Raw genomic sequence first — 56,443 nt, forward strand, 5'->3', positions numbered from 1 at the left:
TTTTAAGACAAGGGATGGAAAAATATCTGGAAGGTCAATGCAACATGAGGACTGTATTCATTGATCTACAGAAGACTTATGACCGGGTGCCCAGGGAGGAAGTCTTGAGATGTGTTAGAATTCATGGAGTCCCTGAGGAGCATGTACGACACAGGACATGTCCAAGGAGTGCCAAGCCAAGAGTAAGAAGCAGTATGGAGGGAGAGAGAGAGTTTCAATGTCAAAGTTGAATTGCATCAAGGATGGACACTGAACCCCTTCCTCTTCCTGATGGCCGCGGATGTTCTAACTGAGCAAGAATAACAGGAAATGCCATGGTCAATTATATTTGCAGATGACATTGAGCAATGTGGTGAGGATGATGAGAACATGACTGAGTACGTAGGAAAATAAGTTGTGAAGAGGACATAAGGAGGTTACAAAGGGATTTAGTTAGGTTAAGTGAGTGGGAAACGATCTGGCAATATAATGTGGGAAAATGTGAAATTGTCCCTTTTGGCAGGAAGAGTAAAACAGCATATTATCTAAATGATGAGAGATTGCAGAGCTCTGAGATGCAGAGAGATCTGGGTGTCCCAGTGCATGAATCTCAAAAGGTAAATAAGCAGGTACAGCAAGCAATTAAGAAAGCTAATAGAATGTTATTGTTTATTGCGTGGGGAATTGAATACAAAAGTAGGGAGGTTATTGTCCAATTATACAGGGCACTGGTGATACTACGTCTTGAGTACTGTGTGTAGTATTGGTCTCCTTTTTAAGGAAAGATGTAAATGGAAGCAGGACAGAGGAGGTTTACTGGACTAATACCAGGAATGGGCAGGTCATCTTATAAGGAAAGATTGGACAGAGTGACCTTGTATCCGCTGGAGTTTAAAAGAGTAAGAGGTGACTTGATTGAAACATACAGGATCCTGAGGGGTGTTGACACGATGGATGTGGAAGCATGTTTTCTCCTATGAGAGAATCAAAACTAGGGGCCACTGTCTAAAAAGAAGGGGTCGCTCATTTAAGTCAGAGATGAGGAGAATTTTTTTCTCTTAGAGGGTAGTGAATCTTTGGAACTCTCTTCCTCTAAATGCAGTGGAAGCAGAGTCTTTGAATATGTTTAAGGTAGAGTTAGATATATTCTTGATTAACAAGTGGGTGACAGGTTATCTTGGGGGGCGGGGAGTTGTAGGTGGGAATGTGGAGGTAAGGTTACATTCAGATCAGCCATAATCTTATTGAATGGCGGAGCAGGCTCGATGGGCTAAGTGGCCTACTCCTGCCCCTAATTCATATGTTTGTATCAATATCTGGGAAACTGGAGAAATGCACTGGAAGACACAGGTATAAAGATTAGTTTTGTTTTTATTCTTTCATGGGATGTGGGAGTCGCTGACAAGACCAGCATTTGTTGCCCATCTCTAATTGCCTTTGAACTGACTGACTTGCTCGGTCATTGCAGAGGGCAGTTAAGAGTCAACCACATTGCTGTGGGACTGGAGTCACATGTAGGCCAAACTGGGTAAGGACAGCAGATTTCTTTCCTAAAGGACATTAGTGAACCAAAGACCCAATCTATGGTCTGTCAGAAAAGCTCTGAAGAAGGGTCATTCGGATTTGAAACATTAACTCTGATTCTCTCTCCACAGATGCTGCTAGACTTGCTGTGTTTTTCCAGCATTTTCTGTTTTTGTTTCAGATTTCCAACATCCGAAGTATTTTGCTTTTATCTATGGACTGTCAGTTCGAGTCCAGGGAAGAGAATCAGAGTGATGGTGTAAGATTAGAGGCAAAGGCTTGGAGAATGTGAATAGCTTCAAGTACCTGGGGTCAGTGATGGCAGGAGATGGAAGTATGGAAACTAGGAAATGGATTAGCTCTGGTTGGAGTAATTGGAAGAAGTGCAGTGCAGTGTGATTTGATAGAAAATTGTCACTGAAATTGAAAAAGAAGAATCTACAGGGCAGTTGTGAGACCGGCCTTGTTATACAGAGCAGAAACTTGGGCAATCTCAAGAAGAGAAGAACAATGCCTGGATACTAATGTGATAGAGATACTGAGATGGATGTGTGGAGTGACAAGAAAGGATACAATCAGGAACCAGTACATCAGGGGGTCAGTGAAGATTGTGGAAACATCAAAGGAAGTAGCTGAGAAGAGATTGAAATGGTCTGGTTATCATTTGTGGAGAGAGAGAGGAAATGTGGTGAGGTGAGTAATGGACATGGGACTGTCAGGAAGAAGGGGAAGGTCTAAGACCAGATGGAAAGATGCGGTGGCCAGAGACAGAAATGCAGTAGGATTTGATCCGAATGTTATTCATTGCGATACCCTGCCCCAATCTCGACATCACAGCGAAAAATGACTATTCGCTTATTTGATTTTTGATGGCGGGTTCTATACCCAGCATTCCGAGCGGTAGTGAATGTTCCCTATCCACGCCTCAAGAGAGTAGTGCGCAGGCGCAGTGTCGGGTGCATGCCCAACACGAGGGATGGCGATTGGGCGAGATGCTTCTTTGTCTCATCTGCAGCCGGTAAGAAAAGGGAAATGCAGAGGCAGCGGTGGAGTCGGCGGGTGGACAGGGAAGGTTTTTAAACGCCTGGTGAAGCCCTCAAATCTGGAATACGGACCTGCAGCTCCCGCGTTTGCAGCTTTTAGTCTATTTCCAGAGAACAAGCCCAGGTTAACGGCTGCCATCTTGATTCAAGGGGGCGGGTGAATGTGCGGCCATATTGGTGATGTAACAAAGTGGGCGGGGTTTCAGGATTTGTGTTCCCAACCGGGTCCTAGTGCTGGTTGCGTTTAAAGGGGCACGTATATAGTGTGAGAGGCTGCAGTCCCCGTATTGTTACTGGAATGAGTTACACAACTTTTGGTTACACTTCAGCCCCAGGCTCCTAATCTTTGACTGCCAAGTGTGGAGGGGTGCGGGTGGGTAAGTCAGAGGATCTTCTCATTGTTACAGACAGAATTTAGGTGGTCCCTTCCAGTCCATAATCAGGATGTTTGTGTGTCATTTCCTTACCTTCTGAGTGATTTTTTCTTAATTTAAAATAAATTCCAGCAGTAGGCTTTCTGGTGATTTTTAAAAGTAAAACAGGTTATTTATTGTCACACTCTTGCCCTGGATGTTTAAATGCAACATCTCAAACACTCTTCTCACCCACAGTATCTCACACACAGAAGTTAGATACAGATGAAGTTAAAGCCGTAATTATATAAATGGAATTTATAACTCAGTCTTTATATCAGTACGGGCCTGTTGTCTTCTTGGCTGAGCTGTTCCTTTAGTTGGAGTGAAGGTCTTTTAGAAGCAAATAATTCTCATCAAACTGTGCATCCTTTTGTCAATGAACAGCCAGGAGATTGGTTCTCAGGTAGGCTTGGAAGCTGGAACAAGTACAGTACTTTGGCTGCATTGGTAGACTTTCAGCTATGATGGTTCAGTTGTTTCAGATGTTTCCTGGTGCTTCAGATGTCTTTCAGACACAGATTTGCTTTGTTGAGGTTGTATTATACTGCAGTCACTGACAGTCAATTCCAGTCACAAGACTGCAGGGTTAACACTTCTGGGGTCCAGACCACCATGAAACAAAAGAAGTTGATAATGGTCATTCACTCTTATCTCTGCCCATCCTTGAGCTCAAATATCATCCTTTATTAGATATGGCACCCTGAGACCGACAGTATAGAGACTTCATATTCCCCACATGCTTGTTCATCCTTGCACAGTGAGATGTTTAAACTTCACAGGTGCCTATGAAGTTCCCTTATTCAGCTCCATGTTTAACTAAATATTGGCCACGGAATCGAACGCTGTTCACAGTTTAATGTCCGTAGTCACATGTTAAGTTGCAGCCATCTTAACAGAGTTTTGTGGCCAGTTTCACAAAGTATGACCTTACACTCTCTAATATCGAGTATCTCATGCTTGTACTGAGCGTGATGTCCTGGACCTGGTTAAAACAGTCATTTGTAGATCCAGGATGGGTGAGTCCCATGGGGAGGGTGGTGGGGGGAATCACTCTGGCCACCAACCTATTTTCCATGGTCTTGTCTGTGCCCAGGTGGCCCTGGAGAGGGAACAGTGTCCACTGGTATACTTGGTACATTCCACAACTGGTGGGCACTTCAGGGTACAGAGTGTCTCAGACACTGGAAACAACATTCTGGTTTAGCTGGGAAAGTTCCCTTTGCTTTTGTTGGGACTTTGTTGCTGATTTTGGTTTCTTTTAGTTTGATTGGGCAACATGCTAGGAGGAAACAAGGAAGAGGAAAAAATGTTCCATAGAAACTAGAATAATCTGTTCTGAATTTCTATCCTGCACTGACAGTGATGACTTTTGTAAACTCCTTTTACAGGATATTAGAATGGGAGGATTTGCAGAGGAAAATATCAAATCAAACATCATGTCAAGATCTGACAGTCACTCGGTTCATCAGGACCTGAATATCATTGGCCATTGAATGTGGAAGGAGAAATGTTTGTCTGTTCTGTCTTTCGGAAAAGATTTCAACCATCAGCGTGAATGGAAAAGTACCGAGACACACACACATCCGAGTGAGAGTGTCCAAGTGCACGGACCGTGGAAAGAGCTTTAACCAGCTACACTGCCTGAAAAAAAAATCACACCATTCACAGCGGGGAGAAAACGTGCACGTGTTCTGTGTGTGGACGAGGCTTCCATTGATCATTCAGCCTGGAGAGACACGAGGACACTGGCACCATTGAGAAACCGTGGAAATGTGGCAACTGTGGGAAGGGCTTCAGATCCCCGTCCGTGCTGGAAATTCATCGACACAGTCACACCAGGGGGAGACCGTTCACCTGCTCCGTCTGTGGGAAGGGATTCACTTGTTCATCGTACCTGCTGAGACACCAGCAAGTTCATAAGTGACTGCAGGAGTTGGATTCTGCTGTTATTATGTGTTATGCTGTTACCATGTTCATTCTGACAGCTGGAGTTTGTTTCGGTTGATGTTAATAATCTCTGTAACTAGGTTCGAGTTTAATATTCTGGATATAGGTTAAATAAATCAGCTTTGTGTCAAACACAGTGTTCGAGTCCTTGATTTCTCTAAGAGGAGACTGACTGATATCCTGTTACCGTCTGTTTCATTTTTGGGCCTTTTCTCCTTTGTTAATGGAAACTTGTATTGAAATAGCACCTTTCACAACATCAGGATGTCCCAAAGTGCTTTACAGCCAATTAAGTTCTTTTGAAGCGTAGTCACTGCTGTAATGGAGAAAGTGCAGTCGCCAATTTATGCACAGCCATTTTCCACTAATAGAAATGTGACTTTGACCAGGTAATCTGTTCAATGATGTTTGTTGAGGGATAAATATGAAGCAGTACAACAGGGAGAACTCCCCTGCTCTTTGGAATAACACTATTGGAATTTTTACACCAACTGAGAGGGCAGATGGGGCCATAGATGAATGTCTCATCTGGAAGATGGGACCTCTGACAGTGCAGTGCTCCCTCAGTACTGCATCAAAATATCAACCTGGATTTTATGCTCATGTTTCTGGATGTGGATTTGAACCCACAACCCCCTGACTCAGATATAAGAATACAATCACTGAGCCACAACTAACACCTCATCATTAGCCAGGTTATTTCAGTCCTCATACCTTCGGTTACTCTCATGGACGAGTGTAAGATTTTACTGTGGGAGTCACAGATTACCCAAAAAGTGGGTCGAAGTACTAGGTGATCTTAAAGCATTTTATTAAGAAGCAACAATTTAGATATGATACATCAGTTAAATAGGCAGAAAGAACATACAACCCGTAACAGGTGAGAATGGTTTACTGGTCCCGGTGTGAACAAATGGATGGGGATATGCAGGGGGGGAACCTGATCTCCATGGCTGGAGGTGACAGTCTCCTCGGAATGGTTTACTGGTCTCGGATCAGGGGGATGCTGATCTCCGTGGCTGGAGGTCGCAGTCTCCTCGGAATGGTTTACTGGTCCTGGATCAGGGGGATGCTGATCTCCATGGCTGGAGGTGACAGTCTCCTTGGAATGGTTTACTGGTCCTGGATCAGGGGGATGCTGATCTCCGTGGCTGGAGGTGGCAGTCTCCTCGGAATGGTTTACTGGTCTCGGATCAGGGGGATGCTGATCTCCGTGGCTGGAGGTCGCAGTCTCCTCGGAACGGTTTACTGGTCCTGGATCAGGGGGATGCTGATCTCCGGGGCTGGAGGTGACAGTCTCCTCGGAATGGTTTACTGGTCCTGGATCAGGGGGATGCTGATCTCCAAGGCTGGAGGTCGCAGTCTCCTCGGAATTTTTTCAAACGTTACAAATCACACCTGCACACTCACATCGGTATGCTAGTATCATGCCACATATGCTCCTTCTGATACAAACCACTCTTGAACTTTCATGTGATCTTATTGAAAGATCAAACAGGGCATCTGACTGAAGATCTTTGCTTATGGTTCTGATGCCTTGGGTAGTGGCCAGACTATCAAATGCAGTTTTCTTAACAGTTCAGAGGCAAGGATACAAACAAAGAAAGCTATCAATTTACTCATCCCATCGAAACTTCTCTGAGTTTCACTAGAATGTACATGGCTACCAGATTGATCTATTCTATTGAAGTGTACCCGAGGTAGGGAGAGGGGGTTATTCCAATTCCCATTTGGTGGTATAACTTACTCTATCTTTTATTCTCAGTGGGGCATCGCATTAATTACCATTCTATCTCATTCATGAGCCATGGAGGAACTTTGCCATCCAATTTAATATTCTCATAATATGGTGTAATTGGATCAGAGAAAGAAGTCTAGGTACTTGCAATCAGTTTGGAGATAACTCCCATTCTCAAGTACTTTGTCTTTAAAGATAACACATGGGATAAAGCCAAATTTTTAGTTCAAAACATCACGTCATTGGAAAGGGTTAACTTTTCTGCATGTTTGCAAAAGCACAGAGCAAACATTCTCAAATGTGCACAATTGTGGAAACGTTACATAACTTCTTCAGATCAACGATGAATGAAACTACCATTTTAAACTTATTTTTCTAATCATTTGTTTAAATTTTTTTATCTTTGCCCAAATTTTATTATTTTGTTTGATTCTCTCTTCAAGTATTTTTCCAAATGACTGTGTTAGAACTGAGGAAAAATAAAATTTAAAAAGTTAGCTTTTACTGTTAAACAAAAGATTCAACCTTCTTAGACCAACAAGAGTTAAAGGAGGTGGAGCTTCCCACTGGTTATGTTTCAACTCTGAAACATAACTTGAAACCTAAAGTGTTTCTTCCATGAAGCAAACCTTTCAATGCCTGTTACAATTGTACAAGTGCATTGTAATTCGTACTTAACGATTTACTTTCACTGAGTAATTATAACGTTTCACTTCTCTCAGCACCTAAGTTGGTGGCATTTTCGCTTAAATGCCAAATGGTTCCAAATTTTTTAGTTCTTTCTTGAAAGAATTTTTGAATCTTTGAGATTTGCGAGCAATGCCCTGCATTAACAATGACTGGACGGTGTTTCGAATGTATGGTATACTCTCAGCAGGGTAAGGACACTTCTTCATGGGAGGATGTTTCAGTCTGCTAATATCTTCCAGTTTGGTCATGTCTCCACAACCATGTGAATGCACCTGGCACAGATTCGAGAACTGCCTGGACCTCAGGATCACCAGAGGTGACGGGTTCGTGCTCCTCTGCAAAGCCTGATAAAACTTGGGGCACACCTTTCATGGGGTCGGGGGGAAGATCGTGGATTATTGATGGCCTTCATTATCAATACCGATAATGCAGAATACCGATCTCCCACTATCATGTTAGAGAGGGGAAACAACTCTGTGGGAGCCCTGCTAAAGTCACTGGGAGTCTAGAGATATGTGCCTGGGGTACCTGATACACTATGACAGCCAGCAAAACTCTGTTACTAATTCACCTAATCTCTATCACTGCCTCCATTCTTTCCAGCCACTGATCAACAGGATCAGGACTCTCCTGTGCAGGGGGAGGGGGAAAGCAGGACTCACAGTTACTGTCAGTCTCCACACTGCACCTATCGTGACAGTGATGGGCATAGTGGACCAGTTGGTTACAATTAGGATGATGCACTGGGTCATCCCTTCCTGGCATGAAGTTCCTGGATGGTCCAGATTTCTGGCCAGGCAAGGGTCTTCCTCTTCATCGGTGCTTGTGGAGTTATCACGGGTCTGTTCGTGGACCCATGGGAATGTTGAAACAACTTGTTCCAGGTCATTGCCATAGTGTCATAAACACCCCACATGCTACAGACTCATGGCTGGAGCCCTTTCAGAAAGAGACCCTTGAAGCTGAAGGAGTGAGAACAGTTTACTGTCCCGGAGAACAAACAGATGGATGATGCAGAGTAAGTGCTGGGCTCTGTAGCTGATGGCAGCGGACTCTTCTCAACAGTTTGCTGGTGTGAGCCAAAGTGTGGGTGTTGTACTGGAGCCAATGTGGATCAGTATGGAATTTTCTTCCTAGTCAAAGAGATTTTTTTTTCCTCTCAAGAGCCTGTGTTAACCGTTACACAGTCATTGGGGAGGCGGTGGAGTAGTGGTATTGTCACTGGACTGGTATTCCAGAGAGCCAGATTAATGCTCTGGGGACCTGGGTTTGAATCCCACCATGGCAGATGGTGAAATTTGAATTCATTAATAAAAAACTGATGCCCATGAAATCATTGTCATAAAAAACTCATCTAGTTCACTAATGTTCTTTAGGGAAGGAAATCTGCTGTCCTTATCTGGTCTGGCCTACATGTGACCCCAGACCCACAGTGATGTGGTTGATTCTTAAAATGCCCTCTGAACAAGGGCAATAAATGCTGGCTGAGCCAGTGACATCTCCATCCTATGAATGAATTGAATTTAAAAAAACCACAGACAGCTGCTTTACATCTGGGTCATGGGATCCAGTGGTATCAGGGTTAGAAATGTCTTGCTTCAGGGCCTGTGCTAGAGACATGTCCTCAGACAACAGCCCTATCCATGCTTGTCAGCACCAAGCTGCTATGGAGTCTTTCTTCATAAGAAAGAGAGTTATTTCTACAATATTCAACAACTTACTTAAGATTTCTTACGGTTAATAGATGGTGATTTCCTACAGCCCATTACATGGATTGGACTTGTCTGCATTCCCACTCGAGGGATTTCTACCAGATGGGAGGGGTAATATTTGGGGACTCTCGATTCTGCACCAATTCCCATTCCCCTTCTTTCTGGTGGATAATGGAGTTGTCACTGTGTGTAATATGTATGTCAGTAAGAATTGTCAGCAAGGATTAATCAGCACTTTCTAATTGGAGATGTTAATCAGTGAAACCTTTCAGTCACTGATTTGTAGAGTTCGTACCAAAGATCAATTTAGGATTGAAGAAAAAGTTCATAATATTGTTCTGAACTAACTACTGATGCAAGTTCCTGAACTACAGGGAAGGTCACAGACAGCAGTTCTTAAAAATTGCAGCCCCTAGAACACAATTAGTTACAGTTACAAATATTAAACTCAAGCCCAGTTACCGGGAGTATTAACATCAGCAGAACCAAAGCTGAACTGTCAGAATGATTCAGTCCTGGATGTGATTAACTGAATAATCCAGTCCCTGCAGTCACTTGTGAACTCGCTGGTGTGCCAAAAGGTTGGATGAATTAATGAATCCCTTCCCACACTCGGAGCAGGTGAACGGCCTCTCCCCAGTGTGAATTCGCTGGTGTGTCAGTAGGTTTGATGACTTAGTGAATCCCTTCCCACACTCGGAGCAGGTGTACGGCCTCTCCCCAGTGTGAACTCGTCGGTGTGCAATGAGGTGTGATGAACTCCTGAACCTCTTTCCACAGTAAGTGCAGCTGAACGGTCTCTCCTCAGTGTGAGTTCGTTGGTGTGACAGGAGGCAGGATGAATCAGTAAATCCTTTTCCACACACGGAGCAGATGAACGGTCTCTCCCCAGTGTGAACTCGCTGGTGTATCAGCAGGTGGGATGACCGAGTGAATCCCACCCTACACACAGTGCAGGTGAATGGCCTCTCCCCACTGTGAATTCGCTGGTGTGTCAGCAGGTTGGATGACTTAGTGAATCCCTTCCCACACACAGAGCAGGTGAACGGCCTTTCCCTTGTGTGAACTCGCCGGTGTGTAATGAGAGTGCCTGACTGCCTGAAGCTCTTTCCACAGAAAGTGCAGCTGAATGGCTTCTCCTGAGTGTGAATGAGTTGGTGTGACTGGAGACTGGATAATTCTGTGAATCCCTTCCCACACACAGAGCAGGTGAATGGTCTCTCCCCTGTGTGACTGCGTCGATGAGTTTCTAGCGTGGATGGGCATTTGAATCCCTTCCCACAGTCCCCACATTTCCACGGTTTCCCCATTGTGCCGGTGTCCTTGTGTTTCTCGAGGCTGGATGATCAGTTGAAGTCTCATCCACACAAAGAACACGTTTATGGTTTCTCCCCACTACAATGTGATGCTTTCTCAGGCTGCGTAACCGGTTAAATATCTTTCCACAGTCAGTGCACTGGAACGCTCTCACTTGGGTGTGTGTGTCTTGCTGCTTTTCTAGTCACACAAATGTTTGAAATCTTCCCCCTCCCCGACTGAAGAGACAAATATTTATCATTCCACATTCGAAGGCCGATGATGCTCAGGTTCAAATGAATTGAGTGACTCTGTCAGATCTTGACGTGATGATTGGTTCAAGTTTCCCATCTGCAAACCCTCATCTAACCTGTAAAAGGAGTTTGCAAAAGTCATCACTGTCAGTCCAGGATAGAAATTCAGAAAAGACAATTCTACTTTCAATGGAACATATTTTCCTCTCTTGTTCCCCCAAAGCTGTAAATCCCCGTCCCACACCCTCTCCCTCCCCCCTGGGCTGAAATCCAAACCCATCTCACCATTTCTTTCCTCCACTCCCAGTTTTCTCCCTCCCTCTCCTCTGCCTGGGTTCAGTTCTCCAGCTCCTGTCTGCAGACTGACAATAAAATCAATGAGTCTTATTGGGGGTTTGGGGCCTCCAGCGGGTGTTTCTGAATCCTCCCCGCCCACCTCCCAGGGTTTCCTTCCTTCCCACAGATCAGATCCTGATTGATCTGAGCCCAAAGTGTAACCTCTTATTTCTTGTCCCCCCTCCCCCATCCTCTGATGTGAACCATCCTCCACTCGCTGCCCCAGGATGGCGGCCGTTAACCTGGGCCTGTTCCCGGGAGGGAGAAGCCCCGCAGCTGCAAACCAGGAGCTGACAATGATTCCTCAGGGTTTGCGGATCCACAAAGTGTTTCCAAATCCTCCCACCCACCGCCTCGCTCTGACCCCGCTTCTCCGGGACAATCAGGCGCCTCTTCCCGCAAGGCCATCAATCGCATTGCGCATGCTCCAGACTTCCCGACACTGCGCCTGCGTGCTGGTGTCCATTGGCACTGCGCATGCTCCAGCTCAAGATGCCTGGTTGATTCACAGCTGTTTTGCATCAATAGGAACTGGAGGCCCGAGCGTGATCGGCTGGTCCTCCAATCAATCGGAATGAACGAGAGGCGGGGCTGAGCCCGGATCTCCCTCATTGGCTGAAACTCTGCATCATTTTGAAAACTGATTTGTCTCAAACTCCAGGAGAAAACTGGACCTTTCTGTTGGTGGCTTTAAACAGATAAAACCCTGTGGGTGTGGAGCAAATATTTCAACAGTTCTTAGTGAAATGTGGGAACATGATGAAGCAATGCACAAGCAATTCAAGTCTGACTTCAAGGAATAACTGGGCAGACAGGGAATGTCACCATTGGAACAAGGAGAGCCCCTGGTTTCAATAAATGAACCGGCAGAAGAATTAGGACAGGTTAGAGAGAAGGGAGGATCCGGACATAAGAGGAGTGATGATCCCAGGCAGTGGAGGCACTCAGATCAAAGCCTCCCTGTACATGGACGATGTCGCCGTCTTCTGCTCGGATCCGCTGTCGGTGCGCAGACTGATCCACATCTGTGACCAGTTCGAACTGGCCTCAGGAGCCAAGGTAAATCGTGGGAAGAGCGAGACCATGTTCTTTGGGAACTGGGCTGACCGGTCCTTTGTCCCCTTCACTGTCAGGGCTGACGGCCTGAAGGTGCTGGGGATATGGTTCGGAGGGACCAGGGAATGTGTTAGAAACTGGAAGGAGCGAGTGTCTATGGTGAAAAGGAAACTTGGCATGTGGGAGCGACGCTCCCTCTCCATTGCGGGTAAGAACCTGGTCATCAGGTGTGAGGCACTCTCGCTGTTGCTGTACGTGGCGCAGGTCTGGCCCATTCCACGCTCCTGCGTGGTGGCGATCACCTGAGCCATTTTCCGCTTTATCTAGAGGTCGAAAATGGATTGTGTCCGCAGGGACACGATGTACAAGTCTCTAGATAAAGGGGGAAAAAAACGTGCCCAACATCGCCCTCATACTGATGGCCACTTTTGTGTGTGGCTGCATCAAGCGGTGCGTAGACCCTCAGTATGCAAACACCAAGTGTCACTACATGCTGAGGCTCTACCTGTCCCCGGTGTTGCGAAGGATGGGTCTGGCCACGCTGCCGCGGAACGCCCCAAGTAGTTGGACTGTGCCGTACCACCTGTCCCTCGTGGGAAAATTTATGCAGAGAAACACCTTTGACCACAAGTCCATCAGACAGTGGTCGGCACGTAATGTCTTAGAGGCCCTGTGGGAAAAGGAGAGGGTGGATCCGGTGGGATGGTTCCCCGAGCAGACTGTCAAAGTCATTTGACAGAATGCCTCATCGCCAGAACTTTCCAACAAGCACCAAGACGTAGCTTGGCTGGTGGTGAGAAAGGCCCTCCCCATCAGATCCTTCCTACACGCCAGGAGTCTCACCCCCTCGGCACGTTGCCCTCGAGGTGGCTGTGGTGGGGAGGAGACCATTGTTCACCTCCTGGTGGATTGTGCCTTTGCAAAGAAGGTCTGGAGAGAGATGCAGTGGTTTCTGTTGAGGTTCAGCCCAAGCAGTTCTGTGACACAGGACTCTGTGCTCTACGGGCTGATCCCAGGGACACACACCGAGACAAGCATCAGCTGCAGCTGAAGGATCATCAACTCGGTGAAAGACGCTCTTTAGTCTGCCAGAAACTTGTTGGTCTTCCAGTGCAAAGAGTTGTCCCCGACCGAGTGTTGCAGACTGGCACATTCCAAAGTCCAGGACTAAGTGCTGAGGGATGCACTAAAGCTTGGGGCAGCCGCCGCAAAGGCGCAATGGGGAAGGGTCGCTTTCTGCCACAGTGCACCGAGGGGCTGGGAACTGTTTAAATCCCCTCAGGCTGTACAGCTCAAAATGAATGTCTGCAAATGATTGTAATATTCATTTATTGTATTGCTGCATTTCGTGATACACGTTGTAAAAGTTGAACCAGATTGTATTTTTGTGATGGTGATTTTGAAGAATTTGAAATGGTTTGAAATGTTGTTGAAGATATTGTGTGAATAAAGTATATTTTTGCAAAAAAAAAGGTTAGAGAGAAGGTTAATACTGTCATCATTCTGAACACAGACTATAAAGGAACAATTATGTCAAAGGAAATCTTATGTAGTATGTGTGGAGGGAGTGTGCTGAATCGGGTTGTAAGGGGTTAAATATTTTCTACATTAGAGAGTCATGTAAAAAAAAACCTGGAACTCAAATGTGAATATGGATTAGTGTTAAATGGGAAGATCTGGATCAATGTATTAATCCAGAAAGCCTTAAAATCAGACTGACAGTATGTCAGAACTAATCATATGAGCACCAATCCCATTGTTATCTGTTGATAAGACAGATGGAACTCTCGATGGAGACCATAGACATGTTGGAGGATGATATACACAGGAATTTGTGAACTATATGAGGATAATATTGAGGAGAAAGGAAGGGGTCTGGAAAGCAGCAGACACTTCATGTTATTACAAAATAAATGGGGACTGGTTGTATCGATATCAGGTTTTACACAGCACTCACATGCACACACTCACAGGCATACAGTGGGACACTACCAATCTGATCAGGCGGACAACATTTTGCCTGACACCAATCAACCTGATGGATATTGGGTTATGGGCCACAATGTTCTAGAAATTTAACTAAGCATTACCCTGCAGGGACTGCAAGCAGTTTTGGCCATCCAGTCCCACCCCTTTCTCTGAACTTTAAATCTACGGTGAACAACATTTGGGACAGAATCAATGACAAAGCGTTAACAATGAGCTGTCACCCTGGGTGATTAGCACACCCCCCCCACCCCCAACCACCCCCTCCCTCCCCCGGGAGATAGTGAAAAATACAGTTAACATTCCTGGATAATTACAGATTCTACTTTCCTCCTGGTATTAGAGATGGTGCTAATTCCCCTTATATTGATGGTCTGGTTGAAGGTCAGGCCATAGAGTAGAATGGATGGAAAGATGGCTACAAACTCCCTGTAAATCTAACCCTCTGATTTCGGTTTTGTTGCCATCTTTCCATCCATTCTGCTCCCTGGCCCTTCACTTCACATGGCCTGATTTTGGTCATCTTGTATATTGTACTTAATAAAAGCAAAGAACTGCAAATGCTGGAAATCCAAACCAAAAACAAAAATACCTGGAAAAACTCAGCAGGTCTGACAGCATCTGCGGAGAGGAACACAGTCAATGTTTCAAGTCCGAATGACTCTTCATCAGAACTAAGGAAAAATACTTTGTACCTAATGTTGTGGAGCAAGTTGGTTACAAAACAGAAAACAGACAGATGTTAAGAGTAGCTACTCAGACTGATAAAAGGATGGACCTGGTTGGAACTCCAATTTAAAAATTTGGGAGCAGAATTACAGTAAATCGCAGATAAGAATTCCCAAGAAACAAAACTTTGTAGCACAGTTCATTAAATATTTAATTCAATAGTAGACTGAACAATGCCACGAGGAAGTGATTAAGTGATATATTTATTAGTTAATTGATTATCAAATTCAGCTAATGCTGAAGAAAATTGCAACAAAATCCTCGTATCTAACATGTAAACATCATTAAAATAAGACATTTCTTGAAACTGCTGCAAGTCCCTTTCAATTAGAGGTAAATGACTATTTTGTAATTGTCCCAACAGCTAAACAGAACCTGTGAACTCCTCCATGTGTTATTTTGAAACAGACTTTAAACTATTTATTTTTAACTACATTTAACTTAAAGTTGCTATGGCAATACAAGCTGTTGGTAACATTGGCTTAAAGTAGTGGACTCAGGACAGCACCTTAAAAACTTCACAGAATAATCACCACAGTCATTTTTAAACTGGTGACTTAATCCTGTCATTTCAGTTTCAGTCAGGAACAGGGCACAGTTTTACATCAATCTCTGATTTAACGGCACGTTTCCAGACTGCCTGATTCAGGTTGTTCAACCACAGTTGTAAAACAGCCTTCTACTCAGTGCCATGGAGCTTTGAAACACGATGGTTATATAAAAAAAGAGGGTTAGATTTACAGGGAGTTTGTATTTTTCCATCCATTTTTCTATGTGGCCTTGGACTCCTCACAGCCTGACCTTCGCCATCTTTAGACTGTACAGAAATGTCTGGGACACATTTCTTACACACCTCAGGATTCACCCGCCTTTGGGTTTTGCTGTCAGTGAAGTGAGATGAGAAAGATCAAAGAGCTGTTTGTCCCTCTCGGTGTGACCCTGAAGGACTGAGACCAGGCTGAAGTTCTGTTCCTGCCATATGATCCTCCCCCATATTGTCCTTTCTGAGTTCCAACCAGATGAGGCTAAACACTCAGATGGGAAAGACAAAAATGTACAACAATCTGCAATATTAAAGAGCGGCCCACTTATATGGTTCATTAACATCAGCAGAAACAAAGCCAACTGTCAGAATAAAATAATTCAATCTTTCAAAAGTCTGGATAGTCAATTAAATCCCTCCCGATATGGGGAACAGACAAATGGACTCTCCCTTGTGTGAATGCATTGGTGCATCAGCAGGGATGATGAATTAGGGAATCCCTTCCCACACATGGAGCCAGTGCACGGCCTCACCCTACTTTGACTGTGTTGAATTTCCAGCCTTGATGGGGAAATCCTACTTTTCAAATATCCTCTAAAAGGTGTTTACAAAAGTCAGTGCAGGATAGAAATTCAGAACAGACAATTATAGCTTAATTCCTTTTTATAATTTGTGCATGGGATGTGGGCATCACTGGCAAGGACAATATTTGTTGCCCATCTCTAATTGCCCTTGGAAGGTGATCGTGATCCAGTTCTGGAACTGCTGCAATCTATGTGGTGTAAGTGCAGTGACAGTGAAGGAATGAACTCTGACAAGAGAAAGGTTATGATGAAGCAGCTGAAGATGGTTGGACCTAGGACACCACCCTGAGGAACTCCTGCAGCAGTGTTCTGGGACTGAGATGATTGGCCTCCAACAACCATAATCATCTTTCTTTGTGCTATATATATTTCCAAGCAGAGTTTTCCACACTGATTCCAACTGAGTTCAATTTTACTGTGGTTCTTGATGCCTCACTCAGTCAAATGATGCTATAATGTTAGAGGCAGTCACCCTCACCTCACCTCTGGAATTCAGCTCTTTTGTCCATGTTTGTACCAAGGGCTGTAATAAGATCTGGAGCACTGTGGCCCTGGTGGAACTGAAACTGAGAATCAGTGAGTAGGTTTTTTATGAGTAAGAAACCAGAACTAGAGGAACAATGAGTTCAGAAAATCAGAAAATGATACGATTCAGGCAGAGGTCATTCAGCTCATCATACCCATTCTGGCTCCACTTGTCTGCCTTTTGTCTGCTGATGTGCAATTTTTTCCAGTTCAAGAATTTATCACTTTATGAAAGTTACTATTGAATTTATTTCCGCCATCATTTCAGGCAGTGTATTCCAGATCATGTCTAGAATAATGTCTCATATCCACTCGTGCTCTTTTCAATGTTAACTTAAACCTGAGCTGACTATTCACCAATCCTTCCGACACTGGATCTAGTTGTTGCTTATTAAGAGAGTTGGAGTCTCCAGGAGGTCACAGAGATAGGGAGGGGTGTGGTCATGGAGAGAATTAAACAAACGGACAAGAATTTTAAAGGCTGAAAACATCATGCATCTCCCCAATACGGAATGTGGATCACTAATTATGGAAAGGATGCTTATTTAACGATTAAACATGTAGAAAGGTGAGAAATTATCCCTCTAAATATCACATATGGATGCATAATGAGGGACAAATGAATCCCCAAATCTTTAATTAACAGCAATATGGAAAGGTGAATCACCTTTAAAGGAATTACCTTTAAACACCTGATCCAACTGGTGATGAAGAGTCTGATACCAGAAAAACAAAATACCAACAACAGTTAAGCTGTTTTTTAATGAAAGAAATCTGGAATAAATTTTTAAAAGATAATTTGTTTATCGGTATTCACACAGACCCACTTAACTTGTCAACTCAGGTTCCAGCTGTCAAGCCCTGTAATTTTACGCAGAAGCTGCTTCTCCATTGATCCTCCAGCCTCTGAATTCCATTTCCTGTTGGTTCCCAGGACAATCGTTCACCACTCACCAATATTTCACTTTCAGGGGAAGTTCAGGGGCTGGGAGGAAGAAATAAACTGTGGCCATGAATTAGCGGGAACACAATTAGATAAACTTGAAGGCAAACACCTTTTATAATTATCAAATTAATTATTTGTATTAACATATTAATTTGGAGAGACTGATGGGAATGGGTGTAGATAATGTTCACTGTTTTCTCCGATGCTATTTTTCAATGATTCTGACACATTAATATTCTTCTGTTGTTTCAATTAATGGCTGATGGTCCTACCTACAATACACCACATGCGTGGATATGGCCCATCTCCACCAGAAGGGCCGCAGCGCGCAAGCGCGGGAAGCCCCCCCGTCCACAGTCCGCCTGATTGCGCTGAGCATGCGCGGTGCGGCTCCAGGCTGAGCGGGGTCGTGCGCAGCCTCAGTGAAGCGAGTGCGGCTCCCAGAGGCTGAACGAAAGCGGCTGGAGGGAGGGGTTTATTACAGACTGACGGAAGGTCAGAGACCTGAAACATTAACTCTCTCTCTCTGTATAGATGTTGCTGGAACTGCTGGGTATTTCCAACAATTTCTCCATTTATTGCAGCGAACGCTGGGTATTGTCACTCGGCAGCCGGGAAGAGGCGGCGGCGGGGAACCGGCGGGAGGGCGGAGAGGGTTCATTAACACCCGGTGAAGGCCGCAAGCCCCGAATTAGAACCTGTAGGTCCCGCGTTTGCAGCTTCAGGGCTTTTCCCAGAAGTCAACGGCCGCCATCTTGTTTCAGCGGGGTGCAGAGCGCAAGCGCGGCCATATTAGTGTCGTAACAGAGTGGGCGGGCCTTCAGGGTCCCAGTGATCAGGAGAGAAAATGATTGATTCATTCATTTTAGTCTCACTCTGCACACAGGAGCTGAAGAACTAAACTCGGGCAGGAGTAGAAAGGGATAAAACTGGGAGTGGAGGGTGGAAGTGGTGTGAAGGGTTTGGATCTCCACACGTTGGGGAGCATGTGTGGGACGGGGATATACACCTTTGAGACAAATAGGAAGAAATGTTCTATCGAAATTAGAATAGTCTGTTCTGAATTTCTATGCTGTACCTACAGTGATAACTTCTGAAAATACATTTTACAGGGTAATCAGAAGGGGAGGATTTACAGGTGAGAAACTTAAACCAAACATAACATCAACATCTGACAGAGTCACTCAATTCATCAGGGTCTGAAAATCATCATCCTTTGAATGTGGAAGGAGAAATACTTGTTCTCTCTGTGGGAGAACGCTTCAAACATCAGTGTGACTGGAAAAGCACCAAGATACACACATATTGGAGTGAGATTGTTGCAGTGCACTGACTGGAAATAGCTTTCACCAGTTACACAGCCTGAAAAGACATCACACCATTCACAGCTGGGAGAAACTGTACACATGTTCTGTCTGTGGATGAGGCTCCAACTGATCATCGAAACTGGAGGGACACAAGAACACCCGCACCTTGGAGAAACCTTGGAAATGCAGGGGTTGTGGGAAGGGATTCAGATCGCCATCCCAGGTGGAAACTCAACAACGCATTCACACTGGGGAGAAGCCATTCACTTGCTCTGTGTGTGGGAAGGGATTCAACCAGTCATCTAATCTGCTGAGACACCAGCGAGTTCACACTGAAGAGAGACCCTTCACCTGTTCCGTGTGTGGGAAGGGATTCACTCAGTCATTCAACCTGCTGACACACCAGCGAATTCACACTGAGGAGAGACCATTCACCTGCTCTGTTTGTGGGAAGGGATTTACTCAGGCATTCAACCTGCTGACACATCAGCGAATTCACACTGGGGAGAGGCCATTCACCTGCTCCGAGTGCGGGAAGGGATTCACTCGCTCGTCCCACCTGCTGACACACCAGCAAATTCACACTGAGGAGACCATTCATCTGCCCTGTATGTGGGAAGGGATTTACTCAGACAACCTGCCTCATGTCACACCAGCGAATTCACACCGAGGAGAGGCCATTCAGCTGCACTTCCTGTGGAAAGAGTTTCAGGCATTCTTCCACCCTCATTGCACACCAGAGAGTTCACACAGGGGAGAGGCCATTCACCTGCTCTGTGTGTGGGAAGGGATTCACTCAGTCAGCCAGCCTCAAATTACACCAGAGAATCCACTCTGAGGAGAGACCATTCAGCTGCAATTCCTGTGGAAAGAGGCTCAAGTCTCCATCTAATCTCAGGGCACACCAGCGAGTTCACACTGAGGAGAGACCGTTTACCTGCTCTGACTGTGGGAAGGGATTCAACCAGTCATCCAACCTGCTGAGACACCAGCGAGGTCACATTGAGGAGAAGCCATTCAGCTGTATTTCCTGCGGAAAGAGGTGCAGGAAGTCATCCATGTTCAGTGCACACCAACAAGTTCACACTGAAAGAGACCAATCACCTACTCAGTGTGTGGGAAGGGATTCACTCAGTAATGATATCTGCTGAGACAGCAGCAAATTTATAAGTGACTGCAAGGGTTGGATTCTGCTGTTATTGCTGCTGTTAATCACATCCAGGACTGATAGTCTGACAATATTTGGTTTATTTCTGCTATTGTTAACGATCCCTACAACTGGTTGGAGTTTAACATTCTGGAGAAGACAGAGAGATGATGTTCAAATAAACACTAGATCAGCCAACTTCAGGCAATCAAAACTGTCGCTGATAACAGAAGTCTCCATGCTATGTATGATGGGATTAAGAGGGCGCTTGGTCCAAACATCACCAATGTTGCCTCCTTGAAGTTTGCAGATGGTGAAGTACTCTCCGACAGAAGTAAACAGATGTCCCACTGCTGTACTCCCATGAGACGGACATCTCCTGGTCTCTGTTTCATGCTCTCCTGCAGCTTCCTGTCATGGTTGAGTTTGATGAGGAACCCTCATCAATTCAGCTCAAAGTCCATTGATTGCTCAGCAAGCAGAAAGGCACCCGGCAAGGATGGAATTCCAGCTGTGCTGCTCAAGCACGGAAAGTCCCATCTACTGCCACAACCTCATGCCCTTCTCTGTTGGGAGGTGGGATCTGTTCCACAGGAGATGCGTGATGCAAAAACCATCAAAATAATCAAAAACAAAAGTGACAGAGTAGATTGTAACAACGACAGGGACATCTCACTTCCCAGTGTTACTGCAAAGGCCTTCATTAGGGTCATGCTTAAAAGACTTCACATACTCGCAAACTGAGTGTCCAGAGCCACAGTGCAGTTTCTGTGCTGGCAGATCTACAGGGGACATGATCTTCTCCATACGCCAGCTACAAGAGAAGTGTATGATTGGTATTTAATCTAAAATGCTGCCAGCTTCTGTGCTGAGAAAAATGAAACATTTTAACTACTGAGTGAAAGTAAACCTTTTAACTATGAATTACAATGTATTTGTACAATTGTAAACAGCACTGGAAGGTTTGATTCCCTGAAGAAAATCTTCAGTCTTGAGCTTATGAACCTATCTCAGAAGCTGTGGGAAGCTCCATCCTCTTTATCTCTTTTGGGTCCATTATGAAAATCAGACTTACTTTGGAGTTGGAAGCTGGGGCCAAGAACTCCAAGTCCCAACAGACCTCGGAGTGTCCACACATGTGCAGGCTGGGAGTGGGCTGCACATGCACAGTTTGGCATTTTGAGTTCTTTGGGCCAAGGACTGGCCCAGTGTACTTATGCATAAAGGAAAAAGGTGTGAAAACCCATGTCATGTGACTGGGAGTGGAGCACCATTGATGACAAGTGTCCCTGGCAGGGGAGAGGGAGAAGTCCCTGTTAAGATAAAAAGAGAAGAGCAGAGAAAGAGGCCCCAAGTAGGAAAAGGGCTGAAGTTAGGAGACTTTAATGAAGAGTGCTCAGAAGAAGCGCTGAATATCCAAGAAGACAGTAGAAGTTTGGTGATTCTTTGCTGCTGGCCTTTGGGGCAAAGCTACCATTTTGGAGCAGTAGTGTTCTCTCGTCACAGCCAAAGAGCTGAAGTGCTTGTGAGTTGGTGCTTGAGTGAGGACTCTGGAATCCAAGGGAACAGAATCTCGGGAGACGAGATTGAAACCGTGAGAGGTCGTCATTGATGCTGTCCAAGTTGGAGTGACTTGTGGAGAGAATTCCATGATGAGATCTTTGAAGGCAAAGACAGCAGCCCCTTGTGAGAAAGACAGAATTTCAATGAGATTGGTTGACTTGGAGTGTTTACTGACGTCTGGATGGATATTGAGAAATTGGTGGACTCTGTTTTGGTCATATTTGCCATTTATTGTGTAGGGTGGTGTGTTCGACCACAGTTTGCCTGTTAATTCACATGTACCTCATATTAACTCTGAATGTTGGAGTACAAAATATGTTGTTCATGAAAGTTTATTTTTGTTTGTTCAAAACCCATGGAATCTTATGGATTTATTCTCTGACAATTGTCTTGAATCTCAAACCTTGTCCATTTTAAACAAAACATTATTTCACCCTAACTGGATCTTGCCAACAACTTCGGTGTCTGGTGTGTAGGATCATAACAGATCTAAGAAGGTTGAATCTTCTTTTCTGTGAAAGCTAACTTTTTTAGTTTTATTTTTCTTTAGTTTCATTACAGTCATTTGAATAGGTGCCTGAAGAAAGAGCAGAATAAAAACAGAAACAAAGCTGAATAAAAAAGCAAATGAATTGGGAAAGCAAAGTTCAAAATGTGTTTGATTCATCTTTGATCTGAAAATGAAGTTACGTAAAGTTGACACAATTGTGTGCATTTGTGACTGTTTTCTCCACCCGTTTGCAAACAATCAGAGAAGTTACCCCTTTCCACTGACAGCATCGTGACAATTTGAACTAAAGACTTTGCCTTTTAAAGATTTGGCTAATTCCCATTTGTATCTTTCAAGACAAAGTGCTTGAGAACGGGAGATATGGGAGTTATCACCAACCTGATTGCAAATGCTTCTGTGTCTGATGTAAAAACATCATATTATGTGAATGTCAAATTGGACGGTAACATTCCTCAACTACTCCTGAATGAGATAGAATGGTAATTAATGGGATGGCTGCACTTAGAATAAAAGAGAAAAATAACAACACCAAATGGGAATTGGAATGACTCGCTCTGGGTAAAGTTCAATAGAAAAGATCAACCTGGTATTGTCATGACTCACTGGGATAGTGCACTGTAATAGCAAGCCCCACTGGTCCCTGAGCTGAGACAAATGTGAGAAGTTTGATTAGACCACCAAATTGCCCCAATTTTACCTAACTGTAATTTAATTTAGATTAACAGAATAGGCACCAAGTTTGTAAAGTTAACAAGAAAATAACTTTATTAAACAAATTATCTGTAACCAGTGGCAATAGGAAGAAAAATTAACTGCTAACTTTTAACTCTATAACTTAAACTCAACCCCTTCTTAACCCCTATACACAAGCGCACACACACATATACAAGACATACAAAACATAGGCTTTAAGGGTGAGGTAAAAACACTCCCCCAATTTGATCCCGAAACAAAAATAATTCTTTTTGCAGGCATCGAGGTGTGGCCCAAGTCAAATTAAAGCTATCCTTGTGATAAAAAACCTCATCATGTAGGACGAGTGAGTCCTTACTTGCTGTGAGGGATGAGGGGAGTTCTTCCCTGTAGTGTACAGCCTCTTTGACCTCAGTCACATCAGAGTCCTGACAGTTTTTAAAATCAGTTTTAACTGGAGTTTGTCGTACCAGTGCCAATGATTGTGAATTTTCAGCATCAGGGATAGAGAGAGAGGGGAACCAGTGACTGTGGGATTGAACTCAGCAGAATCAGCAGCACCTTCAGGAAATGGGAGAGGGAAAACAGTGGGAAAATCCTTAAAGTTTCTGTGTATTTCCAGGGGAGAGCAGCAGATTAAATCAATTCGAAAAATTGAGCATGGAAGAGCTAAGATTTGTGTGTGCTTTCTTTTAATCTATCCCAATTTGGTCGTATTTTTTTCTAGTTCCTATTTGAGTAAGCAATGGTGCTGCCCCTACCCAACATTCCCTGCGGTCGCGAACGTGGCCCATTCCCACTATAGGGGTCCATTGCGCAGCCGCAGTATCTGGAACATGCGCAGTATCAGTTTGATGAGAACCCTGCCAGTGCTGGAGACGCTTCTTGCAACGGGTGAGAGTCAGCGGGATAGAGGAAGGGAGTCGGGAATTGGATGGGGCAATGGGGAGGGAGAGGAGGCTTCATAAATAGCTGATGTCGGCTCCAAATCCCGAATAAGATGCTGCAAGTCTCGTGTATGCAGCACCGGGGCTTATTACCGGGAACAGGCCCAGGTTAATCGTTGCCATATTGGTTCTGCGGGTAGGATTGCGCATGCGCGATTACCTTAGTGACGCAACAGAGTCGTCTTCAGGGTCCCGGTGACCAGGACAGAAAATCATTGATTCATTGATTTCATTCTCATTCTGCACACAGGAGTTGGTGACAGGCTTGGGTTAATGGCCGTCAACTTTAGAGCGGCAAGGTGTTGCAGGGAGCTTGCACGATCGACTGAAGAACAAGAGAACAAAAGCAGCAGAATAAGCAGTAAGCATTTGGCCCATCAAGCCTTCTCCATTCAATAAGATCATGGCTGATCTGATTGTGGCCTTAACTCCACATTCCTGCCACCGTCCCCCTCCCTCTACCCCCATAACACTTGATTTCCTTGTAGCTCAAAACTCTCTTTGACACAGCCTTGAATATATCCAATGACCCAGTCTGCACTGCTCACTGGGGAAGAGAATTCCAAAGACATAAAATTCTTAAGATTACCGTTTAAGCACCAAAATTTGAAAATTCACGTCCTTGTGAAGAGAATAAATTTCTCTTCATCTCAGTTTTACATGGGAGATGCCTTGTTTTTCAACTGTGTTCCCTAGTTCTAGATCCCTCCATGAGGGGAAACATCCTCTCAGCCTCTACCATGACAAGCACCCTCAGAATCTTACATGTTTCAATGAGATCACCTCTCATTCTTTTAAACTCCTATAAGTATAGACCCAACTTGCTCAACCTTTCCCCAGGAATCAGCCAAATGAATCTTCTCTGAACTGCTTTCATTGCAAATATGTCCCTGCTTAAGTAATCCTGGGCCAAGAGCAGAAGGAGAGACATTGTGAATTTTTATCCTGGACTGACAGGGATGGATTTTGGAAACTCCTTTTACAGGGGGTTAAAAGGGGAGGGTTTACACACAGCAAACTCAAACCAAGTGAAATGTTTGTCTTTCTGAATTTCTAACCTCAACTGACACTTTTGACTTTTGTAATCTCCTTTTATGGGGAGTTAGAAGATATGAAGATTGTGAGATTTTTCTTTGACTCCAGTGCTTCTGATATCTTTTCAGCTTCAGGCTTCAACAGGTTCAGAAGTGAGTATTATTAAACATTCACTTTAGAGCTTTTAGTGCTGTGCTGTGGTCCCATGGCTCTGGGACTGGTGTGGGTCCTTTACTGTGGATCTGAATCCATGTCTATCTATTGCTCTGCTTCACCTCTGCCCTCCCTGATCACCTCTCTGTCATTGTCTAACTTCCTCTGTCTCTAATAGTGGGTTTATTTTAACCATGTTTGGTAATTTACTGTTATTTCTGCCAAATCAGGTTCCAACTGTTGCCCACCACCCCCCAGTTTTTTTTTTAATTCATTCATGGGATGTGGGCATCACTGGCTAGGCCAGCATTTATTTCCCATCCCTAATTGCCCTTAGAAGGTGGGGGTGAGCTACCTTTTTGAACCAACACAGTCCTTCTGGTGTAGGGATCTGAAAACAAGGATGTGAATTTTCAAATTTTTGTGCTTAAACAGGAACCTTTGTAGGTTAGTGAGCCCAGGGATGATGGGTGAACAATACTTGGTGCGAGAAAGGATACAGGCAGCAGTGATTTACATGACCTCAAGGTTACAAGGAAGCGAAATGTGGGAGGCTGGCTAAGAGTGCCTTAGAATAGTTAAGCCCAGAAGCAATAAAGGAATGGATGAGTGTTTCAGAAGTAGATGAGCTGAGACAAGGACAGAGTCAGGTGATGTTACTGAGATGAAAGTGGTCTTGGTGTTTATGCAGGTATGTGGTCAGAAGCTCTGTTTGGAGTGAATCACGACACGGAGATTGTAAACTGTGTGGTTCAGCCTCAGATAGTTGCTGAGGAGAGGGATGGAGTCAGTGGTCAGAGAGTGGAGTTCGTAGCAGGGATTGAAGACAATGGTTTTCATCTTCCCAACATTTAACTGGAGGAAATTTCTGTTCACCCAGAACTAGATGTCAAACAAGTCAGGACCGTGTGAGACTTGGAGAGAAATTTGGAGGCAATGGTGTTCGCTTACACCTGCCACCCTGGTCCTTTAGCTGATGGAGGTTCAGGGTTTGGGAAATTCTGTCAAAGTTCTGCCCGAGTTGTCGATATATAACATCCCTCTCCTTTGCTCCTGCCTCTTCCATGTATCTCTCTCCTCCCATAGAGGGCAGTGTCTTGTGTAGGTCCAGGCTGGGTAGCAAGTTCCCTTCAATGAAGGACATCAGCGACCATCTGGCAGCTTTCATTTTTTCTTAGTCTCAGGACCCACCAATTATCAGATTCATTCAGTTCAGTTTCACAACCTGCCTTACTTTCAGAATCCTTTTTTTCTGTTTGAAATCAATTTCACAGGGTATTAGAAGCGGAGGATCTGAATTTGGGAAACTCAGCCCAAACACCACATCAGGATCTGACGGAGTCGCCCAATTTATTGTAACCTGAATATCATCAGATTCTGAACATGGAAGGAAAAAGCACCGTTCACAGTGGGGACAAACCGTACACGTGCTCTGTGTGTGGAATAGGCTTCAGCAGATCATCTGGGCTCACAAACCATAAATGCAGTCACACTGGACAGACACCTTGGAAATGTGGGGACTGTGGGAAGGAATTCTATAACCTGTCAAAGCTGAAAACTCATCGACACAGTCACACCGGGGAGAGACCGTTCACCTGCTCGGTGTGTGGGAAGGGATTCACTCAGTCATCAATTCTGCTGAGACACCATCGAGCTCACACTGGGGAGAGGCCATTCGCCTGCTCTGAATGTGGAAAGGGATTCACTCAGTTATCCATCCTGGTAACACACCAGAGGGTTCACAGTGAGGAAAGACCTTTTAAATGCCCAGACTGCGGGAAGTGCTTTAAAAGTTCCTGGGAACTGATTTCCCATCAAAGTGTTCACAGTGAGGAGAGACCTTTTAAATGTCCAGACTGTGGAAAGTGCTTTAAAAGTTCCAGGGAACTGATGTCCCATCAACGTGTTCACACGAAGGAGAGACCTTTTAAATGCCCAGACTGCAGGAAGTGCTATAAAAGCTCTGGGGAATTGATGCGACATCAACGTGTTCACACTCAGGAGAGACCGTTCAGGTGCTCTCACTGTGGGACTGGGTTCAGGCAATCGTCTCAACTCATTGTACACCAGCGAATTCACACTGGGGAGAGGCCGTTCACCTGCACTGTGTGTGGTAAGGGATTCACTCAGACATCCCACCTCATGAAACACCAGCGAATTCACACCAGGGAGAGGCCGTTCACCTGCACTGAGTGTGGGAAGAAATTCACTCGTACATCCCACCTGCTGACACACCAACAAGTTCACAAGTGAATACTGGATTTACGGGGATTTACAGCTTTGGGAGTGGAAAAGAGAGGAAAAAATGTTGCATAGAAACTAGAATAATCTGTTCTGAATTTCTATCCTGGACTGACAGTGATGAATTTTGTAAACTCCTTTTGCAGAATATTAAAAGGAAGGATTTGGAGATGTGAAACTCAAGCCAAATGTCACATCACTTTCTGGTTGACTCACTTGATGCATCAGGACCTGAATACCATTGGACTTTGAATGTGGAAAGAGAAATGTTTGTCCGTTCTGTCTGTGGGAAAAGATTTCAAGCATCAGGGTGACTGGAAAAGCACCAAGACACACACACCTGGGTGAGAGTGTTCCAGTGAACTGACTGCGGAAAGAGCTTTAACCGGTTACACAGCATGAAAATACATTGCATTGTTCACAATAGGGAGAAAACATACACGTGTTCCCTGTGTGGACGAGGCTTCAACAGGTTATCCAACCTGGAGAGACACATGGACACAGACACAATGGAGAAACCATGGAAACGTGGGGGCTGCGGTAAAGGATTCGATTATCCATGCCTGCTGGAAAACCATCGGCGCAGTCATACTGGGGGGAAGCCGTCCACCTGTTCTGTGTTTGGGAAGGGATTTATGAAGTCATCCTGCCTCATGTTACACCAGCGAATACACACTTAAGAGACATTGTTCGCCTACACAAATGTGGAAAAGGGTTCAGGCAGTCATCCACCCTCACCTCACACCAGCGAGTTCAAAATGGGGAGAGGCCGATCACCTCTGCATGTGAAAAAGAATTCACTCATTCATCCATTCTGTGATCACACCGGTGAATTCACACTGAGGAGAAGCCTTTCAACTGTATTTCCTGTAGAAAGAGGTTCAGGCACATCAGTGAATTAACACTGGGGAGAGGCCGTTAACCTGCTCTGAGTGTGGGAAGGGATTCACTCAGTCATCCACCCTGCTGACACACCATCAGATTCATACTGAGAAGAAGCTATTCAGCTGCACTTCATGTGGAAAGGGTTTCAGGCAATCATCCACCCTCACTGCTCACCAACGCAATCACACTGGGAAGAAGCCATTCACCTGCTCCGTGTGTGGGAAGGGATTCGCTCAGTCTGGCAGCCTGCATTTACATGAACGCACTCACACTGGGGAGAAGCCATTCACCTGCTCTGTATTTGGGAAGGGATTCATTCAGTCATGGTATCTGCTACCACACCAGTGAGTTCATAAGTGATTCCAGAAGTTGGATTCTCCTGTTTTTGCTGCTGTTAATCACATCCAGGACTGATAGTCTGACAATATTAGGTTTGTTTCCGCTGATTTAACAGCCCTATAACTGGCTGGAGTTTAATATCCTGGAGATGGCACTGATTTTTGGGACTGCAGTATCCTTTTTTAATAACACCATCTCTGATCTTTCCCCTTAATTCAAGAATTCTCAACAAGAACTCATTTACAATAAAATTATGAACTTTTACTTCAATCCTAAATCGGCCTTTGCAAAATCTAAAATTCAGTGTCTGAAAGGGTCCACTGATTAACATCTCCAATTAGAAAGTGCTGATTGTTGGCAAGGATTAATCAGGATCCACAGGATACGTGTGATATAAAAATCATCACACTATAGAAAAACAAAGGTGACAGAGGAGATTGCAACAACTACAGGGACATCTCATTCCTTAGCGTCACTGGGAAGGCCTTCGCTGGAGTCATGCTTAAAGACTCCATCTACTTGCAGACTGAGTGTATCCAGAAGCACAGTGTGGTTCCTGTGCTGGCAGATCTACAGTGAACATGATCTTCTCCATAAGCCAGCTATAAGAGAAGTGTAGTGAACAGGATATACCTCTTCACCTGACTATTATAGATCTTAGTAAAGCATTCAACACCGTCAGCAGGGCAGGACTCTCCAAGATTTTGGAGAAAATTGACTGTCCCCCAAAGCTGCTCAGTCTGACCTGCTCCTTTCATGACAACATGCAGTGACTGTACAGTTTGATGGCACCACTTCCAACAGTTTCAGGGTGAAGAATGGAGTGAAACAGACGCCTACACTGAAAACAACAGCCCACAACGACAGCTGATCACCACGAATAATAATAACTTCTATCAGGGAGATAGAACAGGGAGATGTGACATTGAATGATGAGATGAGTCATGAGATAAGTACATTTAAAGTCCAGAAAGGGGTTGTTTAAATCAGTGCATCCCAAACTTTTTCCCAGTGTGACCACATTTTAATTCCTCAGACTTCGTGTGACTCCAGAGTGAAAATTTGAGGGGATGAGAATTGTGACAGGGGTAGTGGGGAGGTGGGTGCTTCAGCTGTTGCACGAGTTTGGGGGGATTATTAATGTATTTGAACTCATTATTAATGTAATAGCGTCCTGATTATTCATTTATTTATAGGATGCTGATTATTGACACAACTGGCAAATAACTTAAATGTGACAGGATTCTGATGGTTGATGCCATTGGACTCTGATTATCAATTAAAATAATTCTGATTATTAATGTATTAGTATCCTGATAATTGCAATAATTTGCTGATTATTGAAGCAATAGGCAGCTGATCATTAAACACGGTTTCACAGTATCTTTACAGTGCAGAAGGAGGCTATTCGGCCCATTGAGTCTGCACTGGCTCTCTGAAACAGCATTTCACACAGTCCCACTCATCCCCCTAACCTTGCACATTCTCTCTTTTCAGGCAGCAATCCAATTTCCTTTTGAATACCTCGATCAGACCTGCATCCTCCACCCTTTCAGGAAGTTTGTTCCAGACTCCAACTACCTTCTGGGTGAAAAATAATTTCCTCATATCATCTTTTGCCAATTATTTTGAATCTGTGCCCTCTAGTTTTTGATGTTCTCCTGAGTGGGAACAGTTTCATTATTTATCCTGTCCATACCCCTCAGGATCTTGAATACCTCTATCAAGTCTCCTCTCAGCTTTCTTTTCTCCAAGAAAAACAGTCCCAATCTCTCCACTCTATCCTCACAGCTACAGTTCTTCATCCCAGGAATCACTCTCTCCAATGCCTTCCCATCCTTCCTCAAGTACGGTGCCCAGAACTGGACGTAGTGCTCCAGATGAGCCCTAACTAGTGTCTTAGACAAGTTCAACATGACCTCTTCACTCTTGTACTCAATGCCTCTATTAATAAAGCCTAATATACTATATGCTTTATTAACTGCTCTCTCAACATGCCCTGCCATCTTCAATGACCTATGTACGTATACACTGAGGTCCCTCTGTCCTGCACCACCGTTAGTGGCTCTCCCTTTATTTTATACTGCCTCTCCATATCTTTCCTGCCAAAACCAATCACCTCACATTTCTCTGCATTGAACTTTATCTGTCACATTAATACAACTGGAATTATGTAATTTGATCCTCATTATTAATGTAATTCGACCCTGATTAATGTAATAGGATGCTGATTATTTATACAATAAGATCCTGATTGTTGATGCAATAGGCACCAGACTATTAATGTAATAATATCCTGATTATTAATGAGTTGGGATCCTGAATCTTAAAGTAATTGGACTCTGATCATTAATGTAATAGGAACCTGAACATTGATGTAATAGGATCCTCATTATTAATGCAATAGGATTCTGATCATTATTGTAACAGTGTCCTGGTTATTGATGCAATATGATCCTGAACAGTAATGCATTACAATCCTGTTTATTAATTTACTATTATCCTGATTATTAATACATTATGATCCTGGTTATTGAAGAAGTCGGCTTTCCAGAAAAAACGAACACCTGTACAATGTGCACAACCTTTTCACAAACTTTATTTGCAGCAGCAATTGCGCCTGAGAGAGGAGGCCATTAGGCCACGCCCACCAACAAAAAAACCGTGAGGATTTAAAGGGGCCTCGCAGCTGTCAGGAAACAGTTGGAGCTCCACGGCAGCCATTGCTACCTCGGAGCTAGCGAGCCCAAAATCCTGTCTCACAACCCACTGGGGTTACGACCCACAGTTTGGGAAGCCCTGACTTTCACTGGGACTATAAAATGGGAACTGGCTTTGAAAGTTCTTGTCACAGTCTTAAGCATTTAAACCCTCTCTCCCTCCAGTATGAACTCATTGATGTGTTTGGAGGCTGGATGACCGAGTGAATCCCTTCCCACACATGGAGCAGGCGACGACCTCTCCCTGGTGTGCATGCCCTGATGACTTTCCAACTCAAATTGAATCCCTTCCCACTGTCCCCACATTAACACGGTTTCTCCCTAGTTGACTGTGCTTGTGTCTTAACAGGCCAGATGTTCGGCTGAAACCTCCTTCACTGATATTGGGAAAGATTGGGGGGGAGGTGGGATAAACTGGATTGCTCGTTGAAAGAGCCAGTGCAGATTCGGTGAGCTTCTGTGCTGTACTCTGATGAGATCCTATGATTCTATAACAGGATAATGATTCATAATAAATACCATACGATTGAACCATAGAGCTCAGAAGGTGGCCATTCAGCCCATTGTGTCTGTACTGTCTTTCTGAAAATGTTGCCATTCTGTCCCACTCCCCTGATCTTTCTTCCGAGCCTTGAAAATCTTTCCTTATGAAGTAAAAATCCAAATCACTTTTGAAAGTTACTATTGGATCTGCTTCCACCAGTCATTCAGACAATGTGTTCCAGATCAAAAACAAAAATTGCTGGAAAAACTCAGCAGGTCTGACAGCATCTGTGGAGAGAAAGACAGAGTTAGCGTTTTGAGTCTGTATGAATCTTCATCAGAGTTTTTCCAGCAATTTTTGTTTTTGTTTCAGATTTCCAGCACCCACAGTATTTTGCTTTTATATTAATGTGTTCCAAATCATCAGAACTCACTGAGTAAAATAATCTCTCCTCATCTTCACCCTGGATTTTTTGCCAATTATTTTAAATCTGTTTTCTGTGGTTACCAACCATCCTATCAATGGAAACAATTTCTCTCTATGTAGATAAAAACTCCTCAAAAATGTCCACACCTCTGTTAAATCACTCCTTAATCTTCTCTGCTCTAAAGAGAACAATCCCAGCTTCTCCAGTCTCTCCACATAACGGAAACCCCTCATCCCTGATACTATTTTGGTCAATTTTCCATGTACTCTGTCCAAGGCCTTGACATCTTTCCTGAAGTGTGGTGCTCAGAACTGAGCACAATATTTGAGCTGAGGATTAAAAAGTGATTTATAAAGTTTCATTGTGACTTCCTTGCTTTTGTACTTCATGTCTCCATTAATACATGGAGGGCCCCCATTAGCTTTTCTTAAACAATTTGATCAACTTTTCCTGTTACCTTCAAAGATTTGTGTCCATCCACTCCCAGGTCATTCCGTTCCTGCACTCTGTTTAAAATTGTACCATTTAGTTTATACTGCCTCTCATTCTTCCTTCCAAAATGTATCATTGACTGTGAGTCACTTTGGGATGTTCTGAGGGTGTGAAAGATTTGAAATGAACACAAGATCTTTATCCTCCACATACTGTCCACAGGGGAGTTCTCCTGGTGCAGTGGGACCAACATTCGTGTTTTAACTAACACCACCAAAAAAAACTGGATTAATCGGTCACTCTTCTGATTGCTGTTTGTGGAACCTTGCTGTGTACAAACTGGCTGTTATGAAACAGTAATAACTTGTATTTATATAACACGATTATTATAATAAAACATCCCAAGGCACTTCAGAGGAGTTTCATAAAGTAAAAATTGGACATTGAGTCACATAGGGTGATGATATGACATAGCATGTGGTAAATGCTGAGCTGTTCAAATCCCAGAGGGAAACTTGAAACAACTGTCACAACTAATTTACAATTTGTATGTTTCGAGATGCAGGCTTTGAATTCAGTGATAACAGGACCACCGAGTCTTAAGAGGTTTTTATAAAACTAAATTAAACATTTATTAACAAGAAAAATGATTTTTAAGCACACACATATGTCTACAAATTATCACTATAACTTCTAAACCCCCTAATTAATTTAACTCCCAGTTACACTTCCGTAAGACACACAGATTTTAAAAGGCTCAGGCAAAGTAAACAATACCCTGAACAGTTGAATTCAAAGTGAGTTCTCTTAACTTCAGTCCCTAGAGGCAGCAATTTGGTATATACAGGCTGAAGGTGTTTCACCCTTGTTAGATCTTAAAAATGTCTACCCTTAGACACAGCCTTTGCTCCTTTGTACATATTTTCCCCTTTGAATGCAAATTCCCATTGTTTCACTATGTCTTTGCACTTTATTTTTCTGATAATAAAAGTCTCTCATAGCATAAAGTTTTACCAGTAATCTTTGGGAAAAATAAACACACTGTTCCTGAACTTCACCTGGCTAGGTGACACATTTCTCTCCTCCTTTAAAATCAATCTAGTCTGATTTATTTAAAAATGCAAATTTCCCCCTTTACACTTCACATTCTAAAACTTCCCCATGTTTACCTAATTAACATTTCAAACCTAACTTCTCTTCTTACATTAAAGCACCCAGACTAGCTGCCTCTAATTCAATTAAGTCTCTCTCACACACACAACAGACACGGACTCTATTTTACAATAAATTCCAATAACATTTTGGACATTATTATCTCTTCCTGACAGTGATATTAGGGTAAATAGAGAAAACCTTGACTGGAGAGGCAGATTTTAACAAGATTTTTAATCAGGAGAGAGATGGAGAGTTTAGGGAGGGAATTTCAGAGTTGCATGCCTCAGCCCTGCCATCAATGGTGGAGTAATTAAAATCAGGGATGCTAAAGAGACCAGAATGAGAAGCGCAGATATTTCAGAGGGTTGTGAAACTACAGGTTAGAGAGATAGGGAGAGACGAGGCCATGGAGGAATTCGAAAACAAGGAGCTGAATTTTCAAATTGAGGCATTACTTGACCTGGAGCCGACATAGGTCAGCGATCTCAGGGGTGATGGGTGAATGTAACTTGGTGTGAGAAAGCACACGGGCAGCAGAGTTTAGGGTGATCTCACGTTTCCACGTGGGGGTGGGGTGAATGTGAGAGGCTGGTCAGGAATGTATTGGAATTGTCAAGTCTAAAGGTAACACGGGCATGGATGAGGGTTTCAGCAGCAGATGAGCTGGGGTGGAATGGAGACAGGCGACGTTATGGAGATTGAAATATCTGGTATAGTGATGGTGTGGATATGTGATTAGAAGCTCATCTTGGGGTCAAATCTGACACCAAGATTATGAACAGTGTGGTTCAACCTCAGACAGTTCCCAGGGAGAGGGATGGACTCGGTAGTTAGGGAACAGAATTTGTAGTGGTGACTGAAGACAATGGCTTTGGTCTTCCCAATTTTTAATTGGAGGAAATTTCTGCTCATCCAGTACTGGATGTCGGATAAGAAGTTTGATAATTTAGTAACAGTGGAGGAATGGAGAGGGATGATGGTGAGGTAGACCTGGGAGTAGTCAGTGTACATGTGAAAACTAATATGTTGCTTTTGGATGATGTCACCTAATGGCAGCATGTGGATGAGAAATAGGAGAGGCCAAGGATAGATCCTTGGGGGACACCAAGTTCAAGGACTTTGGAGAGGAAAGGAGGGTTGGAGATGGGATGGTGGTTTGCCAAAACCGTGGTGTCAAGGGTTTTTTTTTCAGGAAGGGTAAGATTGGTTTATTTAAAGGTGAGAGGGGCAAAACCAGAAGAGAGAGAGAACCATGAGCAATATCAGCTAACCTGGGAGAGTTAGATGGTCAGCAGTTTAGTGGGAATAGGATTGAGGGACTCTGACAGGGTATGACGGGAGATAGGAGAGAAACTGGAGAAAGATGTGAGTTCAGGGCTGAGCCAAGGGGGAACTTTGGAGATGGTTTGGCCCGGTGGGCTAGTGGTAGGGAGGGATGCAGCAGAGGCAGCTGATCGGATTGTCTCAATCTTACAGACAAAGAAGCTCCATGAGCTCCTCACACTTGTTGTTGGAGGTGAGGATGGAGGAGACGGGGAGAGGGAGAGCACTTCAAAAGGAATTGACTTGTGTTAGAGATATTAAAAGGATTAAACACTGTATTTAACACAAAGCTGATTTATTTGACTTCTATTCAGAATGTTAGCCCTTTTAACTGGCCTGGGGTTAATTAACATCAGCAGAAACAGACCTCAATGAACATGATTCAGTCCTGGATATGATTAATGACAAAATCCAATCACTGTATTTACCTGTGAATTCGCTGGTGTCTCATCAGGTTGGATGACTGTGTAAATCCCTTCCCACACTTCGGGCAGGTAAATGGCCTCTCCCCAGTGTGAACTCGCTGATGTGTCAGCAGGGTGGATGACTGAGTGAATCCCTTCCCACAGTCCGGACAGGTGAATGGCCGCTCCCTGCTGTGAATACGCTGGTGTACACTGAGGTCAGATGACATCTTGAACCCAGTTCCGCAGTGAGAGCACTTGAACGGTCTCTCATCAGTGTGAACACGTTGATGGCGCATCAGAACCCCGGAACTTTTAAAGCAGTTACCGCAGGCTGGACATTTAAATGGTCTCTCATCAGTGTGAATACGTTGATGGGACATCAGTTCCCTGGAACTTTTATAGCATTTACTGCAGTCTGGGCATTTAAAAGGTCTCTTGTTGGTGTGAACTTGCTGGTGATTCAGCAGGGTGGATAACTGAGTGAAACCCTTCCCACACTCAGAGCAGGTGAAAGGTCTCTCCCCAGTGTGAACTCGCTGGTGTGTCAGCAGGTTAGATGACCGAGTGAACCCACTCCCACACACACAGCAGATGAACGGCCTCTCCCTAGTGTGAACTCACTGATGTTCCGTGAGTTGAGATGATTGCTTGAACCCAGTGCCACAGTGAGAGCACCTGAATGGTCTGTCATCAGTGTGAACACGTTGATGGAGCATCAGGTCCCGGGAACTTTTATAGCACTTCCCACAGTCTGGGCATTTAAAAGGTCTCTCATCAGTGTGAACTCGCTGGTGTGCCAGCAAGTCAGATGACTGAGTGAATCCCTTCCCACACTCTGAGCAAGTGAACGGCCTCTCCCCAGTGTGAAAACGCTGGTGTGTCATTAGCGTGGATGAGGTGGTGAATCCCTTCCCACACACACAGCAAGTGAATGGTCTCTCCCCAGTGTGAACTCGTTGGTGTGCCAGCAGGGTTGATGACTGAGTGAATCCTTTCCCACATTTGGAGCATGTAAATGCCCTCTCTCCTCTGTGAACTCGCTGGTGTTGCAGCAGGTTGGATGACCGAATGAATCCCTTCCCACACTCAGAGCAGATGAATAGCTTCTCCCCAGTGTGACTGGGCCGATGAGTTTCCAGTTCAGACGAGGATTTGAATCCCTCCTCACAGTCTCCACCTTTCCACGGTTTCTCCCCACTGTGAACGGTGCTTTTTCCTTCCATGTTCAAAATCTGATGATATTCAGGTTACAATAAATCGGACAACTCCATCAGATCCTGATTTAATGTTATGTTTCAGTTTTCCGACTGTAAATACTCCCCTTCTAACACCCTGTGAAATTGATTTAAAACAGAGAAAAGGGAGTGAAAGAGAACCCACAAAAACACGAAGGCAGGTTGTGAAATTGAGCTGAATGAATCTGTTATTTTGTGGTAAAAGCAAAAAACTGCGGATGCTGGAAATCCAAAACAAAAGCAAAAATACCTGGAAAAACTCAGCAGGTCTGACAGCATCTGCGGAGAGGAACACAGTTAACATTTCGAGTCCGAATGATTCTTCATCAGAACTAAGGAAAAATAGAAAAGAGGTGAAATATAAGCTGGTTTAAGGGGAGGTGGGACAGGTAGAGCTGGATGGAGGGCCAGCGATAGGTGGAGATTGCCAAAAGATGTCATAGACAAAAGGATAAAGAGGTGTTGACGGTGCTGATATTAGCTAAGAAATGTGCTAATGGTGACATTAAGGGTAGAAAGCAGGACGAGCAAGGTACAGATGGCCCTAGTGGGGGTGGGGTGGGGGGAAAGGATTGAAATAGGTTAAAAGGTAGAGATAAAACAATGGATGGAAATACATTTAAAAATAATGGAAATAGATGGGAAAAGAAAAATATATATAATTATTGGAAAAAGGGGGATCGGAAAAGGGGTGGGGATGGAGGAGAGAGTTCATGATCTAAAGTTGTTGAACTCAATATTGAGTCCGGAAGGCTGTATCCCTTCCTCCCACCTCACCCCCACTAGGGCTATCTGTACCTTTCTCGCCCTGCTTTCTACCCTTAATGTCACCATTAGCACATTTCTTAGCTAATATCACCACCGTCAACACCTCTTTGACTTTTTGTCTATGACATCTCTTGGCAATCTCCACCTATCAATGGCCCTCTATCCAGCTCTACCTGTCCCACCCCCCTTAAACCAGCTAATATTTCACCTCTTTTGTATTTTTCCTTAGTTCTGATGAAGAGTCATTCGGACTCGAAACGTTAACTGTGTTCCTCTCCGCAGATGCTGTCAGACCTGATGAGTTTTTCCAGGTATGTTTGTTTTTGTTTTGGATCTCCAGCATCCGTAGTTTTTTGCTATAATCTTAGTGTTTATTTGACTGCCACTTCTCTTCAAGGAATGCCTACCTTGAAGAAGTATTGCTCTTCTCTCCAACAGGATTTCTGCCTCTCTCTTTTGCCTTGTTCATCTTCATCGCTTTCCATTTCTCTCCTGGTGTTTGACAAGGAGTTTACTAAAACTCGCTTTCACAGCCATATTTCCTTCCTCAGTGACTGTCTCCATCTCCGACTTACCCCACGTGGATTTCAACTGAAGTTCCATCCCTCATTTTTCGAACCCACCCAGGATTACAGGTATCTCTGGGACATACAACGCACCTTGGACTGCTGTTCTTGTCGCATCCTGAGATCCACACTCAGTGCCATGCATTGCCATATGTACACACTCGACTTCTCCCTCCAGCAGCACCGACGCACCCTATTTCTAAGCTGCCCTTGCCCCCAGTTTCATTTTATTCCTTGTTTCATCTGACGCCTCAACAAGAATCTTTGTCTCTTTCTTTCAGGTGCAAAGGAATGCAAGCTCCAACGCCCATCCAGGACCCTCCACCCCTGCCCGTCCCTCTGTCCCCATCCTGTCTTCCAATCCCAGCCCCGGCCGTGTATTCACCATACCCCCTGACCTTCCCCTCTCTGATGCTGAACGTTCAGTGCTCAGAAAAGGACTCAGTTTCATACCCTTATGCCCTCATCTCAATGAATTTCGGGCTCGGCACGATGCTGAACTCTTCTTCCGCCGCCTTCGTCTCTGTGCTCACTTCTTTGGGCAGGAGTCCTCTCCCCATTCAACAGATCTTTTTACCCGCCACCAATATTCTCCCTCCACCTGGACCCCTCCCTCTGGATTCTTACCTTCTCTTGATCTTTTCATTGAGAACTGTCGGCGTGACATCAGTCGTCTCAATTTCTCTGCTCCTCTCACCCACTCTAACCTGTCTCTCTCTGAACTTGCTGCACTCCGTTCTCTCATGTCCAACCCTGACATTGTCATCAAACCTGCTGACAAGGGTGGTGCTGTTGTTGTCTGGCACACTGAGCTCTACCTCGCAGAGGCTGAGCGTCAACTCGTAGACACTTCCTCCTTCCTCCCCCTGGACCATGACCCCACCACTGAACATCAAGCCATTGTTTCTAGGACTGTCACTGACCTCATCTCCTCTGGAAATCTTCCCTCCACAGCTTCCAACCTCATAGTCTCCCAACCTCGGATGGCCCGCTTCTACCTCCTACCCAAAATCCACAAACAGGACTGTCCCGGCAGACTGATCATGTCAGCCTGTTCCTAGCCCACGGAACTCATTTCTTGCTATCTTGACCCCATTCTCTCTCCCCCGTCCAGTCTCTTCCCACCTACGCAATTCCTCTGACACCCTACATCATATCAACCATTTCCAGTTCCCTGGCCACAACCGCCTCCTCTTCACCATGGACATCCAATCCCTCTACACCTCCATCCCCCACCAGGATGGTCTGAGGGCTCTCTGCTTCTTCCTCGAACAGAGGCCTGAACAATCCCCATCCACCACTACTCTCCTCCGTCTGGCTGAACTTGTTCTCTCACTGAACAATTTCTCCTTAAACTCCTCTTGCTTCCTCCAAATAAAAGGTGTGGCTATGGGTACCCGCATGGGCCCCAGTTATGCCTGTCTCTTTATGGGGTGTGTGGAACATTCCTTGTTCCAGTCCTACTCCGGCCCCCTCCCACAACTCTTTCTCCGGCACATCGATGACTGCTTCAGTGTTGCTTCATGCTCTCGTCTGGACCTGGAAAAATTTATTAATTTTGCTTCCAATTTCCACCCCTCCATCATTTTCACATGGTTCATCTCTGACACTTCCCTTCCCTTCCTTGACTTCTCTGTCTCAATTTCTGGTGATAGACTGTCCACCAATATCCATTACAAGCCTACCGACTCCCACAGCTACCTTGATGACAGCTCCTCACACCCCGCTTCCTGTAAGGACTCCATCCCATTCTCGCAGTTCCTTCACCTCCGTCGCATCTGTTCTGATGATGCTACTTTCAAAAACAGTTCCTCTGACATGTCGTCCTTCTTCCTTAACCGAGGATTTCCACCCACGGTGGTTGACAGGGTCCTCAACCGTGTCCGGCCCATCTCCTGCGCATCCGCCCTCCCACCTTCCTCTCCCTCCCAGAACCATGATAGGGTCCCTCTTCTCCTCATTTATCACCCCAACAGCCTCCACATTCAAAGGATCATCCTCCGCCATTTCTGCCAACTCCAGCATGATGCCACCACCAAACACATCTTCCTTTCACCCCCCCTGGCAGCATTCCGCAGGGATCGGTCCCCCTGGGACACCCTGGTCCACTCCTCCATCACCCGCTACACCTCAACCCCCTCCCAAGGCACCTTCCCATGTAACCACAGAAGGTGCAACACCTGCCCCTTTACTTCCCTCCTCCTCACCGTCCAAGAGCCTAAACACTCCTTTCAAGAGAAGCAGCATTTCACTTGCACTTCCCTCCATTTAGTCTACTGCATTTGCTGCTCCCAATGTGGTTTCCTCTACACTGGGGAGACCAAATGCAGACTGGGTGACCGCTTTGCGGAACATCTTCAGTCTGTCCGCAAGCATTACCCAGACCTCCCTGTCACTTGCCATTTCAACACACCACACTGCTGTCAAGCCCACATGTCCGTCCTTGGCCTGCTGTAATGTTCCAGTGAAGCTCAACACAAACTGGAGGAACAGCGCCTCATCTTCCGACTAGAGATTTTACAGCCTTCCGGACTGAATATTGAGTTCAACAACTTTAGATCATGAACTCTCTCCTCCATCCCCACCCCCTTTCCGATCCCCCCTTTTCAAATAATTTATATATATTTTTCTTTTCCCACTTATTTCCATTATTTTTAAACGTATTTCCATCCATTGTTTTATCTCTACCTTTTAGCCTATTTTGATCTTTCCCCGCCCCCCCCCATCCCACCCCCACTAGGGCTATCTGTACCTTGCTCGTCCTGCTTTCTACCCTTCATGTCACCATTAGCACATTTCTTAGCTAACATCACCACCGTCAACACCTCTTTGTCCTTTTGTCTATGACATCTTTTGGCAATCTCCACCTATCAAGGGCCCTCTATCCAGCTCTACCTGTCCCACCCCCCCCCCTTAAACCAGCTTATATTTCACCTCTTTTGTATTTTTCCTTAGTTCTGATGAAGAGTCATTCGGACTTGAAACGTTAACTGTATTCCTCTCCACAGATGCTGTCAGACCTGCTGAGTTTTTCCTGGCATTTTGTGGGGCTGACACTAGGAAAAAGTGACCATGAAAACTGCTGGATTGTCAAAAAAAACCCAACTGGTTCACTAATGTCCTTCAGGGAAGGGAACCTGACACCCAATCTGGACTACACAAGACTCTGGCTTCTATAAGAACACAAGAAATACGGCCTGTTGAGCCTGCTCCACGATTCAACACGATCGTGGCTGATCTTGGTATTCGCTCCACTTTCCTGCCTGCTCCCCATATCTCTCGACTGCCTGAGAGACCAAAAATCTCCGCATCTCAGCGTTAAATATATTCAAGGATGGAGCATCCACAACCCTCTGGGGTAGAGAATTCTATTTTGACAAGAGAGATGGAGAGAGAGAAAAAGAGAGAGAAGTGGGAGAGACAGAGAGAGGGCATGAGACAAGTGGGAGAGAGAGAGAGGGATGTGCGAGAGACAGAGGGCAATGGGAAGGCATTTTATAGACCTACAACTTAAACCACAATTTGACAAAATCTCCCAAGTCCTCAACCTCGAAGGACCAGGGTAGCAGGTGTATGTGAACACCATCACCTCCAGGTTCCGCTCCAAGCCATACATATTCTGACATCTGACATCCAGTACTGGATGAGCAGAAATTTCCTTCATTTAAATATTGGAAAGATGAAAGCCATTGTCATCAGTCCCTCATACAAACTCCATTCCCTGGCCACCAACTCCATCCCTCTCCCCAACAACTATCTGACGCTGAACCAGACTGTTCACAACCATGGTGAAATATTTCACCCCAAGATGAACTTCCAAACACATATCCACATCATCACTAAGACCTCATTGCCCGACTCCAGCCAAGGCTCAGCTCATCTGCTGCTGAAACCGTCATCTATTCCTTTGTTATCTCTGGACTTAACTCTGGCTGGAGGTTCTAGAACTAAGGGCCACAGTCTCAGAATAGGGGGCCGGCCATTTGGGACTGAGATGAGGAGGAGTTTCTTCTCTCAGAGGGTGGCGAATCTTTGGACTTCTCTGCCTCAGAGGGCTGCGGAGGCTCAGTCATTGAACATGTTCAAGACTGAAATCGATATTTTTGAGATTGATTCAAAAAGTAGTGGCAGCAGAGTCTTTGAATATCTTTAAGGCAGAGGTAGATAGATTCTTGATAAGCAAGAGGGTGAAAAGTTATTGGGAGTAGGCAGGAATGTGGTGTTGAGGTTACAATCAGATCAGCCATGATCATATTGAATAGCGGAGCAGGCTCAAGGGGCCGAGTGGCCTACTTCTACTCCTAATTTGTATGTTTGCTGGATTTCTCATATTAAAAACATCAAAGTACATGGGGATAGTGCAGGAAAATGTTGTTAGAAAATGTTGTTGAAATAGAAAATCTTATTGAATGACGGAGCAGGCTTTAAGGGCTGAATGGCCTATTCCACTCCTATTTCTTATATTCTCTCCTAATGCACTCCCAGCCAGCCTCCCACATTCAACTTCCCTCTAATCTTGAGGTGATCCAAAACTCTGCTGCCCATGTGCTGACTCACACTGAATCTTGATTACCCATCACCCCTGTGCTCACTGACCAACAAAGGCTCCAGGTAAGCACCACCAAAATTTTAAATTTCTCATCCTTGTTTTCAAATCTCTCCATGGTCTCACCCCCACTATCTCTGTAATCTCCTCCAGCCTCACAACCCTCCAAGCTCTCTGCACTCCTCTCATTCCGTCTTCCTGAGCATTCCCAATTTTAATTCCTCCATCCTTGGTGTCCACGCTCTGAGCTGCCAAGGCCATAAACTGTTGAATTTCCTCCCTAAACCTCTCCCCCTCTCTATTGTTCCTTCTGCCTTTAAGATTCTCCTTAAAACCTACCTCTTTGACCAAACCTTTGGCCATCTGCTCTCATATCTCCTTACATGACTTTTTTCTAGTGTTGCTCTATAACATTCCTGTGAAATACCCTGGAAAGGTCTATTACATGAAAGGCATGATATAAATACACATTGTTGTTGTTGATTTGAACATATATCACCGTTCCTTCATCATTGTTGGGTGAATAACCTGTAACTCCTTACCTCACATCATTGTAGGAGCACCTTCACCACATGGACTGCAGCGGTTCAAAAAGGTCAAACATCATCTTCTCCACATGTAACTGGGGATGGGTAATATCTGCTGCTGGTCTTGTTAGTGAAAGGGCAGAGGAGTGGGACTAGCTGATTTGCGCTTGCAGAGAGCCAGCACAGACAGGACGGGCTGAATGGCCTCCGTCCGCATTGTAACTATTCAATGATGAAGAACCGACACTGGAGACCAGGGACCAACCTCTGGAACCAATGCCCAGCCTGATACAAACCGGCTCTTCATTGATCTGGGAGCTGCGGCCCCGCTCGGTGTAAACGGGGGAGGGTGACCGGTCAGTTTATTTCCGGGGTTTGCGGTTTACACAACATGTTTCCGGAGCCTCTCCGTCCACCCGCCGGATCCATCGCTCCCTCCGCCCCGCCGTCCCCCACTTTACCCATTGTGGACCCGTCTTCTCATCGCCATTACCCGCACTGCGCATGCTCCAGTCACTGCCCGGCCCCGCCCCTTCATTCACTCCGATTGGTTGGAGCACCAGCCGCACCCGCTCGGTCCTCCAGTCCCGCTCCCTCTTCCTATTGGTCCGGAGCTGCCGTCAATCACCCGGGCATTGTGACGGTTTCAGACGCTGAGAGCGGCCACAGACTCAGCCTGACTTGCTGATTCTTGGCAGCATTTTCTGTTTGGGAATTAGAGCTAGAGATGGATGGTCAGTTCCCCTCTGTCCGGGGGGGGTTCACACTCATTTCCCCAGTGCAGTAATTATCATGTTTACTTTACATGAGAAAGTCCCCTCTTCAATCCCGGCTGGAAACTTTGTGTTTAAAATTGCTACTGATGAGGAATTAACAGTGAGTTTAGTTTCATGTCGAACAGGGTGACAGTTCCTCTTGTCTCATTCTTTAAAAGCTCCTTCTTCACCTTTATACAGGTAACGATAAGTGAGAGAAAACTGACCCAAAAAACAAGATACTGCAGATGCTGCAAATCCGACCTCAAAACAGAAAATGTTGGAAACACTCAGCAGGTCAAACAGCATCATTCACAGTGAATGTTTCAGATCGTTGAACTTTTATCCAAATTGGAAAATTTCCCAGATTTAACAGTTTATAAACAAGTCCAGAGTCAGAGAAAATGGGCAGACAGAAGGAAACAACAAACGGTCTTGTGACAGGATGGAAGGCTGGAGAGAGTAAATGATAAAGGGGACAATGGTGCAAGGCAACATTGGGTGACAATGAGACAATTAAAGAAACTAATGGGACAAGTAAACATATAAGACAGGTTCAGAGGAGGGATAAATGGTAACAGCAGAGCCATTACCAGCATCTGCTGCCCTAAAAATGGGAGTGATGATTATGATATGAAATTATTGAAATTACCGTTGAGTCTGACGAGACGAGTAGCTGTTCCTCGAGCTTCGGTTGGGCTTCATGCGGCAGTACAGGAGGCCGAGGGCTAAGAGGTCAGACTTGAAGTGAGGCTGAGAATTAAAATAGTAAATGAGAAGAAGCTCAGGATCACACTTGCAAAGAGAATGGTGATTTTACATGAAGCAGTCACCCAATCTGGATTTAATCTCCACAGCATAGAGGAGACCACATTGTAAATTGTAAGAAGTACAAATAGATCACTGTGTCACCGGGAAAGTGTGCTTGGGGACCTGGAACGTGGAAAGGGAGGAGGTGGCAATGAATCTGTTTCAATAAGTTTGTAACAGGCCAATGCACAGTTGTTCTGCTGTGCTTTATATTTTAATGGGAATTGTCAAATGTTTTTACCACTATGATCTTGGCTGGTGGACTATAGTGTCCTCACATTTCTCTGTTGATCTATCCAGGAGGGCTGGTGTGGTAAGAAGGCTTGGTCTGTAAATTACAGTCACTGTGAACGTGATAATGGAACATTTGTATATCAAAGGGCAATAATACCTGATCACCTATCGAGTGAGTGAGTTTGTAACAATGTAACTCAAATGATCACAGCTACTGCAGGTGATTCTCTGGCTACAAGCCGGTAAGAAACAAATCAGGAGCGTGCAATCTCACCCAGCTGGACACCAGTGGAGGGGCATTGGAGGAGGATGGATTGGTCAATGGTTTCTGCTGCCCTTGTCCTTCTAGATGGTAGTGGTCGTGGGTTTGGAAGGTGCTGTCTAAGGACCCTCGGTGAGTATGGAAACGGGAGAGGGAAAGCACTTCAAAGGAATTAACTTGTGTTATAGATATTAAAAAGACTCCGCACACTGTGAGTTAAACACAAAGCTGATTTATTTTAATTATATCCAGAATATTAGCACCTACAACTGGGCTGGAGTTTATTAACATAAGCAGAAACAGACCCCAATGAACATGGTTCAGTCCTGGATGTGATTGGCAGAAAAATACAATCACTGTCGTGACTTGTAAACTCGCTGGTGACTCAGCAGAGTGAATGACTGAGTGAATCTCCTCCCACACTCGGAGCAGGTGAACGGCCTCGCCCCAGTGTGAACTCTCTCGTGTCTCAACATGTGGGATAACTGAGCGAATCCCTTCCCACACAAGTAGCAGGTGAATGGCATCTCCCCAGTGTGAATTCGCTGGTGTACTGTGAGTTGAGATGATCGCTTGAACCCAGTGCCACAGTGAGAGCACCTGAACGGTCTCTCGTCAGTGTGAACACGTTGATGGAGCAGCAGTTCCCATGAACTTTTATAGCACTTCCCACAATCTGGGCACTTAAAAGGTCTCTCCCCAGTGTGAACTCGCCGGTGTCTGAGCAGGTTGGATGACTGAGTGAATCCCTTCCCACACTCGAAGCAGGTGAATGGTTTCTCCCCAGTGTGAACTCATTGGTGTGTAATCAGCTGGGATAATCGAGAGAATCCCTTCCCACACATGGAGCAGGCGAACGGTCGCTCCCCAGTATGACTGCACCGATGAGTTTCCAGCTCACATGGTAACTGAATCTCTCCTCACAGTCCCCACATTTCCACGGTTTCTCTACACTTTGAACAGTGCTTTTTCCTTCCATGTTCAAGATGCTATGCTATTCAGGTTACGATGTATTGGGCAACTCCTTCAGATGCTGTTTTCTGACTGCAGATCCTCCCCTTCTAATATCCTGTGAAGCTGATTTAAAACAGAAAAAGGGGGTGGAGAGAACACAGAAAAACACAAAGGCAGGTTGTGAAATTGAGCTGAATGAAGAGAGAGAGAGAAAAAAAAACAGAGGGTAGAGAGAGATTTTATATGTTTTATATATCTACAGCTTGACCAGAACTGTGAAGGAATCCCCAAAACCCTCAACTTCCACCACCTAGGACTAGGGTAGCATCACCTCCAAATTCCCCTCCAAGTCACACAACGTCCTGACTTGTTTGACATCCAGTCCTGGATGAGCAGAAATTTCCTCTATTTAAATATTGGGAAAACAGAAGCCGTTCTCTTCAGTCCCCACTACAAACTCCACTGCCAGCCACCGACTCCATCCCTCTCCCTGGTAACTGTCTGAGGCTGAACCAGGCTGTTCACAACCATGGAAAAATATTTCACCGGAAGATGAGCTTCCAAACATATATCCACATCATCACCAAGACCGCCAATTTCCACCCCAGTAACGTCGCCAATCCACCCTCGTCTCAGCTCAGCCCCTGCTGTAACCATCATCCATTCCTTTGTTACCTCTAGACTTAACTATCCTAACACAATCCCAGCCAATCTCCCACATTCAGCCTCCCTGTAATCTTGAGGTCATCCAAAACTCTGCTGCTCCTGTGTTCACTGACCTACAAAGGTTCCCGGTTAAGAAACAGCAAAATTTTAAAATTCTCATCCTTGTTTTCCTCTCTGGCTGCGATCATTCCTATCTCTGTAATCTCCTCCACCCACACAACCCTCCACTCAGTGGATTTCCTCTCTGGCTGCGACCTTCTCTATCTCTGTAATCTCCTCCACCCACACAACCCTCCACTCAATGGATTTCCTCTCTGGCTGCGATCATCTCTATCTCTGTAATCTCCTCCACCCACATAACCCTCTGAAACATGTGTTCATCTCTCACCGGCCTCTTGAACATTCCCCATATTAATCACCCCACCATTGGTGCCGATCTTTCCGTTACCAAGACCACAAGCTTTGGAAATTCCTCCTCCGTTCACCCCGCTCTGCAGCAGCAGGAGCCCCTCAGCTGTCGCTCTGCTCTGCTCCAGTAGCTTCTCATTCGGGAACCTGCAGCTTACACAACATGTTTACGAAGATCTCCCGTCCACCCACCGGATCGTTCGCTCCCTCAGACCCTTCATCCCTCCCTCACCGATTGCGGATCAGAGAAAGAAGCTTCTCTCCATCGCCAGTGCTCACTCCGCGCATGCTCAAACACTGTTCGACACTACGCATGCGCGCTTACTCCTGTTGTGTGTATAGGGGACATTCTCTACCGCGGGGAATGCTGGGTAACCCCTTCCCCCATTGAAAGTCCAAATTAGGATATCCTGATTTGCTTTCCTGTTGCGGAGTGGAAGCTGGGTCGGAGGGTCCAATACTAAAGTTAAGAAACAAATTATACCGAAAGCCAACTGCATGGACCCTCCATTACCCACCAGAAAAAAAGAGAATTGGAATTAATGGCGAATCGAGAATCCCCAAAACAGCAGCAAAAACAGAATTCCAACCACTACAGTCGCATGTGAACTCATTAGCATCACAGCGGGTGGGAAGAACAGGTGAATCACCGCCCACGCACACAACATTTAAACAGCCTCACTACTGTGTGAAAGTGCTGAACATGCATCAAATGCTTTGAACTTTCAAAGTTGGCGGGAAAACTGAGTAAACGCTCCCGTAATCGTGAATTACCTGGATGGTCTCTCTCTAGAGTGACTGTGCTGCTGTGTCAGTAAATGGGATGACTGAGTGAATCCCTTTTCACTCTCAGCCAGTACAAATCCTCTCCCTGGTGCCACAGTGCCCATGGTTTTTCAACTGAGATTGGTAATGAAATCACTCCTCAAAGTAGACAACAATAGCTTGCATTTATACAACAGCTTTAATGCATTAAAAACTTTATTAAAACTTACTCATTCAATAGTGAGGGTGATTTGCACCATTGACGCTTACTTGAGTCTCCCATTTGCAGGCATCTTGCATTTGTTCTCACCGAGGTCATAAAATGAATGCAGCAAAATCAGACTGCTGCTGTGTTAGAGTGCAGTTTAACATTCCCGCCAGGCTCATTAAAAGCACGGCAGTTTCTGAAGTCTAGTGGTTGTCACGTTCGCCACACATTCGAAAAGTCCCCGGTTCGAAATCGCGTGGAAACATTATCCAAGCTTGCTAATTTTGAGAGAATTTTGAGGAGAAAATTTGCGTATGTCAGGGTTGGTGTTGAATGTTACCTGAATGTCTAATGCTACAGGTATGGTGCTTTTGCTCTTACCTGGGCCTTAAAATTAATACAGCAAAATCAGAAGCGCTGAAATTTCATGACAACCTCAGTCAAAATAGCTCTGATGAAGAGTCATACGAACTCGAAACGTTAACTGAATTCCTCTCCGCAGATGCTGTCAGGCCTGCTGAGTTTTTCCAGCTATTTTTATTTTTGAGTAGAAATAGATGTTTTTTTATTGACTCGGCACACATTTTAGCGGTTTGTCCGAGCAGCAACAGAATTCAGTGGGTTTTTAATGCAGATTTACATCGTTACCCACCACCTCTAAGATGTCTCATAGTAAAGGGTGCTCATAGAGACAGGCGCAAGCGATGCTGTAATTGAACCAGAGGAAATGACAGAGCTGGTACAGAATCACTCATTTAACTAATTGGTCTTCAGCATAGAGTATCAGGAAAAACAACCCAGGAAGATGTGGAAACTGAGGCGCAGTGCAGATCTGCTGGCTTCCCTCCTGTCTTCCACATGGACGCGATTTATGTGCCAGAAAGCTTCTCAGCTGGAACAAAGAGGGATGAAATAGAATGAACAAATCATTCTCAAAACTGTTTCACCAGGTGGAAACCAACAGTTGTCTTCCTGTAACAAGAGTCATAACCTCTCAGCCAAACCATTGGAATCCAGGCTGTTAAACTCTAACAAACATTTTCCTCTGTCATATAATACCCTCGATTGAAGAGTTGTGGAGCAAAAGTAATAAGATTGTATAAAACAACTCGGATATAATGATCAGAAAAAATAACACGTTCGTAAATTCGATATGAGATCCATTGCATAATTATGCCATGCTCATATGGTAAAGTACATTAGGAAACCAAGCCCAAATCGTCATGTCCTTGGGTCAGGGCAAACTTGTGAATTAAGGCAAACCAGGTATGGATTCTGTAGACTTTTTCAAAAGGGAATTCAGCAATTTAATGAAAGGGGGAAAAGAAACAGGTTTATTAAAAGAGAGAAGCAAATTGTGATTAATTAGTTTGCTCGTTTAAAACGGGGAAATAGGTCGGATGATGGTAGGGCCTCTTATGCCATTGTATGGATACATGGTGCTCTGCCATTTTATTATTACATTGTTATATCAGTCTCGCTGCATCATCCCTGATAAGAGCAGATGAATTCCATTTCTCTGCAGCGGAGACCCAGGGTGCTGCTGCGTTACAGCGCAATTTAACATTGCAGACAGGCTTACTGCCAATGAATGGGTCTTTCGATGCAGATAAACACAGTGACTCACCGTGTCAAAGATGTCTCAAAGCAACGTGTGCTCCTAAAGACAGGCAAAGCGGGACCAGTTATAATTAACGCATCATTCTCAAAGCTGTTCCCTGTAAAATTCTTTGATTTTGTTGAAATGCTGACTGTTGTGCTGAATCTCAAATCAGACCCATATCAAATGCATTACCTGATGTCTGGCATTCATTTGTTTGCCAGTCACGTTTGCAATTCGATGTTGTTGTATATTTCAGAGAGTCTCAAGTCAAGCGAGGGAATCAATATCAAAACAAAAATATTAAAACTGAATGTTGAATAACGGAAAAAAATGCTGAGTCAAGTGTGTTGAAGTTCGTCTTCTGAGGAGGAGAAGGGTGTTCCTAACGATTGAGCAGAAAGCATTGCTGCCTGAGACATTTGCTGGGTCGAACCTTTTGCGTTCTGAAATTCAAACAAATTGAGGCATCAGGTGGAAACCAACAGTTGTCTGCCTTGAACAAGAGTCGTGACCTCTCAGCCTAACCATTGGAATCCTCCAAGCATTCTGGTAGATCAACCATGCCCTGTTCCCTAAGCAAATATGTATTCTGTAAGGTTTCATTCCCAGGACAAAATTATTGCAAACCAAATGAACGAAACGAACTATTTCAGCATGTGATCCTGGCAGGGCTCTGTTTAACTGTAACAATCATTTTCTTCTGTGATATAACACCCTCGATTAACGAGTTGTGGAGCAAATGTAATTAGATTGTGTAAATACCTTAGAAATAATGAGATGTTTGATCAGAAAAATGAGCACTTTCGTCAATTCGACATGAAATCAAGAGAAAAGGTAAATAATGTTCATATGCATAGCTATGTAGGGGACCCAGGTCTAAATCTTCATGGCATTGAGTGAGGGAAACAGTATTATTTAAGGCAAACTAGGCATGGAATCTGTAGAAACTCCTTTTTCTAAAGGGAATTGTGCAATTAATTGATATTCAGAAAAATAACAGGTTTCCTAAAAGAGAGAAGGAAACTGTGATTAATTGGTTTGCTCTTTAAAAAAGCTGACAGAGACAGGATGTTGGAAGGGCCATGGTATGGATACGTGGTGTTTTGCCATTTTATGATGACCTTGTTATATGAGTCTGTCTGCAGCATTCCAAATTCTAGCAGCTGAATTCCATTTCTCCCAAAGAGCCAGAAAGCTGCTGCGTGACAGCACAGTTTACCATTCCGCATAGGCTCACTGCCGCCAAAGTCATGCCATGTTTCTGTAGTGTAGTGGTTATCACGTTCGCCTCACATGTGAACGGGCCCCCGTTCGAAATCAGGCAGAAACATTATCCAAGCTCGCTAATTTTGTGAGAGGGAAATTTGCGCAATTCAGGTTTGTTGATTAATGTTACCTGAATCTCGCATGCTCCAGGCATGGTTCTCTTGCTCTTACCCTGGCCTTAAAATGAATGCAGTAAAATCAGAAACGCTGAAATTTCATGACACACTGAGTAGAAATAGGTGTTCGTTTTTTGACTCGGCATGCATTTTAGCAGTTCGTCCAAGCAGCAACAGAATTTAGTGGGTTTCGATGCAGATTTACATTGTTACTCACCGTCTCAAAGATGTCTCATACTAAGATAAAAGCAAAATACTGCGGATTCTGGAAATCTCGAACAAAAACAAAAATACCTGGAAAAACTCAGCAGGTCTGGTAGCATCTGCGGAGAGGGAAACAGTTAACGTTTCGATTCCCTATGACTCTTCAACAGAACTAAGAAAAAATAAAAAAAGAGGTGAAATATAAGCTGGTTTAAGGGGGGTGGGGTGGAAAAGGTTGAGCTGGATAGAGGGCCAGTGATAGGTGGAGATAGCCAAAAGATGTCATAGACAAAAGGACAAAGAGGTGTTGATGGTGGTGATATTAGGAAAGAAATGTGATGATGGGGACATTAAGGATAGAAAGCAGGACGAGCAAGGTACATATAGCCCTAGTGGGGGTGGGGGTGGTGGGGGGGATCGAAAAAGACTAAAAGGTAGAGATAAAACAATGGATGGAAATACATTTAAAAATAATGGAAATAGGTGGGAAAAGAAAAATCTATATAAATTATTGATAAAAGGCGTATCGGAAAGGGGGTGGGATGGAGGAGCGAGTTCATGATCTAAAATTGTTGAACTCAATATTCAGTCCGGAAGGCTGTAAAATGCCTAGTCGGAAGATGAGGTGCTGTTCCTCCAGTTTGCGTTGAGCTTCACTGGAACATTGCAGCAGGCCAAGGACGGACATGTGGGCATGAGAGCAGGGTGGTATGTCAAAATGGCAAGCGACAGGGAGCTCTGGGTCATGATTGCGGACCGACCAAAGGTGTTCTGCAAAGCGGCCACCCAGTCTGCGTTAGGTCTCTCCAATGTAGAGGAAACCGCATTGGGAGCAGCGAATGCAGTAGACTAAATTGAGGGAAGTGCAAGTGAAATGCTGCTTCACTTGAAAGGAGTGTTTCATACTAAAGTGCGCTCATAAGGACAGGCGCAAGCGATGCTGTAATTGAACCAGAGGAAATGACATTATCACTCCTTTAAATAATCGGTCTTCAGAATAGAGTATCAGGAAAAACGACCCGGCGAGGTGTGGAAACCGAGGCGCAGTGCAGATCTGCTGGCTTCCCTCCTGTCTTCTACATGATCTTAAACATCTGTTTCATTATTTTATCCTATTTTACAGACCAAGTGATCGGTTGAATTTTGGGCACTGTAGATTTTCATCAGCTCTTTATTGAAATCTCTGTATTCCGAATTTAAAATGTGTCCTCTTGGTGACTCTAAAAATGAAATACCTTCAGTATGTTTCCGAGTTTGTAACTGAGACAATCATGGATGGTATTTCTGGCTTCCTGTTTGAAATTTTCGAGATAACTATGGCTGTATTCTAATTGTAGCTTATAATTGCCCTGTAGTTTGAATTCCCCGTGTAAATAAATAACTTTTCTCATTCCTCATTCACAATTATCCCCTTCCCTTAATGTTGAGCTCCTGTTTTCTCTTTCTGGTGTCTGTTACTATTATACATACAGTTGGCAGCTCAGAGGGAATGTGTTCTGTTCTGAATGTGACGCTCATATTCACTTCAGTTAACTTTAAAATAAACTGTTCTGTAAAACGTTCTCTGAAATTGTTAATAAATCATTACTGTGAAACGAACTATGGTTCTGACGAAATCCTTTCTCCAAGGCCCATTGACACCACTCCACCTTCCCTATTACACGGTTTCCCCCTCTCCCCCACCCCACCCCACCACCACCACCACCACCACCGCCCCCATTTCCAGACAGGTATTTTTCACCAGTCCTGTCTGGGATGTGGGGGTGTGTTTGAATTGAAGACCCGTCCGTGAAAGAGTCACTCCGCCACCCAGCGACTCATTCGTGTTAGTACATCTTTCCCTAAGAGCGAGGGGAGCCTCAGTCATATTCTGGTCTGTCAGCTAATTGTAAACAGCAGGACTCTGCTTCATCAGAGGCCGATGCAGGGCAGTACGTGGAGAAAGAAAGCTTCCTTTACACTGTCCCATCAAGCACTCCCAGGGTCTGTGCAGTAGGGGTTAGATAGAGAATAAAAGTTTTTTTCTCTTTATCCTTTAATGAAATGTGGGTGTCACTGCCCACCGCCCTGAACAGCCCGGCTTCCGAGGCCATTTCAGAGGGCAGTGAAGTCACATTGCTGTGGACCTGGAATCACATGTCGGCCAGGCTGGGTGAAGGTGGCAGATTTCCTTCACTAAAGGACAGTAGTGAAGCAGTTGGGTTTTTACGACAATTGGTGATTATTGCCATGGCCACCATTACTGAGTCCAGTTTTCAATGTGGAGAAATGTCGATGACAACTGGGAGCCCAGCGGAAGTGATGCCGTCACAGAATGCTAGCCGCTACTTCAGTTACACATTAGAAAACCACACTGTGGTTAATTTTGGACACTGTAGATTTTCATCAGCTCTTTATTGAAATCTCTGTATTCCGAATTTAAAATGTGTCCTCTTGGTGACTCTAAAAATGAAATACCTTCAGTTTGTTTCCGAGTTTGTAACTGAGACAATCATGGATGGTATTTATTAATTGAATTCACATGCCAGCAGCTGCTATGTTGGGATTTGAACCCAAGCCCCCAGAGCATTCGCCTGGACTCTCTGTACCTTGTCCAATTAAACACTCACAAGGCAGAGACGTCACAGTCCATCTTCTCAAGACAATTAGGGATGGGCAATATATGCTGACCCAGGCAGCCACTTCCACATCGTATAAATGAATAACAAGAAATACACACATACCGCACAGAGAGCATTTAGTACAAACCCAGGGATGATTCCGAGAGGCTGGGGCCGATCTGACACAGACACATTTTCAAGCAGTAATCCTGAAGTTATTACCACAGTTTGGGGTTTAATAGGAACACCCTGCGGCCTGCCTGATGCAACAAACAACTGAACTCACAGACCATCACCCCAGGGATCCTCTCTCATTGCTCCATTCCCTCTGTGACCATCCTCCTGAATTCACTGACCATCACCCCAGGGATCCTCTCTCCCTGCTCCATTCCCTCTGATACCATCTTCCTGAACTCACTGACCATCACCCCATGGATCCTCTCTCCCTGCTGCACTCCCTCTAATACCATCCCCCTGAGCTCACTGACCATCACCCCAGGGATCCTCTCTCCCTGCTCCATTCACTCTGATATCATCCTCCTGAACTCACTGACCATCACCCCAGGATTCCTCTCTCCCTGCTCCATTCCCTCTGATACCATCCTCCTGAACTCACTGAACATCACCTCAGGGATTCTCTCTCCCTGCTCCATTCCCCCTGATACCATCCTCCTGAACTCACTGAACATCACCCCAGGGATCCTCGCTCCCTGCTCAATTTCCTCTGATACCATCTCCCTAAACTCTCACTGAACATCACCCCAGGTACCCTCTTTCCCTGCTCCATTCCCTCTGATGCCATCCTCCTGATCACTGAACATCACCCCGGGATTTCGCTGCATCTCCTCAGAGACCCGTTCATTAGCACCCACCACCCCCCCCCCCTCCCCCACCCCCCCCCACCCCCCACCCCCACCCCTGACGGGAATATCAACAGAGATTTCTGGTCAGCCCCCATATCTTCCAACATTTTCCTTCTGATGCAGAGCCGTTTTTCCTTTAAAATCCTGGAGTTCAGGCGCTTGTTGATGAACATTGTAAGATTAAGGGAGGGAAAAATTGCTGGCTCACCTGAAGGGCTCGGAATGATATTTAAGAAAGGGTAGTGTTAGTGTTTAATCTGTTTCTCTCTCCCACTCTCTCCCACTCGACTGTTCAGGACATCTCTCCACTCTATGCTGCATTTATAATTAACCTCCACCGCTGCACTTCCCAGTTTCTCGGTCCTTTCCCCAGTCTCGGACATTCTCAGTGGGCGCACGGCACCATTAAGGTGCCAAGGGGTCACAGTGCTGAGTCAGGATCACAGGCGGCTCAAACTTCACTGCTCAGCAGAGACTGGAGATAGCCCATGATCTCCCGCACCTGAATCAATGCGGGTAATAACCAATCACCGTCCAATGGCGTGCGGAAAGCATTGTGGCGTCATCCACTGCCGGGCCAATTGGCGTCAGCCATGTTTGTGTTTCGTCGCACCTTGCTCATATCTGCGGTTAATTGATAAGAAAAATGATGTCAGTTCTTTTCAGAACAATCAGCCAACCTGATCGCTCATTGGACCATGAAATGCAATGATTCCGAGAGTCCACTATTTAATCTTCTGTTCCATAACAGCGTCAGTTTATGGTTATAAATGTAGCATCATGTGCGATGCAGTGTCATGACACAGTAAAGTTTCCTTCAATCCCCAGCTGAGCTGTCCTAGCCGATGATGTAGGCCAGGCGGACCAAATCCACCAAGGAAACGTGGCCACGCTATCACAACGGTTTTACAATTTGTATTAATTACGAGAAGATTTGTGCACTGAATTCAGAAGTAATGAGTCCACTAACACCTTTAGAGATTTTAAAACAAAGTTAAAACATTTATTGACAAAAGGAATGATTTCAAACACATGCATAAGATTACAGTTACTTAATACTATAACAAATCCCAAAATCCCTAATTAACCTCACTCCCAACTATTCACCCTCTTTAGGGCAGCAGTCCAAAATAGCTTTAAAATTTAAATAGCAAGCAAGCATATTGACCACAGCGCCTACTCGACAGTGGAATTCCAAAGGCTATCCTCCACCTTTGGTTACTGGACACAGCAGGCGTCTGCTAAAGTGGCTGGAGGCTTCCCCAAGGTTGTTTTGCACAGTCCTATTAGATCTTACATGGCCCCCCAACATCGCCTTCCATTCCTCTTCATATATGTTTCTCTCTCTTTAATCCGTAAATGTGGAAATTTACTTTTCCCATGGATACAAAAATTTTTCATGTTGCTAACATGCTCAGTACCTTTGGGAAAATAAATACACTACTTGGCCTTTCTTACCTTGCTTCACTTATCTAAAAATGCGAATTTCCTTCACACTATACGTGCTAAGACCTCATCCATGTTCACTCAATAGCATTTAAAATACCCTTTGCCCCTAATTTTATTTATATAATTTGAAGCTTGCAGTCTATCTGGCCCTAATTCAATTAAATCACACAGACAGAACCATACACTCCCCACCATAAACCTACTTTACAATAGACCACAATAACATAATGAAAAGATCTGTTAGTTTCCCGACACAGCTCTGACCTGTGACACCGCTGAACTGTCTGCTCTGTAAGTTTGGTCAAAGGTGGAGCCCTTGAGCGACTCCAGGTGGAATTCTGTCTG

General features: G+C 44.8%; 2 protein-coding genes and 1 pseudogene across 2 annotated transcripts; 2 read left to right on the forward strand and 1 right to left on the reverse strand.

Moving 5' to 3' along the window:
• Nucleotides 1–9,166: 9,166 nt before the first annotated feature.
• LOC144676980 (uncharacterized) lies at nucleotides 9,167–36,836 on the reverse strand. The gene is given in 4 exon segments (XM_078537245.1): nucleotides 9,167–10,188; nucleotides 11,300–11,303; nucleotides 35,315–36,625; nucleotides 36,779–36,836. Coding segments are annotated over 3 exon segments (1,794 nt in total). The 5' UTR covers nucleotides 36,517–36,625; nucleotides 36,779–36,836; the 3' UTR covers nucleotides 9,167–9,600.
• On the forward strand, nucleotides 17,091–20,116 carry LOC144676978 (uncharacterized; annotated as a pseudogene).
• Nucleotides 23,943–28,003, forward strand: LOC144676979 (uncharacterized). The gene is made up of 2 exons (XM_078537244.1): nucleotides 23,943–24,053; nucleotides 26,155–28,003. The coding sequence occupies exon 2, from the start codon at nucleotides 26,264–26,266 to the stop codon at nucleotides 27,131–27,133; it is 870 nt and encodes a 289-aa protein (XP_078393370.1). The 5' UTR covers nucleotides 23,943–24,053; nucleotides 26,155–26,263; the 3' UTR covers nucleotides 27,134–28,003.
• Nucleotides 36,837–56,443: the final 19,607 nt, after the last annotated feature.

The sequence above is a fragment of the Cetorhinus maximus genome, unplaced genomic scaffold, assembly GCF_964194155.1.
Source record: "Cetorhinus maximus unplaced genomic scaffold, sCetMax3.hap1.1 HAP1_SCAFFOLD_2094, whole genome shotgun sequence".
In the NCBI taxonomy this organism is placed as follows: domain Eukaryota; kingdom Metazoa; phylum Chordata; class Chondrichthyes; order Lamniformes; family Cetorhinidae; genus Cetorhinus; species Cetorhinus maximus.

Coding starts and splice junctions, on each gene's coding strand:
- LOC144676979 (XM_078537244.1), top strand. CDS start 26,264: ATGGAAGGAAAAAGCACCGTTCACAGTGGGGACAAACCGTACACGTGC.